Source organism: Pogoniulus pusillus, chromosome 12, assembly GCF_015220805.1.
Source record: "Pogoniulus pusillus isolate bPogPus1 chromosome 12, bPogPus1.pri, whole genome shotgun sequence".
Classification (NCBI taxonomy): domain Eukaryota; kingdom Metazoa; phylum Chordata; class Aves; order Piciformes; family Lybiidae; genus Pogoniulus; species Pogoniulus pusillus.
Window position 1 is genome coordinate 22561833 of NC_087275.1, and position 62006 is coordinate 22623838.

General features: G+C 41.6%; 2 protein-coding genes and 2 long non-coding RNA genes across 22 annotated transcripts in view; 2 read left to right on the forward strand and 2 right to left on the reverse strand.

Moving 5' to 3' along the window:
* Positions 1-2258, reverse strand: part of KDM6A (lysine demethylase 6A) — a 161198-nt gene extending 158940 nt beyond the window's left edge. For 3 of the 17 annotated variants that reach the window (XM_064151860.1, XM_064151862.1, XM_064151863.1), the window contains exons 1-2: positions 1986-2256; positions 1666-1729 (exon numbers count right to left, since the gene is read on the reverse strand). In XM_064151860.1, the coding sequence (XP_064007930.1) occupies positions 1666-1729; positions 1986-2146 (225 nt within the window). In that variant the 5' untranslated portion in view covers positions 2147-2256. Of the gene's footprint in view, positions 1-873; positions 929-1665; positions 1730-1985 lie in introns of those variants that run through there. The other 14 variants (XM_064151864.1, XM_064151865.1, XM_064151868.1 and 11 more) reach the window with 8 other exon arrangements.
* A 458-nt stretch (positions 2259-2716) lies between these two features.
* Positions 2717-19983, forward strand: LOC135179844 (uncharacterized). 2 transcript variants are annotated; one of them, XR_010304145.1, is made up of 3 exons: positions 2717-2939; positions 17113-17219; positions 18813-19983. It is a non-coding gene; the product is annotated as an uncharacterized LOC135179844 (long non-coding RNA). The 2 variants fall into 2 exon arrangements; XR_010304144.1 differs by having other exon boundaries at positions 18866-19983.
* An 18990-nt stretch (positions 19984-38973) lies between these two features.
* Positions 38974-52451, forward strand: FUNDC1 (FUN14 domain containing 1). Its single transcript, XM_064151874.1, has 5 exons — positions 38974-39059; positions 41211-41367; positions 43292-43367; positions 49799-49927; positions 51812-52451. Exons 1-5 carry the CDS (start codon positions 39029-39031, stop codon positions 51887-51889), a joined length of 471 nt encoding a protein of 156 aa, XP_064007944.1. The 5' UTR covers positions 38974-39028; the 3' UTR covers positions 51890-52451.
* LOC135179845 (uncharacterized) lies at positions 39053-54911 on the reverse strand. Of its 2 annotated transcripts, none has more exons than XR_010304146.1 (3): positions 54874-54911; positions 54664-54723; positions 39053-39852 (listed from the first exon to the last, which is right to left on the reverse strand). It is a non-coding gene; the product is annotated as an uncharacterized LOC135179845 (long non-coding RNA). The 2 variants fall into 2 exon arrangements; XR_010304147.1 differs by lacking the exon at positions 39053-39852 and adding an exon at positions 45125-45239.
* Between the last annotated feature and the right edge of the window lie 7095 nt (positions 54912-62006).

A 62006-nucleotide genomic window follows, 5' to 3' on the forward strand; every position in this document is an offset into this window, starting at 1 on the left:
ATCAAAAGGAAATCACGGGATTTTTTAAGTAAAAGCACAAAGGAAAGTGTACTTGCTTTTTCTTCCATCTCTCCTCCTTCCCCCTATGTCCTGACATTGAGCTTTTCCAATCATAACAGAAATAAACATCCAAATATGAATAAGGGCCTGGCTATCGAATTTAACACGCTTCAGTTACGTCTTCTAATCAACCAAGATCAGCAACACGAAACAAATTCCTCATGTGAAAACATGAGCGTACAGCACGGGCACAACAATAGGATGAACAAAGTGTCAAATGCAACGCGCTACTGACAGGAACAAGTCAGAAAGCAGAACCCAGAAGAACAGAGCCGCCCGCTTGAACCGTGTGGTATTTTAAAAGCAGTTCCATTTATTCCGTTACCCAAATGTTTTCTTTACTTTTAGTTTACGTACAACTGGCAGGCACTCAATTTGCATAGCCTTTGTCAACAGCTTACGGATGGGCAGCAGAACGTGCTACAGGTTGATAAGAAGGACACTGGCGCCGCAAACGCCCTGCCTACAGCACGAAAGCACCCAGAAAGAACTTGCAATACGGAGGAGTTTCCCTCAACGTTCACCGGGGGCTTCACGCTACAGGCGACGTGCATACTCGTTCCCAGTATTTGTTTCGTGTTTACCCCCCCCCCCCCCTTCTCTTTCTCCTCCCTGTCCGGCCATCTTGGGCCGACAAAAGCAGCCATTACTTAACTAAATGACAGGTCCAACAACTTTTCACAGAAACAATCATCTCTGTGAAAAGGCCGGGCAGGCTTCAGCAACCTGCGCGCTGTCCCGCTCCTTGTCAAGCCGCTCGGCGGCGACGAAAGCGGGAGGCCCAGCGGACGGGACACGCCGCCCGGCGACAACCTGGCACGCTGTAGGCAGCCGGGCCCGGAGAGTAAACAAGTCACTCGGCGACGGGCTTCGGGAGCCGCTCTGCGCCGCGCCCGCCCCGGGCCCCCCGCTCCCTCCAGCTCTAAGTCAGCTTTCGCCTCGCCGCGCCGCGAGGCTCAACGGTCGCCCGGCAGGGCGCGCGCAGCCGCCGGCCCCCGCCGCGCGGGGCGAAAATCACGAGGGAGGGTCCGGGGAGAGGCCAACGTCAGCAACGCCTCGCGCGCGCCCTTCCCCCCTGCCCCCCCCCCCCCCCCCCCCCCCGTCCCCCCGTCCTCCTCCCCCTCCCTCCCGCCCCCGCGACCCCTCCCCCGCCGCGCGGCGCCGGTTGGCGTTTGCTCCCGGCCCCGGGCTCCGGCCGTGGCGCGCAGGCACTTTCCCGTCCCAGGGCTAGATGGACACCCGCAAAGTGTCCGCAAGGCCACACTCCCCCTTCTTCCCACACGCGGCCCTGCTAGGCTACCCCCCTCCCGAGCGGGGGCCTGCGCCGACTACGTGGGGGGTGGTGTTGGGGTGGAAGGGGCAAAAGCAACACCGACGAGGAGGGGAGACCGCGGCGGGAGGCGAAGCGGAGCTCCCTGCCGCCTGCAGGGCCATGCGCCCGCGGATGTGGCAGTGCCCCACGCACACTCGCACCCAGATGTATACTCACATGCACACACTCACCGTGCGGACCCAGGGGACCGGAGGAAGGGGGCGGCTGGGCCGGGCCGGCTCCCTCCCCTCCCCCCCAGCAAAGCCCCGCTCCACATCCATCCTCGCGCTTACCTTTAACAGCAAGGCCTTCGTTCTGGCGCCATCTTCATGAAGCCTCAGAAATCCGAAGAGTCGGCTGCAGAAGGGGAGCGGGCGGGAGGGAGGGGAGAGAGGCACAAGCGTTAGCGAGAGTCAGCCCCCAGCACGGGCAGGCAGGCAGGCTCGCTCCCGGCGGGCAAGGGCAGAGCGCGGCGGCGGGGGCCGGGAGCCCGCACACGGGCACACACGCACTCTGGAGCGAGGAGCCGCGGGCAGGGGAGGGGGGGGACACGAAGGGAGCGCGAGCCGAGCCGGGACACGGAGGCGGCCGGGACGAAGCAGGGAGCAGGTACCTGTCGAGGCCGGATAGGGCTTCTCTCTCCTCGGCTGTCAAGCTGGCGAAGTCCTCCTCGCTCTGGCCGCTCGCTTTCCCCGCCGCCATTTTCTTTTCCTCATCACCGAAAGGAGCAGCAGAGGCGGCGGCAGCAGCGAGCGACACTCCGCACGATTTCATGGAAACGCAGCGTAATTAACTCACGATCGCAACCCCCCCCCCCGCGCACCCCCAACACCCCCCAGCGCCGGGCGGGGCGGGGTGCCCGACACACACACACCCCACAACTTTTATTACAACAACAACAGCCGGCAGGGAGGGGGAGGGAGGGAGGGAGGGAGGGGAGAGGGAGGGAGGCGGGGGGAAGCCCCGCTGCTCGGAGGAGGGGGGAGGGAGCCCCAGCGTTGGAGACTCGGGGGGGGGGGGGGGGGGGGGAGAGGAGGAGGAGGCGGCGGTGGCTGCTGCGGCGGATGGCGGCTGAGCGGTGTTTACATCGCCGCGACACCACTCGCCCCGGCGAAGAGGGGTGCAGGGAACCGAGGTGACAGGGGCCCCGCCCGCCCGGCCGTGTGGGGTGTGTTTGCCGCCCGTACAAACTTCCCCAGCGGCTGCCGAAAGTTGTTGTAATTGTGTCACACAGCGAACCCCACGCCGCCACCGTGACCCCCCCCCCCTTCCCCGTCCGCCCGCCCGAGCCCACCCATCCAATCACCGCCTTCGCGGTGTCGCACGTGACCTTTGTTGACTTACGTCAGTCACAGCGCTCTTCCACCGTTGAGCTCCGGCTTGGTTGGCCTTCGCCGCCCGCCTCTCTCGTCAGCTTGACTCTATTGGTCAGCGTCTGAAGGAGGGGATGGGGTTTGAGGAACTGACGGATTATGAGAGGTCGGGTGAGCTGTCAGTCAGAGGAGCTTTTCGACTACCCGGCGTCAGCAGGCTTGGCTTCTGCCTTTAAAAACCGGAGGACGAGAAGGTGGGGGAGAAGGGCGGGGAGTTTTACGGGAGCGGCGGGCGTTAGGATGGGAGGAAGAGGGCGGGCTGCGCTCTGCTCACGGGTAGAGTTGCGTAACGGGGGCTCCGGGCTGGGGGAGTGAACGTCGCCGAGGAAGTGGAAGTCGCTAGCGCTTCATGAGTGGGGGCTGTGCCACTGGGACCAACGGAAAGCCTTGCCCGGCCGCTCTGCCCTGGCTTGAGCGCAGGGCGTGGCGGTCTTGACACAACTGGAAAATAATGGCTTCCCTCAGTAGGGAGCAAGGACGGTGCTGACTTGGACTCCCTACGCTTGGGCCCCAGGAGAGAAGTGGTTGGGATAATGCCCGCGCAGAAGTTGGGAAGAGCGGCCGAAGTGAGGGCGAGCCCTGTGGCACAGCAGTTGACTTCACCCACCCTGGGGAACAGGCGCAAGCGTCTGATCTGTCGCTCTGGTCACCACGCGCTGCGAGCGCACGCGCCAGGCGCGGGGGAGCGGCCGTTGGACCGCCACCGCCCCGCCAACGGGCGCGCGTGCGGCGCGGCTCGGGGCGTGCTGAGCGGCTCGGGGCGTGCTGCGCACGGAGAGGGGAGAGGCGGAGCGCCCGCGGAAAAGCCGCCCCGCCCCGGCAGCCGCTGACAGGTGGAACGGCGCCCGCCGGCGCTGGCCCCGCGGCCGTCACGTGGCGCGGGGGCGGGGCGGGTGCAGCGCGAGCTGGCTCCTCAGGGTCATGGCGGCCCGCAGGCGGGCGCGGAGGTCTGAGCCTGGCCGTCGGTTATTCTCGTCCTGGCCGAACCTTGAGTGAAGAAGCTCGACTGCGGCCTTAGCGCTGTGGCGAGGATGACCGATTCATAGGAAGGGACCAAAGTCAGGCTCTGGCTACATGTTATGCACGCATCTTTGGATGCTGAGGAGTAAAGGGTTTTACGTGCCCTACTTTCCTGTCTTTAAAAGGTCAACCACAGTCTTCCCGGTGGCTTTAAATGTTACGTGTGTATCCTTGGTCCCTCGACCCTTCCTAGTTTACCGGGCCACTTCACAGTCCTGTTTTCACAGACCCATACTGCTAGGAAGCTCAAGTGTTTTCTCAGATTTTTGAAAATCATTAGACCTTGCCTCTGCGATGTTGGTTATGAGGACATCAACCATTTGCAACTCTGTGGTGGCACAGCTCACTGCTCATAGCCATTTTGTTAAAAGTGTATCAGCAACTATCTTTGGTTTGCTGTATTACTTCTTCGACGTCTAAGTGGAGCTCCATGACTGGGCAGGCTTCTCTGCCAGCTGAATTTCTTCCTCTGTAAAAGTGGCCTGTTAGACATTGCTGGGCTCTCTAAACCCTCAGTGAAGAGATGCTGGCAGAAGTGTGTGAGACCTGTGCTGCTACCCTGCTTACTGATTGGAGATCTGGTCAAGACAAAGTGGTGAATAATACAGAAGAAGTCTCAAACAAGTATGTTGTTGCTTCTCTTAGAAGCAGAATCTTGCCATGTAACCATGCTTTCTGATGCAACCATAGCTAGAACAAAGAAACACCTGAGTTTATTACAGTTGAATATCTTTGTAAAATATTTGTTTAGAGCATTGGTGTAAGAGGCAGGCATCTACATTTAGAATACTTTTGAGTTTGGGATTGAGATTTTTTAGAATTTACTTTTGATTCTGGGAATGGGCCATAATCTATTGGTGAAAACAGTTATGATGGAACACATATTTTCATCTGTATTTTACACAACTTCTTAGTCATATTTTCCTCAACAGCGCTTCCTTAGTTGCATAACTTGGGACCGAGAACTCTAACTGATTGGTATTGTGGCAAACATGAAATATTTCAGCACAGATTATTTCTAAGGAGTCTGACTGTCTCTCAGTAGAAGGAAAGTAACTTTCAAATTACAGAGCAATCTGGGAGACTTCATAGCAGCCTAAGCAAGTCTTCAACTGAAAATGTAACAAGACACATGCAACTGAAGCCCCAACATTTAAATTACTCCTCTAGTGCCGTCAGCACCACTATTACCTCCCCTGCATCCTGTCTATTGCTTGAATTGAATTTCCAGTTGTTTTTTTGTGCGTGTTTGAACTACTGTTTAGATGCCTTAAGCATTACCATTAAAGGCCTATGTATTGTTTCAACTAAGATGTATCCAAAGCTTAGTTTCTTTAATAATAGCAAGAAAAGTTTGAAAATGCTGAATTTAGCACTCCCTGCCCTTGCAAACAGAAAACCATTTTGAAGGTAAACACTATTACCTGTATAAGAATAGACTTGTTTCAGGCAAGGGTATTACTGGCTTCCTGCTCCAACATACGCTCTGGAAGCTGACCCCAGAAAAAGTATGTCCTCTGAATACATAAGAAGAAAGAAGGAAATTTGAGTGGTGCTCTCTATCTACTGAGTACTAGTTAATTCATTAGCATTTAACTTAGTTTAAATTCCAAAGTTACCTATGGGTCTCCGAAACCATATTGCTACCTTCTGTCTGAAAGTTGTGGACCAATATAACTTTTGGACTTAACAAGCCCTTTGGATCCCCCTTTTCTGTATGATTTTACCTCCGTTGATTTTTCTGTACAGTTTTTGTGTAGCCTGCTATTTTGTCAAATGTTACCTTGTGCTGCAAAACCTGCCCAATCTGTTAAGAGACTTAATGTACAGTTGAAGAGTAGTTTGTCAAAGAGGACTTTAGTGTTTCAAGCAGATGTTTGGTGTGCTGGTCATTCTCTGCAGCTTGAAACTGAGATACAAAGTTAACACACCACTTCCTGAAAAGTAATGTTAGAAACAGCAAAAGCTAGTTGTAAAGTTTGTTAAATATACACAACCTGATGTCTTGTTAAGCTGAAAAGCAACTCATGAAATTGTTTCCAAAAAGTTGATACTGAAGACTCCAACACTGGGTTCAAGCTATCACCTCACTTGATGTCAAAGATAGTTGTGTTATCTGAAGTATCCAGGTTCACTGGCAAATAGGACAAGCCTGATCACATCTGTAGGAAGTCAGTCTCAGGAAAATAACTTCATATGGCATGGAACAGAGGGAAGGCTGACCTGCTCCAAATTTACCTTTTCTTTTCACAAGCTTAGTTTTTACACATCAACAATCAAGTTGCTTAGGACTATTTTAAAGATGGTGATGATCCTACCATTTTTATGAGCAAGAATATGGTAGTCTCTTATGGCTGTTCATCACAAACTCACTGTAAATCTGTTGATAGGAAGTCTTGTCTGGAGGCTTGTTTGCTACAATAAAGACTTCTCATAAAGCACAAAGCTAATTGCTGCTGGCTCATGTTCAGCCTACTATCTACCAGGACTCCCAGGTCCCTTTCTGCCTGGCAGCTCTCCAGCCACTCTGTCCCCAGCCTGTAGTGCTGCTTGGGATTGTTGGCCAAAGTGTAGAACCCTGCACTTGGATTTGTTAAATCTCATCCTATTGGCCTCTGCCCACCCATCTACCCTGCAACAGATCCACACCTGCCTCCTAGCTTGGTGTCATCTGCAAACTTAGTGATGCTGGACTCAATCTCCTTGTCCAGATCATCAATAAAGATATTGAACAGGACTGTCCCAACAATGATCCTTGAGGGACGCTGCTAGTGACTGGCTGCTAACTGGGTGTGGCACCATTCACCACCATTCTCTGGGCCCGGTCCTCCAGCCAGTTCTTGACCCCTATCAGAGTGAATCTGTCCAAGCCACAAGCTTCCAGCTTTGCCAGCTAGTCAAGATGTCTGAAATAGGTGACTATTTGGCATATCAGGACAAAAAACAACATAAACTAATACAACCTCTGAATAGGATAGTCATAACATAGTCCTTTTTTTTGACCTTCCATATTCATTAACAAGGTTTTTATTCCTGCATAGTTTTTCTTACTGCTTTTTACTTCATTTACTCCAAGGTAAAAGCCAAAAAGCTTAAATTACTAAACTATATTGTTGACATTTGGAACAAAAAATTCTGCAGTACTTCATTTTTGTGTTTCAGCCATATCTCCCATATTGTCCAGTTCATAATAAAACGATCTGCAATTAACATGTTCCCTGTATACCCTCACTAAAGTTCTGACAAGTGTTGTGCCATGATCCATGGTTATATTTCAGTTATCAAGAAAGTAGGGGAAACAGACCTAAACCTCACAGGTTTTTGTTTGTCTGCTTGATTTTTTTTCCTCCAGAATACACAAAAAATGAAACTCAAAACAAAAACAAAACCCCAAACCCATGCTTTTGCTAGCTGTAAAAGAAAGCAATATACATGTAGAAAAAAATAGGCAAAGTAGAAAATCTTGGGAGAAAAAAACGTTTTTCTGACTATTCCAACTGCTCTTCAGTCTTGGAAGTACCCTCTGAACTTTGGGTGGTGAGGAGGGCAAAATTGAGCTAATCTAGGAAATGCATTATTATTGTGAACACTTTTTTTCTTTATAAAAGCATTAAAAGAACTAGTAATTACTAAATGCTTTAGTTATAAACCTCTCTTAGTATTATTCTGTCTTGTTTGAATCATGTAGTAATTTTTGTGTGTTGCCTTCTCCTTTTCTTGGTTAGCTTGATTTTAAAACTTGAATTACATTTGAAAAGCTTTAATGCTTGAATTCATCTGGAATTTAAGTGGTAATTCATAGTCATAAGAAGCATGCACAGCTATCATTTAAGCAGTAATATCCCTCACTGTGCAGTGTGTCAGCAGAAATCATAAAATTTCTCTTGAGTAATAGAAGCTTTGAGGGAATTTTTATTTATAAATAATAAAAAAACCATGTCAGCAATTCAATCTAAACATGGAGATCCATGAATTTATAATCTTAACTATGTTTTGAGCTTTTCCCTGAAATTGAGAATCTATACATTTTTTAATTATTATTATCTTAGGTTTTCTATTGTCTCTTTTGTAGATTTAAGACAGACTAGTTCTCTGCATGCTAGCATGAACACACTTAACTGTTTGGTTAAGTTCTACCAGTAGAATTGGCTGTTAGAAGAGCTCCCACTATCATATTTTTTGCACTCTATAGGTCTCTAGTATATTAACTGACAATTTCTGCAGTTTGAAAAATAGATAATATAAAAAATTGAACTTTTCCAGGAAGTGGCACCTGTACAGTGCTTCTATTAGGAGAGTCTTTATAGGTTTTAAATTGCATTGTGGTGGTTTAGGAAATTCACACACACACACAAAAATAAAACTTACCAGACTAGCTCAGATGGCATGAAAGTAAGATAAAGCTGTATTTTACAGCAATCTAAATTTACAAGCATAATTACAAAATATATTTGCATGTATTTACAATTATATACAATTTAGAAATAATACAGGAATCCAATCCTCACCCCTAGCCAAAGAAAGCTCAAGGCCAACACCATCTTCTCTCTCCATAGATAGAAAACCAGCAAGGTCTCATGTGTTATCAGTAAAAGGTTAGTACACAGTGTGGAGGAGTCAGAGAGACAAAGGAACAGCAACAGAGTCAGAGTGAAACAAGACCCAAAAGACTGAAATTGTTTATACATTGTTGTTTTGTCCCTCTTAGCAAACTAAGGAGTGATATAGACTTTATTATTTTTTTCCAGCCAATGCCCTTGCTCATTCAGTCTATATTCAAGAGTGTCCAGAAAGTTCCTCTCTCTTGTTTATAATTTAGAACCAAAATAGATGGTTAGTTCTTAAACAACTACATGTTCCAATTCTTCCACCCCACCCTTGGTAGTTTTGGCTGTGTGCATTGATGCCCATTCCAAATATGGATATACTTTCATTTATGTTAATAGTTTCAGAAGGTAAGTAGGCAATTGGCCATCCTCTTACTAGAAACTGAATGTGTCAGCTGTTTGACAGAAAGTGGTCATGAGCAAGGATCTCTCCTCTTCAAAAACAATGCTAAGAAAGTGAGCATCCTTGCCTTTGTGATTATGCAGGAATTTAATACCCTTGAGAAGCTGATGAAATGCTGTGTTTATATTAATGTGTCTTCATCTTTAGACTGACAATTGTAACTCCCTTATAACTTCACAGAATTTGGCAAATGCTGTCAAAGAGGGAAGGGGGGGAAGAGCAGCTTTCTGTTTCTATGGCTAAGTATTTATGTATGTGTTGGCTTAACACAAGATGCTAAGCTAAGACCTTTGTAGCCTGCTGGTTTTCTGGTCTTTAAGTAACACCAAGTATATAACATTTGTAAATGAGCTCTGAAGCAAAGTTGGAAGGGTTTGAGTAAGCATTATGGAAACATTGCTGCTCAGCAAACTAGATGGATGAATAAATATCTTGTTTACTTTTGTAAATTCTGGAGCAGAATGCAAGGTACATTATTATCTGAGATTTTAGGTTTTCTTCTAAAGCAGAGGATGCCACATGCTCTTACTGGATTTAACATAGTGCTTTAAAGACAAATCTCTTCAAATACCTGCAAACTGTTTATTATTTAAGCCTCAGCTGTTGTGCTGCCTTTTTTAATTTTTTGGTGGTTGTTGTTAACATTACTGTGGATGTCTAAAATTATTTAAAAAAAAATCTGAAATTTGGTGGTAGTTTCTGAGTCTTTCCCATCCATTTCCAATTACATCTGCCTGTTCAGCAGCCTACAAAATCCAGTACTTTGCACAGGTAATGATTTATATTATATCTTGTACTCATCTGCAAATGAAAGTTTTAAATGTGCAAAAAGCAGAAGGGACTCTGTGGCATTAACTATATTTTGTCCAGAGTTAAGGGAGTAGCTGAAGAAGCTTCATTGTACACTGTTAGACACAGATAACAGCAATTCTCCATCCTTGTCTAAACACAGCTCAGGATTCTCTTAGAGCAATTGGTGAGCCAGGGAGCATTCTAAGTGAAATAAAACACAATGCTTAAATTTGAAGACTGTTGCTATAGGGAATGCAAGTCTTTATTTCTTATCTGACATTTTAGAATTTTAGCAAATAAAAGGTGGCATCTCATCAGTTTGTTGCATAGGACTTAATGAATAAAGAGGAGGGTTTTACTCAAAGCATGCAAACTTGTTCACCATATGGGACTAGAAGATAAAACAAATCTTCTACTAAAACACCAAACTGATTCTTTTTTATTTTTATTATTAATAAAATTGTTACTATCAGAAGGTAAATTTTATTTAGGAGATCACCATGTCTTCTGCATGTCAATAAGAATTGGGTCAGGCTCCTAACAGAGCTGAGAACATCAGGATTGCATGAGGAAGCCAAGTAGTTTGTACCATAAGCTTGGCATTCATAAACCCAAAAGCTAACCCTGCCTTTAAGTATACATTTCCCCTTACTTCCCCCACCCATCTGCTACATTTTACTTGAGAACCTGTGAAACTAGATATTGCTGGTTTAGGAATGGTTCTGAGAATTTCCCATCTTAAAAGTTCTTAAGGTATCTTTTGCTTTCTGTTGAATGTTTGCAGTTGTGTTTCCATATAAATATACCCAGTACTACTGAGTTTGTGAGCAGTTCTTCCAATGTTTGGTTTGGTTTTTGGTCTGTAAATGGGTCCTGTGGCCATTTACTCTTTGTGGAGAAAATTAAAACATAGTGTTTCTCTTCATAGATATTTAATTCCAAACTGAAAAGCAAGTGAGAGGAAGGAAATTACTGTTGGTCTCAATGGGAGAATAGGCTTTTGGGGAAGGGAGCAGCAAAAGAATGGGCAATGTTTTCTAAAGCCTTGATATTTTTTCTGCCTTTAGTGCATGCACAAAGTTTTACTGTAAGTTGTAAATTTAAATCTTTTACAACAAAATCAGTGTTTGTCCAGTGACTCAGTATCAACGAGAAGTCCATTTGATATTCCTCCCTCTCAACTGAAAAACAAAACAAAAACAAATAATAAAAAAGAAAAAAACCCAAACAAATAAAATCTACTTCCCCTGTTGAATTATTCTGCTTATATGCAAGCATTCAAGTTTACCACTTCACTAGAAGTCTCAAATGCTGTCTAGATACCACAAAAATATTAATGCATTTGGCACTATGGTAGTCTGTGTAATCTTATAATTGGGACGTAAGTTTACATTGGTCCTGCTCAGGTTACAGTCATTCCCTGTGCAATTGTTTTATTATGAAATTTAAATACTGTTGTTGCAAATCATGGCTTTAGTTCATATGCTTTTGATACAGAAGTATTTCTGAGTAATCCCACCTTGCTGAGGACCTGAACCTGCAAGTTATGGACTGTCATCCAAAGAATCTTTCTGCTCAGTATTTGGCAGGATCACCTCCCACTCTTAATAGATCAGTTCAGATAAATATGCAAATTTTTAATGCTTTATTCCAGAAACTGGGCAAGAGACAGGTTTTCCTGTAAATTGTTTTTCCTGGTTTCTGTTACATTAGCCCACACTGAAGAAGACATCTTGCACTGTTCATGCTTCTGTTCTTTCAGAAAACATAACTGAATGCAATATGCATTGTTAGTGAATAACAACGTTTGCATATCTACTGTTAAGCCTCTTTCATGAGTCAACTGCATTTTTTTAAATTTCTCTTTAGGGTTATTTTTGCAATATAAATGCTAACTGTCAGTGGTCAGCAAAACAAGCAGGATCATTACAATTTCTGTCTGCCATTTGGAGGGGTTTGGTTTCAAATACTGCTGTGTAGGTGGGTAGTTTAGCAGCATACAAGAAACTGAAGTCATGGCCAGAGTCAGAAACAGCCAGGTGAGAAGAAGAGAGAGCCAAGTGCACAAGGTGGATCTGACCATTAGTTGAATAGAGGCCTTTTCTGTGGCCAAATTCCTGACTAGTCTCTTAATCCAACTCTTCTTTCTGTTGCAGTCATAGTTTTCTGCTAGTTCCGTAAAACAGGAATGTTCTGTTAAACTTAGAGAGTGTCTGGCAAAAGGCAGAAATGATCAGCTGGTTTGGTTATTGCTTGAGTTTTTGTTTTTCTCCCTCAATCTTAGTGAAACCAATGACTATGACAGCACTTTGTCAAAAATTACAGAGCTCTGTAAGCAACACTGAGGTGTCTCAGAATGTCATTATGTGACATATATGCCATCACAGCAACCCCTGCCTTTGAAGGTGCCTTGCCAGTCAGTGTTACCAACCCTGCTAACCCTGTGCTACTGTTTGCCCCAGCCATCCCACAGTTTATAGTTTAACAGTTTACAATGCCATGCCAGCAACTGAAGCAAAGTAATTGAAAAATAAAGTCAGTTGTAAAATAGCACCAAACCAACCAACCAACCAAACCAAATCAGTCCCTCTCTCACCTACCCTCCCTCCCAAAAAAACCTACAACACAATAGTTATCCATCAACTAAAGAACCCCAAAGTTCCAGGGAAAGGCAAAAGCCACTTCCAGACAACTTTTATGGTAATTTTACATGCAATATCACATACCACACTACAAAGTATTTTAAAATAACATCATTCTAATATAAAAATAAATGCCAGAACAGATGATGCAATGATTGTATTCTTGGGTAGCATATTTAATTCAATTAAAACTTATCCTGTTATTAAATCTTACATCATTGCTGGCTGCTGCTGTGAAGAGTACTGAGATTCTTTTGTACAGAGGTCTAACCTGTTCACAGTAGTGCCTCAGGAGCTGGTTGACTGATGCACAACACAGTAAGATGAATACATCTTGTGAGGTTGACTGGAGATTGCTATCACAGGAGTAAAAACCAAGTTAAAAATTACAAAGCCCTGGAACCTCTAAAAGCTTATGAGCCATGGAAATCACCTACTACTAGCTCCTTACTACCTCTAAATAATTGTTAATTTGTTTCCTACTTAATGATATTATAAGTTGGGAGAGCTGGACAAATTTCTGTTGGTCTTTATCACAAGCTTTCTTTTTGTGATGTTCCTGTATTGATGCAGCAGCTGCTTGCTGGGAATCAAAACCCTGATGCACACAAAAGGAGGAACAAGTCTTTATTTTTTGAAGATAACACTTTTGAAGGCTGTGTTACATGTGTACATGTCTCTTTCCAAATGCAGCATGGTCAAAAAGGAGGGTAATTCTGCAAAATAGGCAAGGCTAAAAAGGAAATAGCATCTACCAAATTAGGTATTTGGTAGACTATTACATAGGAAAATAACCCACACTCTTCCTTCGTTCTAAAGAAAAGTCTTACCAGGGTTATCTCATTGAAATACTTTGGTTTTTTGCCATGCACTGTTTGAGAAATGATGTCATTATTTACAGAAACTTTTAGGAAAGAACTTGTACCTTCTAACATATATTAATTTTTAAGTTCAGAAGTATAAAGGTTATCTTGCTGAACTAATCAGTCAAGCCCAGCATGTAAATGTTTCCATTAGGCTTATTCAGACAAGTAGAAATCATAGCTAGGATACTGGTTCAGGGAAGTGTTTAAAGTAATGATAAACAATAAATACCATAAGAGTTAAAGATTGAAAATTAATTTTTTAACTACTGTCTGCTTGCTTTTCAGCCTTAATACATGGGCTCTGGTTCCTGCTCTACATTAACATTCAGAAAGTTTTTCACCATGAACATGTAATTGTTTGTATTAAAAGCTTAACTGTTGTATGCAAAATTAGAATCATGCCTATGGGTATTTAAAATGGAAGAATAATACCAGTTAATGACTTCAGTGTAACTAGGAAAATTACATCAGAGAGAGTATTTCAGATTTTGCAGATTGGCCAGATTTATATTGATGAGAAATGCATAAGATTTAGCTTAGTAAAATTTAATGAAACCAAGCATGTACTGAGGAAATGAAAGTGTACAGGCTTATTTGTTGCAATATGTGGAAACTGGTTAACTTTTTATTTGAGAGAGCAATGAAGTTCTGCTTTATGGAAATTTCTGATTATTTTTCCAAAACATTGTTACTTCTTTTGATGTAAGCAGTTGTATGGTCTTGCAGATAGGTTTCTTTAGTAAATTAAATTTATTGAACTTGCTGTTTCTTTTCAGACAAACCTATTTCTTTACCAGGAGTACGCAGAGGCACGTTTCTTTGCAAAAACAACTCTGTTGTTTTGAAATGCAGAAGGAAAACAGAGGAGTTACTCTTCAAAGTCCCAGCTGTTTTCTAGAAAAATGATCCCTGTTTGTTTCTGGCCGTTTTGAACTTTGTAATAGCTTCTTCTGCTCAAAGATACCTACACCTATCCCTAAAGAATACCCAGCTCATTACATTGGGTAACATCAGGAGGCTGTAGCATTCAGGTCCTGGCAAAATTTATTTGCACTCATCATCTGGCTTGCCATGTGAGCTGTGATTTGCATCATAGGGATTTTTTTCAATTATTCCAAGAAGTACAACTGCTTCTTCTTTTTGTCCTCAATATGTGGGGTAACTGCATCCTCCAATTTCAGCAAAGTTTTGCTTAATCTAATCTTTTGGGCACTCTAAATAACTTCTTGCTGTGAAAGGAGATAGAGCATTTTGGACCTTGATATTAATTGCAAAGAACTGAGAAATTCAATATGAAAATAAGATCAGCCTTTTGGACCTCCTAGTGAAAATATGGAATCTGAATTAGTTAAGTAATTTGTCAATTTGTTTCTGTGTATGTTATTTAACAGAATTAGTTGGAGAGTTACAGTAAAATAAAAAAAATGGACACTTCAAAAGTGTTAGAGAGAGAGATGCAGATTCAAATACACCTATGATTCAAGGAACCAGATACAACTTTTGGGCCGTCAGTGGATGCGTGAGTGCTAAAATAAAATGATACTAATCTCATTTTAAAAGTTGGACAGTTTATTCAGTGATTGAATCCAATTAAGAGCATGTGCATGTTCTGCTTACAGAGAAATAGTAGAGTGAATGAACAAAATGGTAAGCCTCGTAATGTTATCCAGAGAACATCTGAAAGGAAGTAGAACAGAACAACATGTTTTAACCAAACAGCTCACAAAGCAGTCCTCTGATACATCAGAGCTAATTAGGACAGAGTCCAACAATTACAAAAGATATTTAGTTGTAAAGAGATACCCAGCAATGTTTTGTCTTATCTCTTAAGCACATCATTAAAGGCTTCCTGTTATATTTCTTCATGACTTCTTTTCAGGAAAATCTATTACCCGCTCGTTAGGAGGAGATGGAGACCTACCAGAACAATTAAGTTGGCCTACTCCCAGCTACCTCATCTTATGAGATGCAGTCATGGAATAGTAATAGCTTACATGAATATTTCTTGAAACAGCAGTCTGCTCTGCTTGTTGCCTTTCTCCATTTTTCTCATCATGCAACACAACAGAGGTTCAAAACTGTGATCCAGTCAAATCTGTTCTACAAGTGCAAACAAATTTCTGTGTGTATCTAGGGGAAGTCATCGCAGCATAAAGCTGAGCTTTGAGTTTTGCCATAGCATCAAGTTTGGGTACTGCTGGTGTAGCACAGTCTCAGATTCCTGAGGAAAATGTGGCAATTATCTGTACCAGCGTAAGGAGAAGAAGAGCTGGCATCATATGACAAGTTTCTCAATTTTTTTCTGTCAGCACCATCTCTGGCTTTCAGGTGATTTTGTATGTGAGAGTGGCTTCATAGTGTAGGGCAAGAGCCCTAACCAAACCAACCCAACGGCAGCTTTTCTTTTACAGTTAAACAAAGTGTGGGTAAAATAGTCCTCCAGCTGCTTATTGGGGAAGTCTGTCTCCTCTGTAAAGAGGGGTGGTGGTGGAATGAGGTAATTGTCTAGTCTGTATACCAGACTGATGCCTAAAGGTATTATTGTTGAAGTAAGCAAAAAAAAAAAAAGTAAAAATATTCACATAGATAGCAGTATTTTTAAAACAACTTTTTGGCTGAACTTATTCTCATGCTCTCAGTTGGCACTTGTTCTTTTGTCCTTTCTTGGCCTTCCTCCACAGCCTTCTAATGGAAATTACTGCACAGTTCTCGTCCTCCACTCAGCCTTTGGATTTCTAGCTCAACTGTATCACTCTTTGAGGGGAAAATGGATGCACTACACAATGTTTTTCCAGGCTTCATTTTTGTCAAGCTGTAAAATTGATGCAAAGCATGTCCTGCCATTTTTCTAAGCAGAGGGAGAAATTGTGTAATCTCTGCACAACAGATGCTTCATTGCCACTTGACCTGTCTGCAGTCCACTCTTATTAAGTCCTATCCGTAGGTAATCTCTCTTTGTAATGAAAAATGTTTATGTCTAGAAAGAGGCAGGGAAAGTGCCGGTGTTTTTCATGTGGGTTTTTGCCCTCTCTTTATTTTAATTTCTTCTTCAATAAGAAAGCAATTGAATATTTAGAAATCAGTTCATTTCCTGAAATGAAGCAAACTTCATCCAAGCTCAAAATCCTGACAGTCAGTTCTAACATTTGCAAGTACACACTGAAGAAAAATATTTTGACATCTAGACTGTCAGATAATCTGTCACATTCAGGAAGAGAAATGATAACTTTCAGAGTAATTTATTGGGAAAATAATACATTTACTGCAGTGAAATACCCTACTGGATGCTGGAAAAGTTACTTAGCGTTTTTGCAGACAAAATAGTTGGCTTCAGAACATGATTTATTCTCTTGCAACAAAATCAGAGACAAATAAATACTTGCCAGAAATCATCAACAAAGAGTACATACCTGTAAAGAGCAGTATGGTCACATACATTTAGGGAGTATAAGGAACCTCACACTGAAGGACGTAGCACATAGAGAAAAGAGAAGGAGTGCTCAGGATTGTACTCCTTACAGAACAGGCTTGTGGGGCACAAAGAGTCATGCACTTAATGCTGTGCTTGTTAAAACTTAAGAGCTAGAAAAGGTCTAACATCATTGTGCTGTGGCTGGAGAACTGGGGCTGTCTTTGGGCAGAGGTGTTTCCTGGCCTAATGCAATGACTGCTCTGTAGAGCTTTCGCAGCTCTTGGGTTTGCATCATCCTTTTTGCTCCACTGACACGTTCTATATTTCGTTGTCTGTTAAAAAGTAGTCTTGTTTCTGAACATTATGTGTAATAATGATGGGAACAATAACTTACAAAGTGCTCAGAGGATTAAAGCTCAGGTTTGGTCAGTTTGCATGGTGCTGATACAACGGTATCAGTCTGAGGAGGTATAGTTTGTCTGTTTTTAATGTGGCATAATTTGTGTCCCATACTGATTTGCACCTAAAAGTTAAGTAACAGTTGTGGCTTCTCAGAAGCCAAATAAGTTCTTTTCATGCATTTTATCATGTAATTAACAATGACTGATTTTTTTATTCTATTTAGTGCTGTTGTATGAACTCTGGTGACAATAAAACCCATGATGTTGCATGGATAAGCAGACTGACAACTTGGAAGATTTTTCAGCACCTAAAGAAAAGTGTTTATAACAGGTAAGCACAGCTTTCAAATTCTTTTTAACTCTGTCCTGAATTAGTCAGCCAAGTCTAACTGGAATTTACATTTCCCTTGCTAGTTAATGAAACTATGAGTGCTCCATCAAGCTCCTTCTTTCAGAGTCTTTTTTCTCAAGCTCCTTCTTTCAGAGTCTTTTTTTCATATGCTTTTCCTGATGTTTTCCCTGTTCAGATAGGCTAAGCCATTAGATTCACTTGATGAAATTTACTTCATATGATCTGAGTCACTTGCTAGAAATTACAACAGAAAATGTGTAAGACATGATCTCAGATTGTTGCACCTTGCCACATCTACATCAGCCTTTCATTTTGTTGTCAGCTTTAGTGGAAAGACAACCTAAAAATACTGTGGATCTTTCCTGTTTGATTGTTCTCATTTTTCTTCAGTGAAGTGGGGGAAAAAAAAGGAATAGAAAAACTCTTGCTATATTAATCTGCATTTATCCTCCTTATTTGTTATTCTGTATTTATTTTTCGGAGGGAAAAAGAGAAGAAAGAAAGGAAAGAGTAAAAGAAAAGCAAAATAAGGAGAAAATAAATTTTGATATTTTTCACAGAAACTTTTAACTTGGAGAAATACCTTATTTAAAGAGTTTACAGTTATTCCATATGGAAAAGAAAAAAGAAAGTTTTATAATTAAGAAAAAAAAATCTCTACCATTTCTAATGTAAATTCAGCATAGCTCCACCAAGTTGTGCAACCTTTAGCCACTGAATTAGCCCATACCTAATGTTTTAAAATGCTTCATTTGAGTTGACAAGACTTGCATATGGTGTCTGAGTTACCAGACTGAAGGCCTTTAGCCTTCCTTTGTCTCCTCACTGATTTCCTTTACTCACAGTCTTACTGCATCAGATTTAGATTATCTGTCCTTTTTTTGTCACTAAATCACCCAGCGTATTCAAATGTTTTGTATAAATTATACTCATATGAAATCTAAACCCATTTCAGTTAATAAATTACTTTTTAAAAAACCCAAATCATAGCCAATTTAAAAAATAAGCAGTTTAAGCTTTTTTGAAATGTACTGTGGGTGTAGTCATGATTTATGTGCAGTCAGTTATTTTGGTATATATTGAAAAATCTCAACAAGTTTCTATCTGGCATTTCATAAATCAGAGTTTTCTGTATAGGAAGCAGATGTCAGAAATTACTATCTAAACCACATGCCAGTTGGCTTCTCCATGTGGCAGCTTGTAAACAAAAATATTTGGGGCCTGCACATTTGTGACATGATGACATGTAATGCAACATGCAAACACCAGCTATTTGGAACTGCACTGTGCCCCTATAATGAAAGTAAAAATAGAAATCATGCTTGTGTTGCTGTATCAGAATTCAGCAGGTGGAACTTTCCAAATTATGTGGTGCTGTTGTTTTTTGCCAAATAAATGTACTGAGAGGTTAAATAGTTTATTAGTAACCTATTTTGCATCAGATGTAGTAATTTGTGCATTTATCTTTAAGCTGTTAGGAATTTAATTTTTTCCCCCATGGAAATTATGTTTCAGTCAGAGAATAATTCTGGTTGTACTGAAATCATTGAAACCTTTTTCCACTAACTTCAGTGGGATCTGTAATCAACTGTCACAGAATCACAGAATGTGATTCTCACTTGCAGAGATCATAGACCACACAAGAACACATCCAGGTAGGTTTTGAAGGTCTCCAGTGAAGGAAACTCCACACCTCTGAGCAGCCTGTTCCAGTGCTCTGTATGTCTCACCATAAAGAAGTGCCTCTCCATGTTGGTGTGGAACTCCTTTTGTTCTAGCTTGTACCCATTGTTCCTTGTCCTGTCACTGGGCACCAATGAAAAGAGACTGGCACCTTCATCTTGCTATCCATTGCTCAGATATGTATAGACTGTCAGAGCACAGGGAAAGAATACTGCTGCCTGCTGAAGCTGATCTAAAACTGGTGTTGCCAAAAGGAGCAGCCATGTTCTTGCTTCCACTGAAGGCCATATGTCCTGTGCAACTTGATCTAGGCATACCTGCATTAGCAGCAGAGGCTGGACCAGATGATCTCCATTGGTCCCTTCCAACTTACCATTTTGTGATTCTATGATTCTGGTTTTAACTTTTATGCAACCCTAACAATCATGTGGCTGTGCCAAAAGCAGGCTTACTGATCCACCTGAAAAGTATCATGGGAAAGGAAAAAAAAATCATTAATCTTGTGATAATTAGTAGGACAATTGCTAGTGCCAGCTATTGTTCACACAGTACAGATTTCAAGCTGTGAATCAACATCCACGAGGTTTAAATTCAGCACGATAAGAACTGGGAATACAAAACGCACTACTGCCAAGCTATTTCACTTTGTGAAAAACAAATGGGCCAAGGCTTGTGCAGAAGATGTAAAGGCACATTATTACATTTTTCCAATATAAATGCAGTTGAAAAAGGCTAAAGAAAATTGTGTTTATAACATAAAAGGTTGAGCAGGATATAGGAGGAAAAATAGAATGAACTAAAAGTAGTTATCTGACTGAATGGCTATTTAAATAAGCATAGCAGTGCAGAAGCTTTCAAGCAGGGTTTGGGATCATCTTCAGGCTTAACATATTAGTACATCATAAAGTGCAGTGCATGAAAGTAATTTTAAACCCCCAGATATTTTTATTATACTTTCATCAATGCTATAGATTATTTAACATTTTATCCACCTTTTTTTTTTTGTTGTCAAGTCTGAAGATATTGGATCCCCTGTAATATTATTTCTTGTTCTCTTGCTACTACACATAGTAAAATGGTCTTGCATTTGTTTGTGTGTCTTGGATTTTTTTGCTTCACCTCCATTTTTGTGAAATCAAGAAATAGCAAATAAGAAAAAAAAAACCACAGTTAATGAACTGTGCAAAAGGTAAGTAGCTTCCTCATGTGGTGAATAGGAGCAAAAAAACCTTGGGCTTATTCCCATAACTCAAAGTAATCTTGCAAATATGTAGACCTTATATACTTAATTTGCTTTCATAGGTTTCAAAATCTCACTGTTACTTTTAATCAAGCATAAACTAATGTCTCTAAATGCCTCGAAGTTGTTTAATTAGAACAAAGGAAGTTCTTCTGTGTCAGCTAAGCAATTAGAAAACTTTTGTATAGTGAAGGCCATACTCAGGATTCTCATGTCCCTGAAATGTCTTTATTTCAAGAATTTTAAAAAACTCTTTATTGTTTTCTTCTTATTGTATCAACACACTCTTTGGGGCTTTCTCCTTACAGTAAATGTCCAGAATTCCATATCATATTTCTGTCTAAGTAGCTGAAATGTTTTTTCACTGCTCTTTACAGTCTGACTATCTTTCTGCTGTCTTTCTGTGGACCTGTTGTAATTCAGAATAATTTGGTTAATTGATAAATAGTTTTGCATACAATTTTGTATTTCCAGTTATGGAAATAGAATAGAATAGATGGAATACTATCCTTTGCCTAGGTAGTTTTGCAAATTATTTCAAAAGAAGAAAACAAACTTGAAAAACTCAGTAAACCTTTCCAGTTACATGACTACTAAAGAGAGAAGCACAAGATCAGTCAGTGAAGTAAAGTATAACTGGGACTTCAGTGGAGTGTTTGACAATTTGGTGTTCAGTTTGACATGGATTAGTCAAGGTTACCTGGAATGCAAGCACTCTCTTAAACCAAAGATGAGGATAAATGGCTTGAGCTGGCAGGAATGTTGGGCAACACGGAACACTGCTGTGTCCTATTTGGTCTCTTGGTAAGTCATTAAAAAAAAAGGAAGGAAGCTGATTGTTAGCAATTAGCATGAATCATAACTTGCAGACACTAGAGAGGAATACAACAATCTAAGTGCAGGGCTGAAACCAACAAATTACAGTGCTCTTGGACAAGTAGGGTCGAGTCCTTCTAATGCAATGTGATCAAGAACAATACTTTTCCAGGGCAGAGAGAAATCTGGATGAAAGGAATGCTGGATGAAACCTAGATGTGGCATTGGGCAAGTATATACAGCAAAAGACCAAGGCCATTTTGAAAAGCATTGAAATGACATATAAGACCAAAATACAGTGCCTTCTTTTCACAAGACTTTTGCAATCAAATCTGAGATACTAATTTCAAGTTTTATCTTGATAGCAGAAAAAATAAACAGGAGATTTTGAAAGATCATAAAACTGACAGGGAATGTAAAAGTTACGATTTAACCAGCAAGATGTAAAAAACCCCAAGCAGATGGAACTCTTACTGATTTATCCTAATTAACAATCTCTTGAGGACTGTAGTGGAGTTAGTAAGCTCCCAAAGGTTTGGATCCCAAGGTTTGATGTTATGTGTTTACAGTTTCAGGGACTAAAATTGTCAGCCAAAAAAAGGAATACTGACCATGTTTGTTGTGGTTCCTGGTTTTCCCATTCCTCAGATTTGCCAGGTGCTTGCATGGCTTTCTAAAACGGGTTTAAATATTCAGGAATGATACACAATCGAAATACATAAGCTAAGGAAGCCCTCCAGCATCAGGGAGGGAACTCATTAAATAAAATGAAAGAAAAATAAAAACAACCACACCAAGATTCAGGCTAATTATTAGCAAACATTTAGTTTCTGATGTCTACATGGCAGCATGTATCAGTGCTTTGAACATTTAAAGCTAGACAGGAGAAAGCATTGGAAAAATCAGTAATTCATTCTGTACTGGTTTGATGTATTAGGATGACTAATAAAATAGCAGTTTAATATCTAAAGCCTGTACTGCATCCATCTGGAAATGCATGTACATCCATGCAAGGGATACTAGAAGTTGAACCTATAATTAGTAAAATCCAATTCCTTCAACTTGACAAGACAACCCAAAAGTATTCTATGCTGCACAAGAATGAAGACTCTAAGTAATATGTTTATTTTAAAATAAATGGCAAACAGTAAATTTTCCTCTATTCCTAAATTCTTATAAATTATTATGATTTACTGTGTAGGTCTTTTTTTTTTTTTGGTTCTGCCATTTCTTTCAGTTCAGCTTAAAGGCTGTACATATGGAGAGACTGACTGCAAGAACTGGAAATCCAAATCTGCCAGAAAAAAATGTAACTGGAAGCCAAGCTTACCACTTTAGCTACAGGAAGAAGTGGCAACACTTTTTGTTTAGGCATTGTCCCAGTCAAAACTGCAGTCTGTTTATCAAGTCAGGGTCTATGGGATACAGCTATACCCTTGCATAAAGATATATGTTGAAGATTCACTGGAAGGAAAGCAAACAACAGGTAACATTTTTGCATAGTTTTGAGGCTGTGGGGGGAGGTAGCTTAGTTGGAGGTTACACTGGTGTTAAGAAGGGACCAAGAAGCACACAAAGCTGGTCATCGGTTGGTATTTCTGCTGACCAGGGTGTGCAGAGTGAACAGAGAGACCAGAGCAGAATTTCAGCTTTATAGTGCTTTCTATAAAAAGCTCCTTTTGATGTTTCTCCCATTTTCATTCTGCTCATTTTTCATATCAAAGCTAAAACTTACTTTCCCCTGCAATTCCTCTATTTCACATCAGTTTGCAGAACAGTGAATTAACTCTTCCAAACCAGGAGTCGATAATGTCTTGCTTCAGGAGGTGCCTAATCACTGTGATGAATTGTCCTAAAAAAACCCAGACCTTTACAGATGACATTTTCATTTGCAGTAAATTGAAGATGGGTTTAGCAAACAGCTGCTTTCCACAACAAGCAGGATTAGTCATCTTATTCTTACATCAAGCATAAAGTAGGTATTTTATATGGGGAATTATGAAAGAGCCAAATAATTCTGGATTATTGATCTATTTGTCTGTTGGGAAGTTGTGAGTGAAAAATCTTTTGCTTTGTTGCTCTTAATTCAGATGCCATTAGTGTAGAGGTTACTCTAGGACCACTATGAAAGAAATTGATATAATGTCTACAGTGCTGCAAAAGATGTTTCTTTTCCAGATAAAATAAATGGAAGCTAACAGGGAAAAAATGTAGTGTTTGGTAACTTAGAAACTACACTGTTTTACAGTAGTGAGATCAATCAAAAGCTGCTAGAAAACATGGATTAAGACCTACTAGAATTGTACTTCATACTTTAGACATAAACAGCTTAACTACAGCGCAATCAGTAATTATTAGCTCTGTCTTCTAAAGGATCGATTTGCACTTCTTTTCTTTGGCTATCAGCATAAAAGACAGACTAGCTCAGTTTTATATGTGGTATAAATACAGTTTTTCTAATTTCACAACAATCGCCTGTGGTCGTTTAATTTGTCACTGTGATTGAGATCTTTCCTCATTTACACTTCCACAGCACTATTGACTTGATGTAACAGCAATGTATTGTGTAACTTTGAAAATTAGAGCAGGGTATAATGCAGCAAGCAGCATTTACAATAAAAAATGGAACATGACTTGCCATTATTTATACCCAAGTAATCAAGACTGCTTCGCCGTAATTTCTACAGTTGCTTTTCTAGAACAACAACAATGCATCTTTTCTAATAACAATAAACTGCAGAAATCTTCCAGCTCAGTGCAGGTGTTTACAGCTTTTTGCCTCTCTCCTGATTTACATGGTGCCAGTTTGCATAATGGACAAGTCACCTTCCCAGCACGCACCTTTCTGGAGTGCCCAGCTGAAGCCTTGAATGCACCTGCCTCCCTGGATCACATCATGCTCCCGTTACATTCCCCTTCTTGCTCCTCTACTGTACTTTGCTGCCTGGTTTAATTTTTTTCACCTGAAGAGCACAAACAATTTAGCTTTCTAACTTTACTACTTTCTGAAAGAATTTAACATGTTTCTCTTTATGGCCGAGTAGTTGTAAATGTCAATTTGAAACCAAGCCAGAAGGTGTTTTGTCCTGATCAGAGCAGCCAAGCACAGGGTCCTGTACATCATTTTCCAACCAGCTCTATGCAGCCATGCTTACAGGCAAGCTTTGGGACAGAGCTGATTGTGCCTGATTGGGCAGTCAGGTAGCCTTCTGGGGGGGCACAGGGAATTTTTTTTAAACAAAGTCTCTTCAGTGTAAATTAGAAGCAATTTGTCTTCAAATTCTTCCTTTATTGGTGCATACTGTACTTAGAACAGGGGAGGGACTGCTGAATTATGGGGAGCTTTTGCTGAAAGTGGACAGCTGTGCAGGCCTGTGCCCCCCAGGCAAGCTTTGCTAATTCTGGAGGCAGGAGGGGGAGGGAGCTTGAATCTATATCACCCATCAAAGAGAGTGGAGGCCCTCCAGACTGCTAAACCAAGAAGAAAGGGCAACTTACTAGAGAGATAATCCTAGAGACCACTCAAAAAGTGGATCTTGGGACTTGTGGGTAAAGGAGACAGTAGAAACAATTTGGAGAGATACATGAGCAGGTACAATGATGTTTGTTGGAGAAAAGGGCTGAACAAGACCTCAGACACACATGAGGTGTTTGGGTGTGTTTGGGGTGTCTTTCTCTTAAGTGCTCTGTATATCTCAAGTGGTCAGAGAAGAGAGGACATAAGAGCCACCTCAGGCTGCTGGGGCTACCTTCTGAGATCAAATGTTTACACCCTTTAGTTTCTCCATGATAGACCTTTATTTGCATAGCTATGATGGGCAAGCTGGGCCCACTTCCAGCACCTGCTTTGAGCAATCCTCTGTATGGAATCTGCTTATGTGTTTTACCCAGGTCCACATGATGAAATGTTGACCCTTGGTTTCTCTCTCAAGTTTAGTGGTGTGCTTCCATTCCTCATTTCAATATTGTTATTGCTTGAGCAACTTTGATGGCAGTCTAGCACTAGAGCACTGCACAGGAATCTCAGTATGAGTTAGGAATTCAAAGAGATTTTATTAAATGCTATTCAGATTCTTTTTTTTTTTTGGTCAGAATAAATTAATAGTTAGAAGTAAAAAGATGTGATACTGTGTATGTTAAATGATGTTTGTACGAGATTGCCCTTTAGCAAACACAGGTACTCAGAACAGACTGTGTCACTGATGCATGCATAAGGTACCAAAGAATCTTTTTATAGACTTTGTTGGGAAGAAGAAATACAAATTCATATCTCATTTTTTCTTTAGTCTGTGGAAGATGTCATTTATTTTGTAACCAGAAAGCAGCTGTTTGCAGCGTTAGACATTAAGCTAGGAATTCTATGTGTTAACTAAGGAGCATTTAATAAGTTCACAATGCGAGTGCTAATGAACGAGTTGATTTTAATATGTATCACATTTCACTCTAGGAACATCCTTATGTTTTCTCTACCCACAGTTTAATTTTATCCTCACTTGACATTCCCTGTAGACAAAGCCAAAATTAAACTGAGCTGGCCAGTATTACTGATACAGATAAAAACTAAAGAACACTGGAATATATCTGAGCCAGCTGAAAGGACAGAGGAGGTGCCTGAACCTGAACCAGTCCTCACCAGCTGGTGAGGACAAAGCACACTTCAAAAGTGAGTTGAAATGGTCAAGGCAGACACTTGCTGAAAGCAAGCGCAGTGAATGTCAGTACAAGAAAGGGAGATCTGGGAGTGATAAACAAGGAAGGAGAATGGGGATCAGTTTTTCGTCAGATTTTCTGGCCCCTTGAATTTGCCAATCCTTCTCCCTGCCAACAGGGCAAGTCCCCTGTTCCCTGCCTCTTTATGCTAATTCTCAGCCTGGTTTTCTGTGGGGAGGCAGTGACGATGTTCGTGGAGAGACAAATCTCCATTCTTTGATCATAGTATCCTAACTTCACTTTTGCTGGGTAATTAAAACCAGACAAACACATTAAAACAGAACAATGTATTTGTAAGTGTAATTGAGCTGTGATTAATTCTTCACATTTCATTACAAACAAATTTAAATCCATTACAGGGCAATGAAAGGATCCTGCTAGGAGCAGGCTCCTATCTGCTCTGTTCTCCATAATCTGTAGCCACAAACAACGTTGCAAAGCATGGGCAAACGTTGACAGGACGATTTGGCAGTATTTCATATCTGTGCTGCACATGTGAAACCAACAGTGCAAGCTGTAAGAACGTTTTAGCATCAGAATACCAGCAGACCTTTTAAGTTTTACATACATGCCTGTCTCTGTGGAGCACAACAGCATTTCTTCTGTTCCCAAGATAAAGAGAAACTTGCTTTTCTCTCCTTTCCTTCAAAACAGATACCACAGGGGCAAAGGGATATTCTCTCTAGTAGCACCAAGACAGCATCTGAGATATGGATTACCTCAGAATAATCCTTCTTGACAAATAGGTTGTGGAACCATCACTTAGTGTCTCTGCAGGTCCCAACTCTGCCGTTTCCCAAGGAACCTTAAGCAACTGCCTTCTTCTCTCTACCACTGACTGCAATCAGTCCATTCCCATTGTTACCTTATGCATTTCAGGGTTCTTTTTTTTAATCTATCTGGTGCAAGGTGTGTAACTGCATAGAGCAAGCACAGTTGGAGGGCTTTATCTGCTACTTGTTCAGTTAGCTCAGTTAAAACACAGAAGAACCTGCCAGCTATTCCACCAGAGCCACAACCCATCTGTATGTAGCTCTAGCTAAGAAGTTCTTCTGAAATAACCATTCTGTGCTAAATATACTGATTAAATATACATCTTGCACCATTTGCTCCTGCCCCCAAATTTGTGCAATGGTAGCATCCACTTTTACTCCTCTAACGGTTGGGGAGGCAGAGAAAGGCACAAAGAGGAAAAAGAATGCATTTTTAGTTCCTTTTCTTGCATTTCAATGTGATCAGTATCTGGTTTCAAAGGAAATGTAACTCAATGTAGTGTTGGAATAAGGAAAAAGTTAGATAAAAATTAACATTTTAAATCAGGAAAATTATTTATGAATTGAAGTACTTTCTTCTTGTGGCTTTACAGAACCATTTTCCCTTTGCCTTCAGGGTAGCCAGCATAATTTTCAGGCCAAACCAATATTTGAATTCTTGTTCTTCCCAAAGAAAACTAGTGGGTGGGTTTCTGTTTAGGAGCTAAACCAGAAATTTGCCCTAGGCTTTAGCTGCAGTTCAGCTTTGGGAAAGCCACCATCCTGTCTGTCCTGCTGGGTTCCCCCAACATCAGGCACACCGTGGCATATAGCCTTACACCAAAGTTGCTACAGTACCTGCTTTCCCACTGATCATGGCAGAAACATAATCTACAGCAATCACAGCTTCATTTCCATATAGGATCCACTACTTTAGACTAACAACGCTCAACAGTGTCTCCAGCTGGCTATTCCACCCAGAACAAACTGTAACAAAACACTGGGAATAGACAACAAGCAAACATCCTGCAACAAGTTCACCATTGGGTTGTTTTGGTGTTTTAAAGCTGCTTGTCTTTTTGCTATGACACAGCCGACTGTTGTTGCTTTGTTTAACAAATATTAACAACTTTATACTCACTTTCAGTCTTTTTGGCAACTGGAGCTGGCAACGTAAGTGTACCATGCCAAGCCAAGCAAGGAAGGGCTACAAAACATGCATGGTTAAAAAAGAAAAGCTAAAAACTGCTTCTCAGATTTCTCTTCAAGCTTTACCTCTGCCTGTCCCTAGGTTTGAAACCTACGTCCAAAGGCTACAGAACCATGTTCCCTAAGGCTCCCTTGGATTCAGGATGAGTTCAGAGGACTCTGTTATTCATCAAACTCTAGAAAAGGGAATGAGTTTCAACATAATTTCCAAAGTAGCAGCGTAATTTAGGTTGGTTTTGACTTGTGAACTAAGGAAAGCCCATAGGATTAGTCCAGTCTGTGAAAATGCTGGTCTGACTACAGCCCATGTGTAGATGCAGTGTTGGTCTGCCCTTGGTCATGGCCTGCTTGCACCAGCATCTGAGTGGTTTGATAAAATGTTTCCCAGGGATGGCAATCTAAGGCACAAAAATGGGGTCATGTCTTCTCTTGATGCTTTTCCCAGTGCTACACCCATTTTTGAGGCAGAATGGCTTATTCAGCTCATATGTCTTCTGCAACTCACTGGCAGCACAGCAATGCAAGCTGCAGTGCTGGCATGAAGAAGGGCCAGGAAACTCCATTGAAGGGCTGAGAACAAGCAGCTGCTCCAAGGGAGCAGGTACTACATTGGCTGGCTTCTCTGCTGGAACTGCAGCCCTACAGGACTAGGTCCTAGGTTTCTGGCCTCATCTCCCTGTGGAACATGGATACCCGTGCTTTGGTTCTTTGGAATTTGTTTTCCAGTCTCTTCTCACAGGTAGCTGGAGACAGAACAAGAGGGAATGGCCTCAAGCTGAGACTGGGTAGGTTTAGATTGGACAGAAAAAGTGTTTTACAGAGAGAGTGGTCAGGCACTGGAATGAGCTGCCCAGGAAACTGGTGGAGTCACCAACTCTGGGTGCTAGGTTGGACTGGATGATCTTGGAGGTCTGTTCCAGCCTGGTTGATTCTATGATTCTATGATGTGTTGTCTCTCTCTCTATCTCTCCAGAATTAGTAATGTCTACTATTCCTCCCCATTCATTTCTTATTGCAAGCCACAGGAAAGCAGCTTCATCAGTAACTTGTTTTGGCTGACATACACCTATAAATGCATAGCATTTATTTGCCATATTGCTGCTCACAAAAATGTTGCCATGTTATTGCACTCCTTTCTTTAAAGTTTTCTTCTAAGAGGCTGTCTGCAAAGGCTGCGTAGGAGGCTTTGCAGCAGGGAGGCTTGAAATTGTTTTTCTGAAAACTATTCTGCAAAGTCTGTCCTTGTCAAGGTCTCAGCCAGCTGCACAGCTATTTTCCTCTTTTCATTTTCTTTACTTCTGCAACACTCCATAATAGTCCCTATCTAATATTTTATATATCAAATATATCATTGAATCTCTACTATATACTTCCCTCTTTAGCAGCTTTTACTGAATGCTGAGGCACTTTCAGCAATTCTCCTTTTGTCAGCATGGTCCCTTAGAGAAAAACCCATTTAGGGACCGATTTTACCACCATTTACTACACCCATTGTGCATTCCTTATACAGCATGTAGCAGTCCCCCAGATGTCATCAGGTCTGTCACATTTATGAATTAAATTGATATAATCTATGTCAAAACCTAGTCTTCAGCATTTGTCCCTTGCTCACTTGCAATGTCAAACAGCCTCACAGTATTTTCAGGACCTGCTAGCATCAGTACAACTAGTCCCTGGCAGAAAATTCCTTCCAGTTTTGACCACAGTCATGGAAGGGACAACCAAACCTCTCAGCACCAGGTCTGGATGGGATCTTACACTCAGCTAATGTAGCAGAGAAAAAGATATTGACCTACAGCCAACTTTTTTTCACCCAGTGTTGTAAAGTAGGTGCATCACTGGGCTGGCAGCCAGGAGTTTGGTCCTATAGTACTAACAGACAGGAGTGAAATGGCCCATAAATGAAAATCCTCATCTGCTTCAAACCATGCTGACTCCTTTATTTGTGGAGGTCACAAACATCCTACACAAAAGTCAGCACTGACTTGGGTTCCTGCACATCCTTTAGGTGCTTCAGCATCTGAGCAGTAACACTTCAGCCTGCTCACCTAGGAAAATTCCTTGCAGGGTCCATCCTTGGTTATGCTGTGGCACAACGCATTTCACATGAAGACAGAAGCAGCCTGAAGGTTTTTGCATACATTGACATATACAAGAAAAAGTGGATACTTTCCCTTGTTCCAGGCACTTGGACTGTAAATCCAGAGAATCTGAGTAAACATAACTTCCTTTAGTATGTTAAAAAGTTCAGACTGTGGAAAGAAGGCATTTCTGAGAAACGGATTTTAGTCTTTGAAATAATTAGACTGAGCTGAACAGATTTTTGGCATTATTTGTAAGCCAGTCATTGTTCAGCCTTTGTACTTGGAAAAGCAATTATAACTCCTTTGGAAACATCCTTAGTTGAACTCTTAAAATAATAAAAACACTCCTCCATAAGACCACATCAACATATGGTTTTCGTAACAACAGCGCAAACAAATCACCCACTCATCAAACACATTTAGGAAGAAGACAGGAACAAACTGAACAAGTTTTCTAAAGGTTATTTACTGGTCCTAATCAATGAGAAACAACAAAAAAACATCTGAGTTGAATTCAGGAATTTCCTATGGGATATAGAGTACACGTAAGTTACGCAAAATACAAATAAGCAAAACCATAAAGAACACCAATTGCTGTAAAGCAAAGTTTAGAGGTAATATACTATGAAGTTGTATTTCAACAGTGCTGAGCTGCTGATGCCCAGCTTTAGGACCTGCTCTCTACTTTACTTTTTCACTTTTTTTTTTGGATACTTCATGAGTAAGCAAGGAAAAGATAAAATACATCTATGCTAGTCATCATTATCAGGACATCCTGCCTGGTTTCACCACCTCCCTGGAAACTCCAGGGTGAGCTCCTAGCTGTGGGTGATGTGCATCTCTGCTCTAGCTCCCCCTGGTAGATGCTGCTGTGTGGTGACTATATGGGCGTGAACTATTTTGAAATTCATGGACCCCTGTCAGCTCTCTGTGGCTCCAGCCAGCTTGGCCTAGCTCTGTGGTGCATACTGACAAACTAGTACCACTCTGCAGAAGTGGACTCTCAAAGCACATCTGTATTAACAGTAGCATAGAAAAAAAACTGGCATAAGCAACCATACTTTCCAGGAATCTGGTCTTGAGGCAGTTCTGAAGGCATCCACACCTTTATAAATGTGAAAGTTGAGGTAAATGGACAGAGAAATGTTTTGAACTCCAAGGCATTCTGACCTTACCTCATACAGTACATGCACATGCACCCACATGCAGAAGACCTACACCTTTCCATAGCTTACATTTTCTTCAACACTTTTGAGCACTTTTTAGGTACTAGTCAGATTTTTCCAGAGCCTGGAAGGACTCCCCTTCTCCTTTGGATCACAACATCTGTCTCTCTGCTCACTGCATCTTTTTATACATATGCTGAAGCCTGTGCCAAACAGCTGCTTCTCCATAACCTCTTCCTCTGCCATGTGATCCATCCTACATGATCCATGTCCATGTAGCAGATATACAGCTCCCTGGTGCTGACCACTGGAAAATAATTTATCTGCAAGCAGCCAGTGCAGCTTCCACACAACTCGCTGTGAACACTTCAGCCAAACCTTGGTGCTCAAGAAAAAAGGGTGCAAACAAGCCCCATATTCAAAATCTGCTGACTGAAAAATACCCAGAGGGAGTTCTCAGTATGAGACAGAAGTTAAGCAGATCCTCCGGGAAGTGATCCTGCCTGTCTGTTGTTTTTGCTTGCCCTCTTTTGAGCATTTCGTGACTACTAACTAGAAAACTCTACATGCTAGTTTTGATTCCAGTTGGAAAGTGGACCATGCAAACCCCTCTATGCTTTTCCTCCTCCTTCAAGTCATGTTAGACGAGACAGAATTAAAACACTTCAGTAAAACGCTGATGGGTGAACTGGAGGCCCTGCCATACCATGCTCTCAGTGTTGCTGCAGCCTCTAGGACTGGGCAAATGGAATCAGTGCAAGAAAATATACAGCAACAAAACCTTCTGTAGATAGATGCAGAGTGCCTTGCTCTTTGTCAATGCAATGTGTTAATGACAGGAATGGAAACTAGGTTTCCTCCTGTAATTCCTGTCCATGCCATTTTCAGGTTCAGTCAGACTCGGGAGTGCTGCTGCTACAGATGTTTAGCTCAGAATTATGTGTCAAATAGCTTCTGCAGACAGCACTACCTCTGTCCTGTCACGTACTGAAAGCTCTGCATAGCAGTGTTTGGTCTTCTTTGTGGGGGTGTAACTCACATTCTGCAAAAAATCCTCCTTAAGTCCTTGGGGAGACCATAAGTCCTGAAGATGATCAGTGGTGATGAGTCATGGTGGGCGGAATACTTCCATGGAAAAAAAAAACTAACGAAAATCAAAGGGAAGAAGTGAACATTATCTGTCCTTGAACAGCTTTATCAGAGGCAGTGGCTGTTCTCAGTTTTTGTCTGATTACTATTTAAGCAAAAATAAAAACTTTAGTATTTAAAGACTGGAGGAAAAAAAAAAACAAACTGCTACTGGAAATGACACTGTGATATGGTCCACTTCATAGAATCAGAATCAACCAGGTTGGAAGAGACCTCCAAGATCATCCACTCCAACCTAGCACCCAGCCCTATCCAGTCAACTAGACCATGGCACCGAGTGCCTCATCCAGTCTTTTCTTGAATGACTGTCTGATCCTTGGGGAATTTCTCAAGGCTTAATCTTTGTCATAAGGAACTTATTTCAGTTTCCTTTGACATCGCCATTGTGAAGTTAGCAAAAGTCTCGTTGTCCAGGTACTGTTACTCTGTATGAGTGCAATGAAGAACATTCCTTATTGTTTGTCTGTCTCCCCTGTTGCCAGGGACCTCCATTCTTCTGCAGGAAGATTATGCTCAAAAAACAAATCCAGTTCTCCTAATCTCAGGGCTGCTAAAGTAAGCTAGTTCTTTGGCCAGAGATGTTATTTTTGAGATCTGCATCTAGGAAGGGGATACTGCCACAGGGAACAGGGCAGTTGGCAGCAGCCCTGTACTCCAGGAGTCTCATGTTTGACTGTGTTGGCACGTTTTGAGTTTTCTGTGGGAAGTTTGTTTCATTTTATTTCATCCAAAACCAGGAAGCATAGAGGAAGCTGTAGGAGGGTGGCTCATAAGCTTGAGGTAAGCTGAGAGCAGCCAGGTGTTTCGGTGCATACTACCTATGACTAGAGAGCAGTATCTGATTGAAGATTTATCCCTGCCAGCAGTGATGACTCACATGAATTATCTTTTCTGTTTGTATACTGTCTAGTGTTTACTCATTACGGGTCTGTATTGTTTTTCATTTCTTGCAAGAAAATGAAAAACATTATTACCACATTTCCCATCAATTTAGAATTTTTAACCTTTGCTTTGTGCAAGGCTTTATGAACAGAGAAGTCTGAAATCCCATGGGCTCTTTGCTGCTCAGATGGTATTTCTGGAGCATCCTCAACTTTTTCAGTGTGAATTGTTTCTAAACATGCTGTGCCCAGTTAATATCTTATTACTGTTAGCTTTGTAAAAAGCTATGCAAAAGAGTTTTATGTGCATTAGAATAGAATCAACCAGGTTGGAAGAGACCTCCAAGATCATCCAGTCCAATGTAGCACCCAGCCCTATCCAGTCAACTAGACCATGACACTAAGTGCCTCATCCAGTCTTTTCTTGAACACCTCCAGGGACGGTGCCTCCACCACCTCCCTGGGCAGCCCATTCCAATGCCAATCACTCTCTCTGGGAAGAACTTCCTCCTAACATCCAACCTATACTTTCCCCGGCACAACTTGAGACTGTGTCCCCTTGTTCTATTGCTGGCTGCCTGGCAGAAGAGTTGATAAGACCTGCATCTTGTTGAGACCTACATAACATTAAAGACAGCCTCCCATGCCTTGCAAGACTTTCTGCTTTTTTAAGTTTCTCACTTCCCCTCCCCACCCTTTATTTGCCTAGGTAATCAGAAGAAGCCTCAAATTTAGCTCAACACTCCAGTCTTTATAAAGCATTTTGACTGTGCAAGATTAACCTGAATCACAGTAGTCATCTCCTTCTGCAGTCTGCTCCACCGCTTAGTATTAGCTACTTCCCAGAGAGATCCTACAGCAATAATGAGCTCAGCTTCACCAGAAGTGTGCTTTACTGCAAACCCTAGCTCCCCTCTCCCTGCAGCTCTTAGCATTTGCCACATGTAGGGCATACTGACTGTCCAAATGCATTGATGGGATTTACACAATGGCATGAAGTCATGGACAAAGCTCTGTGCTGCAGTCCAATTCAAATAACAGATCAGAAGTGAGATCAAAAGATTAATGGATAATCAGCTTGCATTACTAACAATGCTGTAAATAAAATAAAGAGGAAGGATCAGTCTCTCCCCTTACCTTAGTATTTCATGACTTTCCAGGCTGGGATTGTGAGAACGTAGCCTGCCACAGCCTGACCTGACACTAACCATTGGTTTTGTTTAGTAAGTAAAATGTAGGTGCTCTGGATTCAGTGCATCTCACTTGGGTGATGTCTTTGCTTCTTACCTGTTCAGAAACCTCTCACAGCACAATACACTTAAGGATTATATCTTGCACATACTAGTTTAATCCTTCAGCAAGGGGTAATTTGAACACTTGTTAGTTAAACTAGACAACAGACATCTCTCTCTCCACTCTTTCCTCCTTTCCTCATACATGGACTGTGGTAGAACTTTTAATAGAAATTTAATTAAGATAAACAATTACAGATTGACAGTTGGACTCAATGATCTTAGAAGCCTTTTCCAACCCAAATAATTCTAGCTTTCCTAAATTGAAGAGACTGTTACAGAATTAGAGGACTACAAAATTGAAATGCAGAATTCATAGGATGACTGTGAACCTGACAAGAACACTCTTATAACTAAGTACCATTTGACAAAGTTAAGAAAAATGACAAAGGAAGGTTGAAGACAAATGATACCAGCAAGCCATCCAAAGACTCATATGGAGATGGCCCAAGACAGAATAATATGTATTTCTTAGCATGGTAACTACAGGGAGGAGGTCTTTTGTTTTAACATCTTTCTAGTGCATCACAATTTGGATTATAGCCCTTCTTTGCCAGGCAAGCAAGAAAGAGCTGGGATAATTCCTCATGCAAGCTCTCGCTTCTGCTCCGAAAACAATCTGGCAGCTGTTGCAGAAGGGTTGTAATCTCCAAGAGTCAGAGGCTGCTGCCTTCCCACAACAGTGCCTGCCCAGGATCTCGATGGTCTGAGAACACAAATCCCTCTCTGTATCTGAGAAGCCATCTCTCTGCCATTTGCTGGCCTGCTGAGCTTTGAGTAACAGTGTGCCCAGCCCAGTTTCTGAAAAGGAATAATCCATTCCTTCCGACGTGTTTATTGCCAGGTTAATCAAACTGTATTTAGTAGGCTAAATCTGCCACAAATCTAAGTTCTACTGGCACATATGGCCTAGTGAAGTTGGTCTGCAGTGTTTGTTGCCTTGAGGTTTTGTAATTAACCATGCAAGATGGTTAAAAATTCAAGTGGGTGTGTCCCAGCTCGAAAGTCCAGTCAGCAGCACAGAGAAGCTGTTAGGACTGGAGTCATGAAGGTATTTAAGCCTAGGGGGCTTGCCTCTGATCTTTGTATTGGGTTTATTGTAGGGCTTTTAATACATGCAAGGCAAGAATGCTACCTGTGTTCTCTTGCAAGGTGTGATGGTGAACTTCCTTGTCACAGATAAATGGTCAGATGGAGGATGCAAGGGTCTGAACTTACAGCCAGCGCTTACAGAGCAAAGAGAGCAATTTTTCTGTGCCACCTTTCTGATGCTACAGGGAAACATTTTGTTTCCAAAGAGGTGTTAAGGGTGAAGCCAAAAGGGGGCCTGAGTTTAAATTGCCTACCTTTCCTTGAAAAATCTGTCCCTGTGGATGGGTTGAAGAAGGCACATTTGCATGCTTCACTTGAATGGGTTTGGGTGATTTTATACATCGTGAGAGGGCTGGCCTGGATCTCTGGAGCCACCAAGTCTGCTTTCCCAGCACAGGTTGTGAATTTGCAGGAAGCAAGAGCAATCCTGATGGTGTTTTCTGTACTGGCATAAAGATGGTCCCAACGGCAGTGCCCACTGACCCTGTGCAGCTGTAAGGCACACACAGCAGCCACACAGGAGCAGCTGAGGATGTGGCTGAGCTAACCACCAAGGTTCTGGTTGTTACAGACCTGCTGCATCCTACACAGTTGGTACTCCCTTGGGAAATGTCTTGTGTTAGGAAGAGGTTGCATTCTGATCTCAGAAGAGAGATATTAGAGTCCCACAACCCACCGAAAGGTCTTTCTCTGTCTCTCTCTCAAATCCCATCCTTTCAGTTTGTCACAGTGCCCCATGTCAGCAAGAGGGCTGCAAAAGGAGACAGGACCGTCTGGTGTAATCACCTGGAGCACTGTGTCCAGGTCTGGAGCCCTCAATATAGGAAGGGCATGGAGCGGGTCCAGAAGAGGGTCACGAAAATGATCAGAGGGTTGGAGCACCTCTGCTACAAGGACAGGCTGAGGGAGCTGGGGTTGTTCAGCCTGGAGAAGAGGAGGCTCCAGGGAGACCTAATAGCAACTTTCCAGTACCTGAAGGAGGCCTATAAGAAGGCTGGAGAGAGACTGTTTGCAAAGGCCTGTGGTGATAGGACAAGGAGCAATGGCTGGTTGATTCTATGATTCTAAGAGCAGATTTAGATGGGATGTAAAGAACAGATTCTTTACTATGAAGGTGGTGGAACACTGGAACAGGTTGCCCAGGGAGGTAGTTGCAGCCCCATCCCTGAAGATATTCGAGGTGTGTCTCAACAGGGCTCTGGGCAATCTGGTTTAGTTGAGGATGCCCCTGCTGACTGCAGGGGAGGTTGGACTAGTTGACCTTAGGAGGTCCCTCCCAACCCAGACCATTCTGTGATTCTGTTTGTGTTGTACACTCATGTGGGATCCAGAAAAAGTACAAAAACAGTCTTGTCGAATAGGCTGCAAAGGCTTGTGGAGTGGACAGTGTATGAACACACTTGGTGAGATGTGTGGGTATCCTGAGAGTACAGCACCGTGGGGCATGGCTGAGAGAAGGGTGCAGATGTGGCCATTTGTACCAATGAGGAGACTGAGCCCCACAATCAGAGGGACCTCAAAACAGTGGCATTAAGTTTAGTGTAGTAATTGGACTGTTAATTGTGTGCAAGATGTCTCTGTCAGGCACAGGATAAGAAATTTCAAGCACTGACTGAGATACAAAATGAGGTTAAAGTCTGGCTAGAATGACCATCCTGAAAATCCTTTCTATTATCTCTCCACAGCCGTGCTTACACAATGAACAAGAGAAGCAAAAGGTTGTAGAAACTCCACAGGGATGCACTCAGCCAAAAGAGTAAGCAGTAGTAAAAAATTATCTTCCGGGATCTCCCCGAGAGATAGAAATAGAGCTGCTGAAAGCCAGCCATACAAACTGCTGGAGGGTTTGCAAATGCATCAGCAGTTGTGAAACTGAAAACAAAAAGCCAAGAGCTCTGCCTGCATTACTCAAAGCACCTTCCCTGTTCTTCTGGCCAGGAGGTCATCTGCTGCAGCAACCGACATTGTACACGCATAGGCTCAGGTATAAACCCAGGCAAGAACTGGGAAGACCAGAAATACCTAGGTAAACTTTGCTGAAAAAAGATACCATGGATTGGCTGGGCTGCCTTTTGTCCAGTCTTGGCCCTGTGAAAGGAACCAGGAAGGCAGCTTTTTTGGTTTTGTTAGCATGCTGCTTTCCTTTCACTGTTCATTATAAGGACTACGTGACACATCTGAAACTCTTTCTTCCAGCAAACTGCTGCTGTTGGGAAATCATTTAAATTCACGTAGCAATGAGAGCCAACAAGCTTTTCATTATTGATTGAGAAATGAATACCCTAAAAAAATAATAATTATGCTTAAACAGGAAAAGTCCAAAGATGTTGGGTGGTTGTCAAAACAAATCGTACTAGACAAGTTTGTGTTCCATACAGCAATGGATTTATTGAAGATCTTAAGGAAAATAAGTTCTGTCTGGCATTAATATCACCTGCTTATCATGATGGCAGATGTTTGTAATAAAAAACAGTTAATAAGCAAACCATTACCTTCAAATTTTATACTTTAACTCCAGTCTCAGAGTTGATTTAAGAAGGACCTTCACATAGAACATATGTTTTTCTCCTTTTCCTCCCCTGGTATATCTGTTAAATCTGGTATAATTAAGGGGTTAATTAGAATCTTAAATGCTTACTTCACATTTTGCAAGATGTCTCATTATAAAAGTAGCTTTGTAACACGGAGAAAAGTGTGTTGTGTGTGGTGTTCATTATATATAATTGCCCATTTTGTGTATTGGCAGCATGAGAGTCCAAAAAGGAAACTATAAACATTTTGAAATAATCCTTTCCCCATTTTCTTTCACTGTTTATAATAAATGAACTCTCTTGCTTTCTTGATGTTGGTGTTGCCTCAGCGATCACAGACTTGCACTTGTGTGTTAGAGCCACAAAGATTGTGCATACACTAACACCAAAATAAAAGGCATAAAACAGAGCACCATGGCTTTTAGCCCAGCAATGCAGCACCAACAGCACCCACTGGTGCATCAAGGGAGAGCAAACTGGAATCAGGTCATTCCAAATGTCATTTCTTTTGTTTCATGCCTCCTACTGACTTTAACCTTTGCTCTTCCAGGGGCCTTGCTTTTTGTTTTCTTTTCTGGTTATTAATTTTTATGAGACACTAATGCCCATGGCAACATGACATCCACGTTCAAATCTCCCTGCTGCGCTCTGATACGCTGCGGCTGCGTGATGCCCATTCTCCAGCCATGACTGCTGCCACCCCTTCAGTTCTTGTCCACGGCGTGTGTTATTCTGAGACCTTTTGAGAACCTTATAGTTATCACGAGGGTGAGCGAGTCTCCCACAACACAAACAGGGTGCCAACCCTCCGGGTCCCACTGCAGCAACTCCGGCAGAGGCGTGACCCAGGCCTGCACCCGGCACCCAGGGCCAAGACCTCGACCCCACGGTGCGATGCTAGCGCCCACCCAAATGGCCACCCTCGGGCACTACGACCCCCACAGTCCTCCCCGGCGCCGACCCCACACCCGCCGCCCCCGCAGGGCCAGCCCCCGGGCCTTCTTCGCGCTCCAGCATGGGGAGGGGAGGGCGAGGGGCGCATGCGCGCTCCCGCCCCGCGGCCGCGGCGGGGGCGGTGCCGAGGCGGGGGGAGGGCACAGAGCAGCCTCGGCAGCGCGGAGCGGCCGGCGGGGGGCGGAGCGAGGCGGCCTCGGGCCCGGCTACGCCGTCAGCATCAGCCAAGATGGCGGCGCGGAGGTCCCGCACCGCCTCAGGTCAGTGGGCTCCCCGTGGGCTGGGGCGCGTCCGCAGCGAGGCGTCTTGTCCCGTCCCCTTACGGGGAAGGGCAGGACGAGGCACAGCGGCCGCCCTGGCGCTCGGGGGCAGCTGGCAGCTCGATCCCTTTGGACTGCTGCAGGCGCCCGCAGGCGGGGGAGGGATGTGCCGGGCTCTGCCCCTCCCCCGTCCGTCCCCCGCGTCCGCGAGGCCGGTGGGGGAGGGGCGAGGCGCCTGCGCGTGGGGTCCCGCGCGTCGCTGGCGGCTGGTGCTGGGGCGGGCTCTGCGCGGGGACCCCGGTGGCGTCTCTCGGCTTAGCTTCTGAAGCCCCTCTTAGGCGGAGAACCGAGCGGTAGTGGTGGGGAGGGAGCGGCGGAGCCTCGGGCCAGAGCTCTCCTAGGGAGAGCACCACGACCGCGGGCTGGAGGTGCCTCACCGGAGGCCGCACAACTGCGCAGTGTCCGTTTCCCTGGCATCCACCGTTCACTCGTCTTCTGATGAGCAGATCTTTTAAGTGTATTGGCACAGCCTTGTGGTGGTGTACCAACGTCCTGCACACGCAGGGTTTGATGTGTGTGCGAAGCATGCGCAGTACTGTCCAGCAAGGAAGGATTTTAGGTTTTTAAACCAATAAAAAAATGCTTTAGCGTTCTTATTTTCCACACAACGTGTCCCACCGGTGTGAGTTTCCATTTGAGCAATATCTGGGGTAGAATTAATACAACAGCCCATGGCAGTGCTTCTGTGCGTCATTCAAAGAACTGAAACCCGTTTGCTTTTGGTACCTCAAAGCTGGAAAGAAAATACACAACTTTATAGCATTACTGGTCTTACATTGTAGTAATCAGGAGCACTTAGGTGATAATGAAGGGAAATAATGCATTCTTACATGTTCGTTTCTTGCGCTCTATAACTTTTGACCCATCCTTTGTAAGAGTTAAGCTTAATAAATGCTCAATAAAAGCTTTAGATCTGCAGTCTTTATAATTCTATGCTCATTCAACTCCTCTGGAATGTCCCAGCAGCATTGCTGAACTTAGAGTTCACTTTAAGTACATTCAACCAAAGCAGACTTCAATTCCAAATGCGTATGTCCATAGAGCTGTGATATACTTTAAAAATCGTTTTCACTTAAAAGTTGATAATTGCCTCTTCCCTTTTTGACGTTTGAGCATGGGTGGTATTTAGAATCTCTAAGTTGAAGTTGTTGGAGACCTGTTTTGAAAATGTTGGCAGAATTGTGCTGCAGATGTGAAACTTAATTGTTAAGTCCCAGTTTCATCAGTTTCACCTGTTGTGGAAGAGGAACAGAAGCTTCTGGTCTTGGCTTATTAGCATATGCTGACATTGGCCCTCTGAGGAAAATGGTGAGCCAGAGGCTCTTAATCTTTTAAGGCTTTGGTCAGTGCAGAAGAGATTCTGTGCGTGCTTCCCTTAAGTTACACATGTTTCACATTGCTGAAGATCATAAAAGCAGTCATAGTAGGTCAGATGAAAGCCCAGTGTCCCCTGTCTGAAAGCCATCAGCTGTCAGATGAGCTAAGAGATATTTAATAGGGTAAGCATGTACTAATACTTTCTTAGACTATTTTGAATGATTTACAGCCCAGATTCTCCTTAGCTATCGTTGTAGTCTTTGTGTCCAACAGCCCTTGGTGGAGTTGGTTGGTTGGTTTTTCACCTTTTAGCTTTTTCTGACGTTACTTGGAGTCCATAGCTTTTTGGTATCCGCAGCACCCTCAGTGAGCTGTTGCACAGGTTAACATGGGCTTCTGGCAAGGGGTGAGGGATGAAGGAGAGGAAGACTTATGTTTTTTCTGTTGAGCCAGCTACCCAATAGTTTCATCTAAGACCTCTTGGTTCCTGTACTTGAGCAGGTAGGAGATTCCTGTTTGCCTTTTTTGTGCCAGTCATGGATGATACCTTCCTTGTAAGTCTTCTCTTCCTTACCTTGAAGATTATGGAATTAAAAAAACTCTCAAAATCCTTTGCTCTCTGAGCTGATGGACTGTAGGTAGCCTGTATGCAGTAACTTAAGCCATTGGCATAGCCAGTTAATACAAAAAATGATTATTAATGTTTGGGGGGGGTCTTACATGAATTGCTAATTTACTGTCTAACTGAGAAATTCACTTCTTTCTCTTTTTAAGAACGTGATAGTGATGATGATTCCTATGAAGTGTTGGATTTAACAGAGTATGCACGGCGTCACCACTGGTGGAATCGTCTCTTTGGGCGGAATTCAGGACCAATTGTAGAAAAATACTCCGTAGCTACCCAGATTGTGATGGGCGGTGTGACTGGCTGGTGAGAGAGCATCACTTCTCCTAACTGCTCTAGACCCTTTTACTGTGTTAGAAGATCTATTTCCAAGGCTATTTGAAGCAGATAAGTGTATCTTCAACAGGATTTCCTTTATCATTGATCAAAGTTATGCATGTGTGAACAATTACTTTAAAATTTCTTCCTTTTTCTTTCTGACTCATCATTTTAAAGTGTTTTATTGTATTGGTAAAACACCAGTTTTCTAAGAGAACTTGTACCATTTGCTTTGGAAAGGATTTGGGGAAGTCTCAGAGCTCTACAAGTACAAGAAATAAATGAGAAATTGTTGCATATAACTTTGGTTTGTATGGAAAAGTTTTTTTCTTTACTAGTATAGATTTACTTACTAGTATAGATTTTACAATGGTATCATTGCTAAGACATATAGATAAAAGATTGCTAAGATGTTATATAGGTAAAAGAAATGAAGGGGGAAAAACACTGCAAAATATACTTTTAATTAAAGGCCCCATTTCTTAGAGACTTTATTCTCTGAATTCAGCTAGAGCCATTTTGTGCAAATGAACAGTTTGTTCTGCTGTTAACTGAAGAGAGGTACTACACTAAACTAATTTTATGATGAAAGATGGACGGTAAAGGTGAGAACTTGCACTGGAAAGTGTGGCCACAGCACTAGCAGCTACATCAAAGTATTGGTCATATCTCAGAAGTATCAGAATGGTGTTTATCTATTCTAGTAGTCTAAAAAAGTTGCATGAAAAATAGCATTATGGAAGCACAGGAACTTTGAAAACAGAATTATGCAAGATTTGGAAGATAAAATACAGTGAAAATTAAATTCTGTCTGGGCTCAGTACAGCTTTGAGGAGTGTAGGCTTAGTTTTAAGTCTTATTGTTTTATTTGCCTCCCTAGCCTTAAAAATAGTTTTAGAAGTTAGAAGCATATACATAAATTCTGAAGTTTCTAGGGTATAGTTCATCTTGTATCTATAACAACTGGCTTATTGGAAGATGTGGAAAATGTGTTATTTCAGTATCTGTATATATGTTTGAGAGATAATCATATTATATATATATATATAAAAATTTTTGAATTCACTCTTCATATGCAGGGGGGAAGAAAATTCCCCTCTGTGTGGGGACATGTGGTGGGGGCAGGTCAAACACCAGCAGAGTTGCCCAGTTATGGAAGCATCAGCTGTGGAAACATTTGGCACTTGCCTGAGATAAGACCCTGAGCAACTGGATTGAGCTTGGAGGTTGGATTGGATTTTGCAAGCTGGTCCAGTTTTGGGAAGGCAGTTGGACTAGATGACCTCCAGAGGTCACTTGCTGCTGAGACTATTCCATGCTATCGATATCTGTGCTGTTTTCTGTTTGATGTAGGAGATTCTGGAGACTGTGAACAAGATAATTAATTTTCTGGTTGCCTTGATCTATTAAAAGTAGATTAAGGCCATATCCCAGTAGAGGGGTTTTGCTGATTTTAACTCTTATGGAAGGGATTTAACTTCTTTTTAGCTTATATACTTAACTTATGGATTGTGTAGTTAATATAAATGATGGTATAATGTATTTACCTCCCATTTAGGAATGGTTATAATGACACCTTTGTGTTACTACATTGTGCTTTATTAACTTGCTATATTTAATAGCAGCATTCAGCTTCTGTGTATAGACGAGGTTGGAGATCTCAAGCTTACTTAAAGGGACTATCAGGCAGCCACAAACCAGCAACCATTACTTGTGTTGCCTTGTGTTAGAGTTTATTCATTAAATATTGTTTGTATTAAATACTCTTGAGTTTTAAGATTGTGAAATGATACATTTGTTTTGTTAAATAAAAAAAGTAGTAATAGTCATGGTAGGGAATTTTGGAGTGTGGCATTGTTCAGCAGACAACTTCATTGGACTGGGTGTTTTGTTTTTGTTTTGTTCTCCTAAGGTGTGCGGGATTTTTGTTCCAGAAAGTCGGAAAGCTTGCAGCAACTGCAGTAGGTGGTGGCTTTCTTCTGCTTCAAGTATGTAGCATTTCATGCTTTATAAGTTGGCAAATGTTATTTACTAAACAATAGGAAAAATACAGCTGTTGAGTAAAAGTTAATTAGGAAGGCTTCTTATCTACTTGATCTCTTCTCTCATATCAGTGAAAAACTTCCATTTCAGGTGGAATATGGTGTACAAAAGAGACATTTCTAACACAGCAAATCAGAAGCTGTACTTCTGTGGAAAAGAGTTTCTAGTAAGCTAAAAGAAACTTCTGTGCAGAAACAGAGATGCTATGTGTGGTTCAGTATTGCCAGATTAGACAAAGTAATTGTAAACCTGTGGTTAGGGAGATGAAGGAATTTAAGCTGGTTCTTTTAAGTCTGTTTGAGGATTTTATCAGGCCTTGAGAAGAAGTAGGTAGGCTTCTTTGGCAGTTGTGTGGAAGGCTTGCTTTGGTCCAATTATGAAGCCACGTTTTTCTCTTATTCTATCTGGTTGAACCTCTGAAGCTTTTCTGGTAGCTTCACTGCATTCCTCTGTTCAATTGGATTTCAAATCCAGAATTTTTAATGATGATTTCTGGACCAACTGTTCTGTGATATTCATCAGATACTGTGGTTATGGAGGGCGTATTTCCAAATTTCCTTTCAATTAGATGACACAACTTTTAAATGAAGGAGATTTTCACTTACCATTCTGTAAAAGCCACATAATTTTTCTTACTGGCATTTTTCATGTCTGAATACCTATGAGATTGTCATTTTTCTTCAGCATTCCAGAGGAAGTAGACTGGTGCCAGCTGAGATTCAGTAATACAGCTTTTTTTGAGAGAGGATGTTAAAGATATATCTATATCTATCTCTCTCTATATATATACTCTTTCCAGCATCATCCTGGAGGATTTTCAAAAGGCATGTCCCATTTCTGGTTATTTTTTGTTCTTGTGATGGCTGTTACAGCCAGCCATTGATCAGGAAGAATTGGGTAGACCTCTCCGATAGCTGCTGCGTAAGACATCAAAATGTCACAGTTGTCAAGTACTCCTACTGCCTTCATCATTATGTTCTGTACTGATTTGGGATTTGTTTTGAGGTATTTAAACCCCATGTTCAACATGTAACTGAACTGCTGTGCTCTGCATGCAAACGTGTGCTCTTGGAAGTATTCAGATTTAAGAGGTTTTCAACAAATACAAAGTGTACTCTCTATTACCCAAAAGCAAGCATCAACAACAATGTAAGAAGTCAGAAATAGTTTTGGTGTGAAGCTTTGTAATATTAGCATTCATTTTAAATCTCCTGGAAATCACTGTTTACTTGGCCTGTACCTAAATATAGAGTGGAATTGTACAAGACTGTTAAATCTGGAATGGTTTAGGATCATCCAGTTGCAAACTTTTGGCAAAATGTTCTATGCTAACAAATTAATCAGTTTGACAGAATACTCTGGATTTCTTTAGCCTGTAGTATGTATTTCTGGATCATTAAGAAATAATTCATTTGGGTTTTTTTTTTATTTCTATTTGCAGTGGATCTTGAAGTGCTTGTCATCCTTTTCAACTGGTTGACTTACCAATCTAAATATCTCTTCTCACGTTGCATGTCACTGGTCTTATTAATTCCTTTAATGACAGTTGTTGTCTAGGAGTGGATGAAGAGCCTACAGAATAGAGGCCTGGCATGCAGGGATGGCCTGCAGGATTTTTATTAGTACTGCTGACTACAGGAAGCTGAAAGGTTAAAGCTAAAACCTTCAGATAATGAAAAATAGAAATGGTTTTAAACGTACTTGTGAAGTATATTTGCTTGGGGAGCTGTGAAGATTTGGGAGCTATCCAGTACATGAAATAGATTTGCCATGTGTTTGAGTCTCTGATTTCTTAGTTGATCTCATCTACAGTGTATCTGAAAAGGAATATTATCCAAGAGGAAAAATGAGTTGCATATTTTCATTGAGTTGTCTGCATCTTTAATTAAGTAAGATGAGATGCTCTTGGAAGGGAATGAAGTAAATGCCATGGTCTTTCATTTTAATTCAAAACGTTTTGTGTTTTAAAGCTGAGTCATAAATTCTGTAGTGTAATTACATTTCTCTAGTCTTTAATTTTTTCATTTAAAGATCACACATTGTGATTTTAGTTTCCCTATGAATATACGTTCAGTGCTTCCCCTGAGTAGGCAGAGGAGTGCTTCAGCACATGACTAGAAACTTGTGTAGGTTTCTCTGAAGCTGCAGATTTCATTTCAGCTGCTGATTGCAATATTGATGTTGTAATTACCCGCTAAAACAAGAGCTAGAGAAGGAAAGATTCTTGGCTAAAGCCATTCAGTGAAACATTTCAGTTCTAAAATGAAAAAAAGTGCCCTTTTTTCCCTTCTTTTATTTTTTTTATTCAGCATGTAAAGACTTCAGCTCGAGAAACTTAGAGCAATGTTTTTTGGAGTGTCTGTACGAGAAGGAAAAGAGATATTTCAGATGGTTTTTTTGGTAGGTGATCTAGAAGTTTTTCAGCCTTAATACAGATTAAATGAAAAGTAGTTCAAGGAAGAGATAAAAAAATTAAGGAATTTGTGTATTTCTTGAAAATTAGAACTGTTACCATATCTTTGTGTATTTCAGCAGCTTAATCTGATCAGTTAACTATCCTTTTTAAATTGAAATAGGTGTAGTTCTTTAAATCTGCTGGTATAAGACCAATACCCATGGACTGTATTACAGAATTTCTAATTAATTTCTCATAAGAAGGAACTTGTTCAACTTCTAGTTTGTACAGCACAATTTAGTGAAATCTTAGAGAAATAATTAAAAACAGTTGTTCTTAATGAGTGCCTCTTCCATGTTTTTAAACTCTTGTATTACTAATGATTTCATTGGTTTTTGCTCTGCAGTCAATGTGCAAATTGCAGGTTTTTCCTTTGTGTTGGCTGTTATTTAATCATAAAATTGCATTTTTTCAGCTTTTTGTGTTGTTGCTAATATATTTTTGCCCCAACCCATTAATCTGCCATTGAGGAATTCAGTTTTTTGTTGAACTATTTTCTGACTTAAGCAAAGTCTGTGAAAACAACCCAAGAAGCAAAATAAACTCTTAAGTTCTCTTTGCCTCTATATTGTACAGGGGGTTGTTGATACCATGCTGTTACATCTCAAAGTGAGGAGAGAACAGCCTGCTTCTGGGGATGGAGGCTTAGAGTTGTATTCAGTTTTGGGCTGAACATCTCACTTGTCAATTCATACATGCAGAGACTCTGAAGGGACATTTGGTGTAATAGCCAAAGCAAGTGTTAGTTGGCAGTTGACCTTTTAAACAAATATTATGGTTTTGGGAGGCTTTTGGCATGAAGTGGAGGGGCATCTCTGCCTTTCTAAGAAAGCGAAGTAATTTCACTGGTTGCAGTGAAGCTGCCAGCAGATGATGGCTGCAGACACAGCCTCTGCCGTTTAACTTTTACAAAAAGTGGTTTGTCATAGTTCTAAGTCTCTTTGTGTCTGTGTGTTGAAGTTAGACAATTGCCAGAGCTGTTCTGGAAATCGTCTGAGTGTGATGGGGGTTGCTACCTATGTCAGAAAATACCTGAAAGTATACATGGGTTGTGTATGCCATACAAACAGCTGAGCACAAGGAGTTCACATGTACCTTCTGGGCTTGGTTGGGCTTTCTTAGTGTGAGAGATTTTGTGTTTGAGGAAATTAAAACTCTTCTGTCTTCTCTTGCCATATAAATTTTCTGCTCTCAAACAATTTCTGTTCATTACTGTTAAGAATGTTTCACAGTAATGAAGTACTTGCATGCCTGTCCAGAATTTCCCCCAAAATGAAGGGATTTGCTGTTTTCTTCATCTAGAACAGGGAAAGATGCACCTGTATTTACTGTTCCTGCAACATAAGATCTTGAACAACAGCAAATTTTACTAACCTGACATGTATAATAATATTAATTCTTTGCATTATCACATACACCTATGCAGATAGATTTCTGTTTGTACAACCCATCCTCCTACATGTCTTCTTAGGATCATATATATGTATAGTATACCTATGTGAGTCCATAAATATGGAATGTCATCATTTTAGTTTGTTATTGTTTAAATTTATTGTTGTATGAGAACATACCCTAAAATTTGGAGGCTGTCACACCAGCATTTGAGTTCATTTGGATTATTCTATGCTTATATGCAAAGTTATGTAATTAGTAGGATTGCAGCCAAAAATGGGTATGACAGACTCTGACTATCACTGCAGTGAAGTATAGTTTTTTTTTTCCTTCTCAGTTAAAATTTTATATGCAAAATATTTTACATTCAATTTTGTTTTCAAGATATTTTATATTCAGTGTTATATTAAAATATTTATATTCATTGTGCTCTGTTGCTTATTGCATAGAGATATACAGGCACTCAAAAGCAGAACTTAGTATCTCTGCTACTAAATTCATGGTGCAATTAAAGCACTGCTGGAGAGCTAAACAGAACTTAATCAGAGCTGTGTCTCATCTTTACAGTATGGATAACAGAGCTAATTAAACTAGTCTTAATGAAATGTTGCTTTTAAAGTCCATCTTCTTACATTTTTGCAAGCAAATACATGAGCATTTCTTACATTCTGTTGGACTGGGTAGATTAGTATTTAATTCTCTGTTTTATGAGTTAGAAGGCACCAGTTCAGTGCTTGGGTGTTTTTGAAATTCTTGTGGTTACTACTGAATTCATAACATAAAAAATACTCTAACTTGATTTTTTAATTTGTATTTTGTATTTTATTTAGTTTGGTCATACAGTGACTGGACATGCAACAAGTACAGCTTTAAAACTGGTTCCACATTTTCATACTGTCTGCCATTTTAATTGGCTCTCCCTTCCTCACACTCATGCTTATGTGGCTAAAAGGTTTTAGAATAGACAGGCAGGTTCTATGGATTTGTTATATTCTGAGGTATGAAGTAGAGTTGTAATATTTAAGAAGTCCATTTTGCATTTGTCCAGTGATTCTTTTTTTTTAGTCTTGTACAAATGTGGAAACTAAAGTTACTTTCTTAAATTGGTGATCTTAGTAGTAAATTCAGACAGAAACTGTCTCTTTATTTTTTTTTTCCAAGTTTGTGAAATTCTAATTTGTGGTTAAAGATGTTGCTTAATTATTGTGGCTGTTACAAACCAAGTTAGATGGTTTAATTTAAGTGTTTTGGTAGAAAGAACTATGCAAAAGTCAAAACGCTTGCAGTGCCTGTAAGGAGAGTGAAACATTTCTCTTTATGTCAAACCTAATACATTTTAAGTTTAGGTATCTATTGCACAGAAGTTCATTATCTGTGGCTTTTTATTTTCCAGTTATCTGTGGCTTTTTATTTCCCAGTTCTACCATATGCATGCAACACTGTTAAATAAGTTACATGAATTTGCCAAACGTGACCTTCAGAGGTATCTGAGAAATGAAGAGGTTTTGATAGGAGTCATTTACCTATGTAGTGACTGTCTTGAACAGTTAAAAGAAGCAGTAATCCTTAGTTCTGATGGGTTTGCTCCCCACTTTTTTCTTTTTTTTTTAACTTACTGAGTTGTTTGTTTTAAGTGTTCTCTAGAGGATGCAGTAATTGCCTCATTTGTTTATTGGGTTTTTTTTTAAGCTATGATCTACAAATATTTAGATACGTAATTTGTTAATTGTTGAGATTATCAATGTTGGCCAAGTATCAGAACATCTTACTTTGCAGGGTTAACTGTTAGGAAGAAAAATAAGGCAAAGGGTTGGGATAGGGTTTAAATGCACTAAAAATCTCATGAATGTTGTTTAAGCATTCTGGAAGTTTGAATGTGAACTGATAGGACCAGTCCCCCAGACTTGCCTGTTTTTATGATGTTTCAGAGCTTGTGCTGTGCACAGACCGTGGTGTTGTTCTAGTTTCTGGGTTTGCTTTGTGGAAAGCATGAGAATTCTCTTGTATCTTTTTTGTTGGACAGTTTAAATGATGCGAGATAAAATGACAGTTCTATGTATTTCTAAGGGTGATTCTGATAGCTCCAGATGCTGTTACAAATCTGAATCCCACAATTCTGAGAGAAGCTGAAATGAGGCCCTTGTTTTCCATTGTTGTCCTATGAACATGCCTTTTCCCTTTCCTTTTCTTACAAATAAAGTTACAGTAAATGCTGAAGGAAAAAATATTGTTATTTAAAGCTTTTCTAACTAAAGAATAGAGAACCTGAGAAGTTAACAAAGAGTCTACTGAACTTTGTTGTTGCTTGTTCTAATTTGAACTGCTGTTACTGTGAAGAATGCTAGTGTTGAAGCAGAGTACCTGCTGTGATTGGAACAGTGTTTTTTTCCTGTATCTGTAACTAAAAAGCCACCAAAACCAAACAAAAACAACAACAAAAAAAATCCCACCTTGGTAGGCACTAACATACTGTATTTTCACTTAAGAAATGCAAACTACAACTGTACTAAATACATTTTCTTTTCCTAGATCGCTAGTCACAGTGGATATGTACAAGTTGATTGGAAGAGAGTTGAAAAAGATGTAAACAAAGCAAAAAAACAGTTAAAAAAACGTGCAAATAAGGCAGCTCCTGAAATCAATACTCTAATTGAAGAGGTAAGTCTAAGGTGGTAAACTGTTTTCTACCAGTTAGTTTTTGTCACCTCCTGCTGCAGGCGATGATTAGTCAAACATACAGGTGCACACCTAGAAGGCATCAGAAGTGGTCTGTCTGTATGCTTTATTGAAAGCTATCAGATTGTGCTCTTTCATTCAGCTGTTTTTTTCACTTTTAAAGATGACACACAAATATCAAAGTTAATGCATTTCTACTGCTGATGTGGTTTAGTGACTGCCAGTGGCTTTGCCACCTAGTCTGTACAAGTCCTTGGCTAGTGAGAAAGCCAGATAAGGTCATGACAAGGAAAAAAGTTAGAAGTCTTGTGATTAAACTTGTTATCTATGATGGCAAAGCCCAAATCTTCTTGGACTGATGATAACTAAGGTGCTTGACTGGAAGAGACTGAATTTCCTTTTGGAGAAAAGCAGTAGCTGTGTAACTAGAGTTATGGGTTTCTCTCATTTATATACTTTGAAGAATATCTATCTTCAGAATCTGTCAGTTACTGTATGGAAAAGAGGTAGTCTGTGATGTTGATCAGTGTCCCTGGGGCTAATCCATCCTGTCATTTCAATACTTAATCATTTTTAGCTCTCTCATTTAACAAAAAAAAAAAAGGCCTTTTTTGCATATTTCCACATTTTATATAGGTGATCTGACTTCCTTTCTCAGTAATTGTGAATCCTGACTTAGAATATGCTGGAAATGATGCAGCAGTCACACCAATGTTCTGTAATTAAGAGTTTTGACATCTCAGATTTAACCTGCATGGAGTTGCATGCAGGTTGATAAAAATTACCTTTAAATTTTAATGTGAATGTGAAGTGGACGTTCGAGAGAGATGGTTTTCTGGTTTATATATGTACACACCTTAACCTGTCCTCCTCCATTCCTCTGCAGAAATGGGTGGGACAGGATGGAGTTTTTGGTTGTTCATTTTTTTTTCTCCCTACAGATTGGCTGGTCCACAAACAGAAAAAAGCAATACAATCTCAAGTGTTTAAAGTAGAGGAATTATGGAGTAGCACGTTTGATACAGTGTGCTGTACCCTCTGCCATTACTTAATGAAATACTGTACACAGATGTCATCATACATAAGTAGTCTTTGTAGGATTAAGTGGCTAGGAAGCTGGCCCATAATGGAGTGAAGTGTATTTATTTTCTAGTGATCTACTCTTAGGGAAAAAGTACTTTAAAAAAAAAAAATCATGTGATTTAGAATTGAAGTCATGGTAGTACTCGTGGTTTTTTTGCCAAGGGAGTTCATAAAATATCTGTCTTATTTTAATCAAAACAAGTGGTGTTACCACAAAATTGCTACGTCAGTTCCTCTGTATTTTGACTTTAAAATGCCAACTGTATTTTAAATTTAATGTTAATGACAGCTGAGAGTTAGTTTTAATTCCATGGGTGCCAGCAGTTGCCACCTAGCTTTATGTGGTTTTCAGAAGCATAGAATGGTCTGGGTTGGAAGTGACCTCTGAAGGTCATCTAGTCCAACCCCCTCCCAGTCAGCAGGGGCATCCTCGACTAGATCAGGTTGCCCAGAGCCCTGTTGAGCTTCCTCTTGAGTATCTCCAGGGATGGGTCCCCAGCCACTTAACGTGGGCAACCTGTTCCAGTGTTGCACTACCCTCATGGTAAAGAACTTGTTCCTAACACCCATAATTTTATCTGGTAGGAAAAAAACCAACCATTGTCTTCAGCTCCGTGGGAGGAAATGCTGAAAACAGTTCCATGGTCTCCATAAAAATAGGGATAAAGTTTTGATTTTTTGGTTTTTGGTTTTATTTCACAGGCAATTGTGCCAAGTCTTAAATGCTGTAATCAGATACTGTTAACTCTCTTCTTTATGAATACTTTTCTTTTTTTTTTCCAGTCAACAGAATTTATCAAACAGAACATTGTGGTGTCCAGTGGATTTGTTGGAGGCTTTTTGTTAGGCCTGGCATCGTAAGGACCTGAATCGTCTCTTCCTGATGTCATTCCTGTCAGCAAAGAACAGTGGTGATATCACGCTGTCTTAAAAGCAGTGTGGGTCACTGGGCCTTCCAGAGCAAGACGAGTGGACTAGTTAGAAAACTTGGAAGCTTTTACATTTCAGGCCTTTGCCTCTCGAAGCTTGGCAAAACTAGGATTTGCTGAAAAACGGTGCAGTGTGCTCATTATAGCATTGCTGGGCAAAACTGGTTCATCTTCATCATGACTGTTTTTATCTATGACCTTTCAAGATCTAGCATTTTTTTAAAATGTTATTCTTGGAGTACAGAATGTAACCATACTGTAAGAAAGCAAGCTTCATTTCTGTTTTCAGTTAAATACTGTTCATTCTAAAAGTACTTTTCTTCATGCTGTAGTAGATGACATCAATGACTACACGACGTATATGGTACTGTAGTTTCAGCCTCATGGCTGCCCATGTTCTTTAGAAATCTCTGCAATAAACTATCAGTCTGTAATACCTTTTTACAGAGTATTAAATAACAAAGAATCATGAGCTTATTAAAAGTGAAAATTAACTTTGGCTCTGGCTTTTGTGTACATGAAGAAGAAGGTCTCACATTTGTAGCGTCTCTGCATAGAGGTGGTCTCAAATTTGTAGCAGCTGCACATAGAGAAGATGGTCTCATGCTTGCAGCATGCTTGCTGCATCTGATACAAATACCTGCAGAGATACTTGTGAGAGTTGTGTGCTAAGTGGAGGTTTTTGTTGGCTTTCCCAGATGTATAGATGTTCATAAACTCAGCTGTGTGCCGCAGCCCTGTCAATAATCATTGCAGGTGATCTGCTGCTTGTTTTACACCCTGTTAGCCACAGGGATGGTTTCAGACCTTAGTTGGTGAGATAAAAGGAGGCTTCTGCCTGAGCACCCTGCAAAGGCCAATGCTTTGTGGGGCTTGGTGGGATGTCAGCACAGTGAATGAACTGGAGGCTGCTCTTGAACTGTTTTAGCTCCATTTAATAGTCATCTGTTCTGCAGCTATGTTCTCTCCAACTCAGACAATTATTATTTTTTAGTAGTTGTCAGTTTGTCTTTCACTGTCTAGGGTGTCAGTTGTCTGGGATGCATCAGAAAAAAGTGTGGCCAGCAGGTCTAGGGAGGTTTTTCTCCCCATCTGCTCTGCCCTGGTGAGACCACACCTGGAATAATGTGTCCAGTTTTGGGCTCCTCAGTTCAAGAGAGACAGGGACCTGCTGGAGAGAGTCCAGCAGAGAGCATTGAGGATGATTGGGGAACTTGAGCATCTTCCCTACAAAGAGAGTCTTAAGAGCTCTGGGTCTGTTTAGTGTGGAGAAGAGAAGGCTGAGAGAGGATCTCATCAATGTGTACAAATATCTGAGGGGTGGGTGTCAAGTGAGTCACCCAATCTCTTTTTGATGGTCATCATCAATAAGACAGGGAGCAAGGACTGCAAATTTGAACAGAAAGGGTTTCACCTCAACATGAGAAACTTCTTTATGGTGAATGTGAAAGAGCACTGGAACAGGCTGCCCAGAGAACTTGTGGAGTCTCCTCTGGAAACTTTCTAAACACACTTGGATGCATTCCTCTGTGGACTACCCTAGGGGAGCCTGCCTTGGCAGGGAGATAGGACTCGATCTCTGGAGGTCCCTTCCAACCTCTGAAGTTCTATGACTCTCTGTGATTCTGTGGAATAACAAGGGTCCAGACTAACTTCAGTTAACTTATTGGGAGAGTGCAGGCTGCTTCTGAATTCTGAGGAAGCAAATGGGACTTGCTGTGCTCAGTGCACGCAGGCTGCCTCTGCCCTTGATGGATCAAAGCAGGAAGCTGATTCTAAAGCAAGATTGGAGGCATAACTGGAAAATATTTCTCAAGTAGGTGTTTGAGGTGGTTTTGGTAATTTGTAACTAAGGTATTCTAAAGAGGTTGGGAAGGCACATAAAGCTTAAAGCACTTTTCTGCATTTCAAACTTGGGAACCTGTTAGAAATGTCTGCCCAGGAAGGACTGTTTACTCTGTCCCTATTTCTCTGCTATTTACTGTACCAGCAAGTTAATGTGAAATGGAGCCTCACACAGATTCTGTGGGGTTCATGTTCCCACATCCAGCAACAGTAATGATTCATTAGTATCAGGTGGATGGATGTGAACTTTGGCCATGGGATAAACATCCATCAGCTGGGTTGTGCCTGAAAGGTATTTGACAAGAAACTCTGAAAATGATCCAGTTTCATCCCATGATCAAAGGAGAGTCAACTACAGTAGGTTTCTAAGGATCTTCTCCAGACAAGTGTGGAGTTTCTGCAAAGATGGAGGCAATGAAGAACTCCATCTTGGAATCAGTATCATTTAAACCACTCCTCCATAGAAAGCATCTCATAGTTTGCACAGATTCCAGGAGGTTTTTTTTTCTTATTTAGTTACTATATCCTGTAACTGGCAGAGAAAAATTGTGAATAGAGAAGATGGAGGTGTGGGGGGGAACACATAAAGTCATCACCATTTAGGGAGTTTAAGCTGATGAATTTCTCTGTCTTTCTGTGTAGCTTTGAATAACTAGGGGCCCACATCCTCTGTTTCTTTGTGTTGAGGTTGCTGCATGGCCCCTAATGTGTTTGAATCTGCTGATATTTTCAGGGACATGAACAGCTCCAGCATCAAGGACTTTGACATCTGCAGTCATGTTTTTCTGCTGAGTAGACTGAGGTTATTCTTATGTTTTATATTAGATCTAAACAATCCTATGACAACACAATGCTACTTACCTGTGAGCTTCCAGTTCCACCGAGTACTTCAACTCTTCAGGAGCAAGCAGAAAGAAGCACCTAAACAAAGGGAAGCTCAGCCTAAGGAGACCCAGCACCTGTGTATGATACGATCATAAGCTACATACCCTGCCTGCCGGGGGGCCACACCAGGCCCCCCGGCCTTTGAGCCCCTCCACCATTCACCCAGTGCACACCATGGGGACTCACCGGTGAGGAGAGGAGGAGGATCCCTCTGCCCAGTTGGGCAAGCTCGGGGCTTCTGCCTTTCCTGGGGCTGATTATAAAGGGGAGTGGGCAGGGAGGGCAAAGTGGCCACAGCTGGGGTGGGAGGAGTCTCAACAGCACCCAGGTGCTCTGGGTTTGGGGGGAAAAGGGCAAAACACAGTGGGGGGTGGGAAAGGAGAAGATATGGTGGAAAAGGGGAGGTGGGGACAGAGTGGCTGGAGAGCAGCCAGGAAGAAAGACATCTGGGGATACTGGTAGATAGTAGGCTGAAGATGAGCCAGCAGTGTGCCCAGGTAGCCAAGAGACCAAATGGCATTCTGGCCTGCATCAGGAACAGTGTGGCCAGCAGGACAAGGGAGGTTATTCTGCCCCTGTACTCAGCACTGGTCAGGCCACACCTTGAGTCCTGTGTCCAGTTCTGAGCCCCTCAATTCAAGAGAGATGTTGAGATGCTGGAAGGGCAACAAAGCTGGTGAAGGGCCTGGAACACAAACCCTACGAGGAGAGGCTGAGGGAGCTGGGGGTGTGCAGCCTGGAGAAGAGGAGGCTCAGAGGAGATCTCATTGCTGTCTACAACTACTTGAAGGGAAGTTGTACCCAGGTGGGTGTCAATCTCTTCTGCCAGGCAACCAGCAACAGAACAAGGGGACACAGTCTCAAGTTGTGCCAGGGAGAGTACAGGCTGGATGTTAGGAGGAAGTTCTTCCCAGAGAGAGTGATTGGCATTGGAATGGGCTGCTCAGGGAGGTGGTGGAGGCACCGTGCCTGGAGGTGTTCAGGAAAAGCCTGGATGAGGCACTTAGTGCCATGGTCTAGTTGACTGGATAGGGCTGGGTGTTAGGTTGGACTGGATGATCTTGGAGGTCTCTTCCAACCTGGTTGATTCTATGATTCCATGATTCTATGACATACTAGCCTCGTTTAGATGAATGTTTCTGTGGACTTCAGAAATCTCTAGTACATGTTGGCTTCATATGAGTGCTTCTGGCCAAGGTAAGTTAACTACCTGAAGGGAAGTTGTAGTAAGGTGGGGGTTGGGTTCTTCCAGGCAACTTGTGACAAGAGGAGAGGGCATGACCTGAAGCTGCATCAGGGGAGGTTTAGGTTGGATGATAGGGAGCACTTCCTCATGGGAAGGGTAATTAGACACTGGAATGGTCTGTCCAGGATGGTGGTGGAGTAGCTGTCCCTGGAGGTGTTTGAGGAAAGATTGGTTTGGCACTTAGTGACTAGTCAATGTAGTTTTAGGTTGTAGGCTGGGCTTTAGGATCTCAGAGGTCTGTTCCAGTCTCAGTAATTCTGTGGTTCTGCAATGAAGCATGTTGTGCCTATTTGTGAGGCTGAATGGTTAAGCCACAGCCTGTTTGTAACTTGAGAATAACACACACACCCTGCCCAAACCACATGCCCCAAAACTAAGGAATCAGTGACCACAAATAACATGTTAGCTTTAGATACTCACCTTAGGATGCTATCTACATACAATTGTTGCGGTTCACTGGAAAGGACAAGTTCAGGGAGGAATGTGGACTGGGTCATCTGGGATTAAAAGAAAAAATTAACATGAAAATGCTAAAAACAGGAAAGTTTCCTTGTCTGGTGTTCAGTCCAAAGGATAATGGGAAAAGTGACCAGGCAGCTCTTTTCTGCTGATGAACCTAATGGATTGTTGGCATCTCAAAAGCTGCTGAAGCCAGCTGATGTGAGTCACTACCCTGACTTGAAGAAACTCTGGCTTTAGGAAGGAAGTGACCACCTCCATTTTCAGAAAGGGTCTATTCTGTGAAAGGATTTCAAGGGAGCATCTTTTAGTGTGCTATGCTTAAAGGCAGGAATAAAAAGCAAAACACAAAACCAAGCATAAAGCCCCATATAGTAGTACACTGATTTAAGCAGAAGGGTTCTGCTGTTCTGTCACCATTGCTTTACTGAGAGTCTTGAGTTAAATACATTCAGGGCTGTTGTTACTTTAGGGTTTTTTTTTAAGCCTTTGGAATAAGAAGCATAGTGGTGTAAAGCTGAGGGACAAAACCAGAAGGAGAAATGCTGTCACTGAAGAGGTGAACACTGGTGCCTTGTGTTAGGATAGGCTTTACATAGTGCATTCATGGCATAAGACAAATGGCTGCTGGCATAGCCATGCTTGCCTTGTTCTCTGATACAGTTCCCTAGGTTGCTGAGGGAAGGGAGGTGCTACCAGGAACTACAGCTAGAACTGACGTCAAGGAGATGATGGAGTGGCAGACTGATAAATGTGGAGCACTGAGAGAAATGCAGCTCTTCTTGCAAATACCCGAGACTTTATATACGTCAGCTCAGAACCGAGTCTTGGATATCACTGCACGTAAGGGAATGCTCTGCAAAGTGAATGTTGATGGGGTTTATATGAAAACAGAATGTAGCATAACACAAATACTGTCTGGTAGCAAGTTCTCTGGAATTATTTCAAAGTTGCTGACAAAAACTCATGTAGGATAAGAAGATTCAGAGAAGAGTGAAATAGACTGGAAAAAAAAGGCATTTTTTGTGGGGTGGATAAAAGGTAACAACTGTTTTAGAAAACATGATGAAGAAGGCAAGTGTTAGAAACATGTAAATCAATGACAGACTGGGATGGTGTTCCTATGTTTTTTATTGCAGAGCTGAAGAACTTGAAAGCTGTGGAAAACCTAGGACAGGGAAATACTTCTTCACATAATTGGTCCACAGAACTCATTCCCACTGCATGCTGCTGAAACCAGGGCACAAGCTGCGCTCGGGGCAAGATGGGGCAACACCAAGGTTAATTGCAGGAGGGCTCAGTTATATCTAAGGATGTGAAAAAAAGAAAGGGCAGCTCTAGATTTCTCTGGCCATAGCTATTGCTGTCTACAACTACCTGAGGGGTGGTTGTGGCTAGGAGGAGGTTGCTCTCTTCTCTCAGGTGGCCAGCGCCAGAACAAGAGGACACAGCCTCAGGCTGCGCCAGGGGAGATTTAGGCTGGAGGTGAGGAGAAAGTTCTTCACTGAGAGAGTCATTGGACACTGGAATGGGCTGCCTGGGGAGGTGGTGGAGTCGCCGTCCCTGGAGCTGTTCAAGGCAAGATTGGACGTGGCACTTGGTGCCATGGTCTAGCCTTGAGCTCTGTGGTAAAGGGTTGGACTTGATGATCTGTGAGGTCTCTTCCAACCCTGATGATACTGTGGTACTGTGATACTGGGTGAAATTCATAACAAAATGATTTTGGTGATCAGATTGTCTTACCTTTGCCTTCTACAGGCTTGTGTATTTCTTTTTACCCTCAAGCAGTTGTTACCAGCCACTATTCAAAATTAAATGTTAAGTTAAATGAGAGACAAAGGCACAACGTACGTTGCTCCTTGTAGTGTAATGTAATGAACATCTGTTGAAAGTGTACTAAATGAGTTTTGGGAGAGATTGCTAATAAATCATCTATTTATTCTGGATTATCCTAATGGAACAATCCATTTTCTGAAATGATTTCTTTTTAGTTGAAGCAGCACTGGGAAATTAGTTTTAATTTAAAGTGAGATGACTGGTTGGTCAAAACTGGTGTGATCTTACTACTGAATTTTAAGAGGCTAGAATTTAGCTTAATCTTTGAAGGCTGTTTCTGTTCTAGCAGCCAGACTGAAAATTAAAATATTCTATTTAGAAGATACAGCTGCCACCTAGATTCAAATGTATTTGTCATGAGGTCTTGAGAAGGGGGGGGGGGGGGCATGCATACAGAGTAAAATGCAGAAGTCAATGCTTCAATTCAAGATTGATGCCTCTGCAGATTTCATGACATACACAGCATAGAATAAAGTGAAGAAGCAGCATCAGTGATTCTTCCTCCTAATCTTCTGGCAATTGTTGGAAGTCCCAAAGAATTACTTTCAAAATCAAATTCCTTTAGCAGGCAGCTGTCTGTGTGATAGTGGAAAAAGGTAACATCCACCTAAATTCAGCATGGGATGTTTGGAAGGGAGGTTAAGCATTAAAAAAAGAAAAGTATTTTGGGCACTCTAGGACTGCACATGTGATAAGTAGGTGATGGGGGAAGAAGGACTAAAGTTGAATCTGCCAAGAGTAGGATTGTCTTTTGTATTACAGTTCAAAAATGAAACATGGATGATGAGCCTAAAAAGCTGTTTTCCCTTGTCTAATTGGGAAGCAGGTCTGATCCAGCGTGGTGGTATCCCAGTACTGGGACAAATGCAAAAGTTTGTTATTTTGGGGCAATTTGGGAAGCAGGTGGTTGGAGTCTTAACTGCTGAGACAGCTGACATTCATCAGGACCTGTACGACTGGAAGCCAGTTTTCATTAAGGTAATTGTGGGGTGGGTTGGCACAAAGCATTCAATGCTGATCCAGCACAGCCTGGGTTTGGCCCTGCATTCAAGCTAAGAGGCCATCTAAATCTTGGAGCACTTAGGAACGTGGTGCAGAGACTTCTCATGGGCTTTTGTGCTCTCACGCTGACTGGAAACAGCATGGTTAACCCTAGCACAAGTGATGCTATGCTTTAACTAAGAAATCTTGATCTACCCAAGCCAGCTTCAATTTATAGCTTCAATAGACCAATACAGCACTAACAGATTTGACTCGTTCAGAAGTTCAGCACCCAGAGGTCCTGTTCCTCCCTCACCCTCTTCTTTTGTCTCCTGACCTCTGTGTCCCATATTTCTCAGTGTGCTGCATGTTTCTACCTCTCTAGATTTGCTTTGTGTGTTGTCTTTTCACTGCTACTTCGAAACAGAGCACCGCAGCATACACTACTGCTGATCTGTGAAAAAGAGGAAAGGCAGCACCTGAAAATGGGATGAAGTTGGGGAATAAATCTCACAAACCAATTCAGACGTGGGATTATATGACAGCTAATGCCTCTGGGTTACAGAGCTCAAGGAAGCTGGGCTACATTCAGTAACCTCACCCCAGAAAATCTCTTCTGTATCCTACCTACCAAACCATAAAGTACTTTGGCATGAGATATCCTTGTTCTCTCCTGTTGTGTAGATGTCTCAGCAGTCATGGGAGTGTGGATAGAAACTTGGGTCAAAGTTAAACTTAAATTGTTGCTAAATAGATATGCTGCTTGAAGTGGAAGTGCTCTAACAAGAAGGAAGGCAGCAGGCTGCACTAAGACTATTTTGCTGCCCGTTTGGTAGGATGCTTACCTGAGAACTGGAATATATTGTCACACATCTGACCCTTGATACAAGGGGTTCTGGCCTTACCATCAAACTCCCACAAAATCAACTACTCTCAGCCTAAAACTGTAAACAAAAATACTATTTCTGCATATGTAGACTATATATTAAAAAGCTGTTAATAGAAATTGTTAACATCCACAACGGGAATTAATGAGTATTGAAATACACAACTCCTGTCTAATATAGATGCTTTGAGCTTTCATCTCTACAAGAGGCTATCTACATACACTTGCCAATATGCACTCCTGGGACCTAGAGAATTAAGAACCAATACATCTAGCATGGTTTTTTAATTAAACATCTTACTTTATTGAAGTATTCATTGTGATGTAAAGGCTGTGCTGGTTTCTCCTGTGTTTAACAGACAACAAACTCATACTGCAGCCAAAAAATTCAGTTTCAGCTTTCATGCCCTCTCCAGTGACACAATTGAAACGCCTTGATAGCTAGATGTTGCTCAGACAGAAATCTAAGCCAAAATACATCTGAGGAAATCTCTTAAATGCAAGGAAAAAAAGCTACAGATGTATGAAAGGAATGGATGAAAATCAAGTGTTTGCCAAATACAGTTTCAAAATCCTCTTGGGACAGCAAAGAGAAGGAATGAAAATTCACAGCAAAAAGGGAGTCTGCATTCCTAATGCTCCTATAACAGTGTATGTGTGCTGGTTAAGGTTCAAAAACACTGAGAAACTGCCTTTCAACAACATTAATAATATATATATACTCCCCTCCCCCCATTCACATTACATCAAATAGGATACTTAGTTTATAAACTTAAAAGCTAAACAGCATGCTGGGTCCTATGGGAGCTTTGTTTGTAGGCTGCTTGTGCAAGTAAAGCTAAGCAGATGCTTCAGTAACTAACGAGTTCATGTAGGAAAGCAAAGGTAGAGCAAATGTTGGAAGTGATACACAGATTTCTTTCACCTTTGCTGTTGTTACAGGAATCTCTAGTTAGGTGTGGTGGCTTGGCCCAATCAGTATTGGAAAGGTTAGAGGCTTGCTACATGGTTTGGTCATATGAGAAAATGTAAATCTCCTAGTAGATAATATACAGGAATTGATGTGTGTGTGTGTGTGATTTGCTTGGAGTTGTTGCAGCAAATTCTCAAACATGGAGCAGGCAGGAAAATGCCTTTTAGATTTTCATTTATTTATTTATTCAGGTTTGTGGGTTTGCTTCTTTTTGTTTTGTTTTGTTTTGTTTTTTTCCTGCTTTTAATAGGCACTCCTACACTAATTTAAAAATAGTAAACTGGAGCAAGGTAAATATCACGGAGCCTGCTGTGAAAAAGTACATTGATAGAAAAGAAGGAATAGAATATGTGATGAAGAATGGCACTGCAAATGAAAAAGGAAGAGGGGAAAAAAAACCCCACAAACCCACAAAACAACGGAAGATGCAAAGTGATTAGGGAGCGCTGAGAGAGAGACAGGAATGGAAAGTTGGTGACAGATGAGGTTGATAAGGCAAAGGGCCTAAAGGAATTCCTCGCCCCAGTAATCACAGAGGCAGCAGAAGGCAACATCCCAGGAACTGGGATTTGTTTTCCTCAGGGAAGGTAGGAAAATGTCAAAAGGTTTTACTCTTGCACTGGAGTGGATAATAAGGCAATTAGTACTATTAAAAGTTGTCAGCACACCCAGACTCGAGTGATAAATCATGTCCTGGGACTGTGAAGGGAAAGGGAGATGCCAGAAAGCTTTTGTGGCACAGTTGTGACAGCTTACTGGAAAGAGAATTACTGAGAGCTGCTGAGTCTTTAGTGGAGTTTACACTGGAAAAGGAGAGGGAGTTCCACGGTCCCCACATTCACAGATCTGTAAGCCTGACTTCACTTCTGCAGCAGAACTAAATGCTGGTGAGCCACAGCTCTGCATGGTTTTGAGTGGCAAAATGAACTCATGACTGA

Coding starts and splice junctions, on each gene's coding strand:
- FUNDC1 (XM_064151874.1), top strand. CDS start 39,029: ATGGCGGCGCGGAGGTCCCGCACCGCCTCAG. Junction 43,368..49,798: donor GTGGCTTTCTTCTGCTTCAA/GTATGTAGCATT, acceptor TTCTTTTCCTAG/ATCGCTAGTCACAGTGGATA. Junction 49,928..51,811: donor TCAATACTCTAATTGAAGAG/GTAAGTCTAAGG, acceptor TTTTTTTTCCAG/TCAACAGAATTTATCAAACA.